The sequence below is a fragment of the Canis lupus genome, chromosome 32 (genome assembly GCF_048164855.1).
Source record: "Canis lupus baileyi chromosome 32, mCanLup2.hap1, whole genome shotgun sequence".
NCBI lineage: Eukaryota > Metazoa > Chordata > Mammalia > Carnivora > Canidae > Canis > Canis lupus.
The window spans coordinates 1,590,148-1,662,236 of NC_132869.1; positions in this window are offsets into that span (position 1 = coordinate 1,590,148).

Consider the following 72,089-nt stretch of genomic DNA (forward strand, 5'->3'; position numbering starts at 1 on the left):
CATCTCACTGAATAGGAGCCCAACACCCGGGTTCCCCAGAAATACTTAAGGACAAAGTATTGGAGTCCAGAGGACGCGAAATGAAATGTGGACCAGACTTTTACCACTTCCTGCAAATCTCACTCACCCCTCTTCCACTGTGGGCGGGACCGCAGGTTGGTGCAGCTGCCCTGGAAACAGTGTGCAGGCCTCTCAGGAATTTACAAATAGAGATGACCTGCGACCAGCAGGTGAACAGCCTGGAGCTCACTCCGAAGATACAGATGCAGTGAGACTCGGGACACCTGCACCCCAATGTCCACAGCAGCCGGGTCCACAGTAGCCACACTGTGGGAGGACCTCGGTACCCTGAGGCAGATGATGGATAAAGAGGATGGAAGATAGATGATGGTCATAGAGAGAGAAATGGTACTCAGCTATCAAAGAGAAGGAAATCTTGCCATTTGCAATGATGTGGATAGAACTAAAGGGATCATGTTAAGTGAAGTAAGTCAGTCAGGAAAGAGAATGACCGTGTGGTGTCATTCATAGATGGAATTATAGAAGCAAAGCAGATGAACTACTGTGAAGGGAAAGAAAAAAAATAAGATGAAAACAGATGCAGGTAATACAGTCTCTTAATGATAGGAACGGAACTGAGGGTCTCTGGAAGGGGGGGGGATAACAGGGGACCGGCATGAAGGAGGGCACGTGATGTCATGGGCACTGCTGTTATCTCCAACTGGTGAATCCCTGAATTCTTCCTCTGAAAGTATAATACACTATACGTTTATTAATTGGGTTTAAATTAAATTAAGTTAAAAAAATCAGTTGTATCAGAGCACATTTCCTTCGGGAATCTCTGTTTTGCTCATTCAGCTTATGCCAGGACCACCCTCCGTGGGTCTGGTTTGTCTAAGTAGGCTCCACGCCTCGTCCATGTCCCAGCCCAGGGCTAGAATTCAAGACCCCTGAGATCAGGACCAGAGGTGAGGTCAGGAGTCGGATGCTTAACCGATGGAGCAGGCGGGGGCCCGAGAACCACGCTGCTTTATCCTGCGTCTCTGTGATATTTGAAATAGAAAGTGCTGGGTCCGATTATGTCATGCTTCTCCAATACTGATTTGCTGTTTGGGGCATTTGTTGAGGGAGGATGGAGGGTATGGGTGGTTTTTTCCTATTTCTAAGATCTGCCACCATGAATTTGATAGGAATGACATTGAAACTGAGGGTAGCTTCAGGAACTGCGGACATTTTCACAAGAAGAGGGTCCCACCCCACAAGCTCAGGACGGCCTCCCAGAGCCTGGTTTGGCTCAGAGCACAAGTCTTGTGCTCCTTTGGTTCAGTCTCATTATTTATTCTCTTTGATGCTCCTGAGAAGGCCTTTATGTCCTTCCTTTCCTTCCTGAGTGCTCATTGTCGGGACACAGCAAGGCTACTCTGCTCTGTAGGGTCAGTTTGTGTCCCGTGACTTTACTTAACTCACTCCTTAGTTCTAACAGGTTTTGGTGGAGGCTCTCGGGTTTCCTGTTTCTAGTACCGCATCTTCAGCATATAGGGACAGTGTGACGTCCCCGTTACAGGTGTGGAACCATTGCTGTTTACAGCTTAATGTCCTAGAAAGCCCCACAATTGAATCAAAACTGAGCCCAAGCCAAGGGCAGGAAGCCCCTATTAGAATGAGAACAGAGCTCAATGACCTTGAAGGCCCCATATCAAAATGTAAACAGAACTTGAGGAATTGCTCCAGCCCTTCTGGAGGTCCCCGAGTCCAGCCCTTAAAACTAAGCTAAAACCCTCCTCGGGGACCAAGTCTCTGGTCCGCTGTGTTGGGTATACTTCGACACAAGATCAAGCTTGTAAATAATCTCACATGTGTTTGCATCGGAATCGGCTTCTTGGTGGTTTCTCAGATTCGCAATCTTGGGCACAACAGTCTGAGATAAAAAAAACAAAACCAAAAGGAGCTCGGATGCGGGCAGAGTGAAAGCAGTGTTCCGAGAGAAGCGGCGGAGACCCGGGGGCTTGGGTGCCCTTCTGTGGAGGGCCTGCAGACTGATGGGTGGAATGCTCAGCCCCAGAGCCAGGGGACAAAGCGTCTCCACCCGCATCCCGCCCATCAGCGCCAAGTCTCAGGGAGCAGCACAGCACTGCCCGCTGGAGGCCAGAAGGGCTGACACCCAACCCGCCTCTGACACAGCAGTCAGATGTGCACCTGACATCACTGCCATGGCCAATCCTCAGACCCTGCACAGACCACTCCCTGCCACCAAGGTGTCAGACCACAGAGACTGCAGAGATTCAGCTCTGCCTGGAAAGTAGGGTCTAGCTTCCTTTGTACTTTGTGCTTTATTTTCATTTAGTTTCTTTGATTCTATTTTATAAATTGCCTTATTTTAATTTTTATGTATGTACCTTATATATTTCTTATTTTTAGTTTCATGGTACTTTAATTTTGTTTCTTATTTTGGGATTTAGAATCTTATAAAAACCAGGCCAAAATAATCTGCTGATTCTTTTGGGGGGAGGGCAGTTGTTATTGTTTTTCTTGGTTTTTCTTTTTCTTCCTTCTTCCTACTTTCTACTTCTGGAAAAAATAATGAGATGGAGAAATTCACCGCCATAAAAAAACATGAGGTAGTACTCACAGCCAGGAAGTCCATCAATACAAATATATGATGTCTAACTACAGTTTAAAACAATGATTATAAAGATAGCATCTGGGCTGGAAAAAGAGCACAACATAAAACTAGAGAATCCTTTACTGTAGAAATAAAAGAACTAAAATCTAGTCAGGCCAACGTTAAAAATGCTATAACTGAGATGCAGTCCCAAGTGGAAGCCTTAAAAACAAGAAAGGTTATGTGCAGACATTCCACACTCAAGTTCATGAGCATAGCTTCCCACTCTTATGTGTGGAATACACATAGTGAATTCGTTCTACAAAATATATTATGAAAAACTTAATAATGATAATATAATAATAATAATAATATTAATAACAATAAAGAATGACTTTACTATGGAGGAACCTAACACTACCTCAGCAAGATGATCAGATCGATACCAAGAATGATAAATCATGTTGATAGTATCTATCCTTTATATGATATAATAAAAATGGCAGTATATCTCTGTATAGAATCCACAAAAACAGTTCAATCATCAGATAAACAACAGACATGTCTCAACTGAGGGAAATTTTACAAAATACTCTACTCCTCAAAGTTTTCCAGTTCACCAACAGCAAGGAAAGGCTGAAAGACTGTCACAATCCAGAGGAGCTTAAGAAAACATGAGGACAAATGGAGTGTGATATAAGGGATGGTGACTTAGCAAAAACTAAGGAAATCTGAATAAAGTATGGTCTTTGGTTATTGCGAATATTTTAATATTGATTCATTAGCTAATATTTGTACCGTACTGATATAAGATATCAATAATTGGAGAAATTGAGTGCAAGTGCATGAGAATTCTCTGTACTATCTTCTCAATTTCCCTATGAAGCTTTGTTTTCTTTCTAAGAAATAAGATTTAATTTGAAAATTGACTTAAATGAATCAGGCTCCATTGTGAAGACATTTTAAGAATCATTGAATTAACTTTTGCCTTATTCTTAAAATTTCCTTCGATGGGAACATAGTAAGAATTTTATATCAGAAGGAAAGAACAACACTTATGAACACATATAATGCCTCTTCAACCTGAAAAGCAGGAAAGGATAATAAATAGCAAAAATCAGATAAAAATACTTCTAGTATAATAGACACCATATTGCAAGTGCATTTAAAATTAGCAATGTATAACATTTATTTCCTTGACATTTGTCTTCCAAAGAGTTCACAGTGTTTCAGTGTCAGTTGAAACAGGGGAAGAATCTCAGGGAAGAATCCTTCACTTAATAATAGGACCATTAGTACTAATGTCTCTCAATTATTTCCAAATCCATAAAGATTCATTTCCTGATGAATGACTGAGCTGTGAAGAAATAGATGAGAAAGCCTCATCCCTCTGAACAACTTGTGTCAGAATATTTTAAACATAGTACTATAGGGATCCCTGGGTGGCGCAGCGGTTTGGCGCCTGCCTTTGGCCCAGAGCGCGATCCTGGAGATCCGGGATCGAATCCCACGTCGGGCTCCCGGTGCATGGAGCCTGCTTCTCCCTCTGCCTGTGTCTCTGCCTCTCTCTCTCTCACTGTGTGCCTATCATAAATAAAATAAAAAAAATAAAAAAAAACATAGTACTATGGATAGTAAATTATCCTTATTAACAGGAAATACGTCTCAGATTAGAATCTGAGAAATCAGATGGGCAGAGAACAAATGCTTTAAATCGCTCCTCAAGTTTTAAAGACAAAGAAGAACTTTTCTATGTACAAAGTCAGTTGTCAAGATATCCTTAGGGAATAAGATTCTGCAGCATCTAATCCTGCTGCACTGCTGGGACGCCCGCGCCCCAGGTCTTCCTGATCCCAAATCCCTGGGCCTGTTGCCGAACACAGGCTGCCAGGCTGAGGTCATTTGCAATGTCTCTCTTAGGAGCTCCAGGGAGGAGGGCATGAGCTAGATAGGACAGGACGGGATGCGTGGAGGCCGAGAACATTATGGCCATTCTACTTTAAGTTCAGTATTAGCACACGTCCAGCAAACCCAGGCCCCTGTGAAGAAGAGCTGAAATTTGCATTACATCAGTTACTGGAATAAAACAAAAGTTGACAGCTTAATGTCTTAGAAAGCCCCACAATTGAATAAAAACCGAGCCTAAGCCAAGGGCTGGAAGCCCCAATTAGAATGAATGCTCAATGCCCTTGAAGAACCCATATCAAAATGTAAACAGAACTTGAGGAATTGCTCCAGCCCTTCTGGAGGTCTCTGAGACCAGCCCTTAAAACTAAGCTAAAACCCTCCTCTGGGTCCAAGTCCCTGTTTCACTGTGTGGGGTATTCCTGGACCCTTGCTTGAGTTTGTAAAACAACCCACGTGTGTTTGCATAAGTGTCGGCTCCTTAGTGGTTTCTCGGATTCGCAATCTTGGACACAACACCAGAATGACCCCTCCCCACCTGGACTGACCTCCTGTCCCCTCCCACCCAGGTTGACCCTCAGTCACCTCCCTACCCACCACAGCTGGGCACAGGCCCTCACAATGTTCCATGGGCACGGTGGGTACTCCTACCATCCCCGGCCTCCCAGGCAATGGAAGGAGGTTTCAGCAGGACACACTCCCATGGTGGCCCCAGGGCTCCCTGCCCAGGAGAGCACCTGGTGACAGGTCGGGGTCTGTGTCCCTGATGCCAGCTCCTCCTCCCAGGTTTTCCCACAGGAAATGAAAGAGGAGGACCTGGTCTCCTCCAGGGACATCACGCACGTGGACCTGGACGTCAACAAGATGTGCAGCAGTCACATCATATTTTGGGACTACTACGGGTTAGGGTGAGGTTGAGGGGCTAGGGGGGATCAGGACCCAGTGGAGGACCAGGGGATTCTGGGTAGGGAAAACGGGGCTTCTGAGTCGGGGGGCAGAACAGCAGCCAGCAACACACCACTCCATGGTAGGGTGTTGGGGATGACCTCTGTGCCCCCACGCCCTGGGCCTCGGACATGAGGAGGCCACTAGGATGGGGTCTCCAGGGCTTGCCATGGGAGCTGAACCCCAAAGGGGAGAGGGACAATCCTCTGAGTAGCAGGGGATGAGGTGGGGGACGTGGGGGGCAGGAACTAGACCTGGGGGCTAGGCGGCATGGCCACGGCTGGACCAGGACACACATTGATTCCATGAGGGTTGGATGGGTCAGAGTGACACCCACTCTCGGTGATTTATATATTTCTAAGTTTTATGCATTTAATTTGAGACATTTTGCAATTTAAAAACACACATAGTATGATGAACCCCAGATAATGCCCCCGGTCCAACCAGGGTCCTGCACTGACCACACCCCGCCCCAGGGAAAGGTGTCTCAGCAAACCCCACACTGGAGTTGCCTTTAAGTGTAGACATCTCCTTGTGCATCTTAGAGGAAGGGGATGCCCTGTGTCCGCAGGCCCGCCATGATATCCCCCTCATTCCCCACTCCCACTCCATCCCCCTATATCATCATTCCCCATGGCATCCCACCTACACCATCCCCCTCAAACCCACACAGCCCCACACAATCCCCACCCAAACTATACCCCAACACCATGCCCCCACACCATCCACCCCCACACAATGAGCCCCCATCAAGGACCCGGTGCAGGTGCCCCCTGTGGGACATGCTCAGCCTCCCCGGGGATCTCTCGATACCCTGCTCCCATCAAAAGCCTGGGGGTCCCATAGAGTACCTAGGGGTGGCAGGGAGGAGCGAAGACAAGGAGCCCCCAACAGGGTGTGTGCAGGTGAGTGGTGCAGAGGATGCACTGTACCTCCGGGAGGGTGGCACACCCTTTACAGGACACCAGCCCATAACCCAGGGTGATCTGGGCTGGCCTGGCCCCAGGCTCTGTGAAGGTGGGGGTGATTTGAGACCCCGCCCCAGGCCCAACAAAAAGACTAATGGGATCCAGCCCCCCATGGCCCTGTCCAGCCCTGGATTCTGGCCCTACACTGAGCGAGCCTTCTCACAGCTGGATGTGGCCTCCTGGTCCCTGGGGGTGCCCCACGGATCCAGATCGCTGACCTAGGGCAGCCCTGGGGATCCCGGGACACCCAAGGTTGGGGAGAGCAGAGGTAGGCCGATGGACCCTACCCTCACCCACACCAGGAGTCAGGCTCCTCCAGGTGCTGGGTCCACAGGAGCCCCATGACCAGGGTCCACCTGCCCTGTCAGGACCCAGCGCAGGAACCCATGAGCTGCAGGTCAAGGTCAGCTCTGCTGTCCTCACAACCGTCTCTCATGCTGAAACCTCAGGACACACGCCCCCACCCAGAGTCCACACATGCTCCCCGGTGGGGGACTCCAGGACTTGCCCTGCACCCATGTGATTCTTGCCCTTCCCTAAAGGACAGAATGGTCTCCCTTCCCAGGAGAAGGCATGCACCCTCGACTCTGAGCCCGTTTGCTGTAGAATGTCAATAAAGTATTGTGGTGTGAAAATGCACAGCCAGCCCGTTTCTGTGTCTCCCAGAAATCCATGTATGGGGCGTGGAGAGACAAACAGAGAGGAGGAGGGGGCACCACCCAGGCCCCAACAGTCCCTGCATGGGCACTGCCAGGCACAGTTGACGTCCCCACGTGCCTTCCAGTGGCGGCCAGATGCCAGGGTCAGGACCCCACACACTATACTGGGACCTAGCCTGTGCCCCATGGGCCAGGAGGGCCTGGGACAGAGTGACAGCCAGGGAGCCTCAGGTCACCAGGGTCTGTGAAAAGCGACCTGAAATGTCTGTGCTCCCTCTGTCCAGGGGGCCGAGACTGGCCCGGTTCCGGGGCATGTACTCCCCTCCCTGCATCCCCGTGCCAGTGTGCCTGGGGCACTGAAGGCCTGTGGGATGCTCAGAGTGGCCGTGGAAGGGACGTCAGGACAGCAGGCCCTTGTGTTGTGCCCAAGACTGCGAATCTGAGTAACCACCGATGAGCTGACACCAATTCAAACTCCTGAGGGTTTCTCTACAAGCTGTACCTTGGGTCCAAGTGCACCCGACACAGCGGAGCAGGGACTTGGACCCCGAGACTAAGAGGCATAGCAGCTTTATAGGGGCAGTGGACCGTGGGATATGCAGAAATTTGCACAGTCATGTTGGTCCACACGCAAGTGGTTGATTGAATTGCACCTTACCCTATAGTATCCACTTGAGCTGGCCTATTACTTTGGTCAGAATTGGCTCACAGTTCTGGGGGGCACAAAGCAGGTTTACATTGTTATGAGCCAATTTCCGATTAGGGTGTGCCCAGCTGTTTGACTCGGGTGGGGCAGCACCTTAAGCCATAAGCAGGTCATGTGGGGGTCAGAGGGGAGGTGGCAGGTGTAGCACAAAATGGAATCAGTCCTGCGCTGCTTGTCCAGGGGTAGGGGATTTTTATTAAATTTCCTGTGTCCCAACTTGCAGCTCATCCACCTGGGCAATGCTCACCTGGTGGACTCAGCGTGCACACCTTGTGGTGCTGGATGTCTCACACGAGCGTGTGGATGGCACCCTCCTTGCCCTAGTGAGTAAGGGCTGGGTGAGCATGGGGCTCGGCCTGAAAGCCAGGCAGCACAGGGGACCAAAGAACCCCAGCCCCATCCCCACCCCGACCTCCACACACAGGCAACCCCAGGGCTCCCCGCCATGGGTACCGGACTCCTCAGGAGCTCCCCCTAGGGTTGCCCTGAGGTCTGACTCCCTGCTGGAGAGGCATCGGCGAGAAGAGAAGCAGCCGGTGCTTGGCGAGACCCACTTTCGGACATGGGGTTGGCTGAGCCAGTCCTTTCACCTCAGCTGAACCTCCAGCTGAAATTCACTACAGGAGCGAGCCCCGGGTCAGCCAGGAGAGCCCAGCTAGCCACCCAGCGCCAGCACCAGAAATGATATTCTACCAACCATTTCGGTGTTTGGGTTACCCAGCCAGAGGATCCGACAGCTACACGTGATAGATTCATGTGATAGACAAACACACACCCCACAACGAACAAAAGTCAGAATCACCGCAGTGCTGTCAAACAGCAGCTGGATGGTTACTACATGACGCCGTGGTCCCTAATAGGATACATGGAAGACGCTATAAACCACGACTGCAGAGGTGCTGGAGGCACGGAGATGTGCCTCCTGGGTTCCAAAAAGGAGCACAGAGGGGCAGGAAACATCCTACGGAGGTGGGGCCCCCTTAGGAAAGGACACAAGGTCCCTGTGAATGCTAAGGATTATGAAATCTGTCCTCCTCCCTTTCAGCTTCTGCTTTTCCTCCTAAATGCCATTTTCCTCAGTCATACGAGCAAAATTTTATTTTATGTTTTTAACTTTCTTTTTATTGGAGTCCAATTTGTATGAATTCTTTCTTCAGGAAGTGTGTCATTCAGGAGAGAAGGAGAGAGAAATATTTTCCCTGACAGGCAAAGTATAAAGGAGTTCATGACCGCTAAACCAGTCCAGTAAGGAATTTTAAGAGGGACTCTTCTAGTGGGGGAAAAAAAAGATACCAAAAGCAACAAAGACTAGAAAGGACCAGAGAACGTCACCAGAAACACCAACTCTACCACTAACAACAAGGCACAAGTTCATATCTTTGAATAAGCACTCTCAATGCTGATACTAAATTCTCCAATCAAAAGATATCGGGTGTCAGAGTGGCTTAAAAAACAGGATCCAGGATGCCTGGGTGGCTCAGGGGTTGAGTTCTGCCTTTCACTCAGGGTGTGATCCTGGAGTCTGGGATCGAGTCCATATTGTGCTCCTGGTGGGGAGCATGCTTCTCTCTCTGCCAAATTTTCTGCCTCTCTCTCTCTCTCTCTCTCATGCTCTCAAAAATAATATTGTTATTAAAAAAACAAGATCCATCAGTATGCTGCCTACTAGAGGCTCACCTTAGACCTATAGACACCAGCAGTTTGAAAGTCAGGGAATGGAAAATAATCTATCACGCTAATGGTTATGAAAAGAAACCTGGAGGACCAATACTTATATTAGACAAACTAGATTTGAAACTAAACCCTGGGGGACACCTGGTGGCTCAGTGGTTGAACATCTGCCTTCGGCTCAGGGGTTGATCCTGGGATCCCAGGATCGAGTCCCTCATTGGCATCCTTCGGGGAGCTTGTCTCCCCCTCTACCTATGTTTCTGCCTCTGCTCCTCTGTGTATCTCTCATGAATAAATAAATAAAATATTTAAATCTCAAAAAGAAAGAACAAATACTGTAATAAGAGATGAAGGAGGGCATTATTTCATAATTAAAAAGACTCTCTAACAGGATCAAACAAATAAATATTTATGCTGCCAACATGGCAGTACCTAAATATGGAACCCAATTACCAATAAATGTACAGGAACTCACTGATAATGATACAATGACAGGGGACTTTAACACCTACCCAGTAATGGCAATGGACTGATCTTCTACGCAGAAAATCAACAGGGGAACAATAGCCTAGACACAATGGACCACAGGGACTTAACAGATATAGTCTGAACATTTCTTCCTAAAGAAGAATACACATTCCTTTCACTTGCACATGGGACATTTTCCAGAACAGATCATATCATGAGCCACAAATCACCCACCACAGGTACAAGAATGTTGATATCACACCCTGTACCTTTTCGGAGCATGATGCTATGAAACTCGAAGTCAACAGTGAGAAAAAATTTGGACAGACCAAAAATACGTGGAGTTTATGAACATCCTACTAGAGAATGAATGGAGCAACCAGGAAATTAAAGAGGAAATTTAAAACAAATGAAAATGAAAACATGTTTCTCCAAACCTCTGGGATGTAGAAAAGGCAGTCCAAAGAGAAAAGTACATAGTAATATAGGCCTACCTCAAGAAACAAGAAGTCTCCAATACACAGCCTATCCCTACACCTAAAGGAGGTGTAAAAGGAATAGCAAACAACGCCTAAAGCCTACAGAAGAAGGTAAAAAAATAAAGATGAGAGCAGAAATAAACAATACAGAAATAAAAAAACATTAGAATGGAATAACGAAACTAAGAGCTATTTCTTCAAAATAATTAATAAAATGGATCAAACCCTATCCAGCCTTAGGAACGAGAAAAGAAAAAGACCTAAATAAATAAAATCACAAAAGAGAGAAGAGTGATCACAATCAACACCAGAAAAATTAGACAATTATAAGGGAATACTATGAAAGATGATATGCTAACAAACTGGGAGACCTGGAAGACATGGACAAATCCCTAGAAATGTGCAAACGAGCAAAAGTGTAATAGGAAGAAATAGAAAATGTGAAAGACCCATAACTAGCAAAGGAATTGAGTCAGCAAGGCAACTGTGTGCCTCAGTGGTTGAGCATGTGCTTTGGCTCAGGTCAGAATCCCAGGATCCTGGTGGATCAAGTCCCACATCATGCTCCCCGCATGGAGCCTCATTTTCCCTCTGCCTATACCGCTGCCTCTCTGTGTCTCTCATGAATACATAAATAAAATCTTTAAAAAAGGAAAAACATAAAAAGATGAGAAGACCCAAATAAAATCATGAATGAGATAAGAGAAATAACAACCAACACTACAGAAATACAAACAATACTAAGAGAATATGATGAAAAAGTATATGCCAGCAACCTAGAACCTGGAAGAAATAGATCAATTCCTAGAAATATATAACATATCAAAAATGAAAAATGAAGAAATTAGAAACTTGAACAGCCTGTTAACCAGCAGAGAAATTGAATCAGCAATCAGGGATCTCCCAACAGGAGATGCTTAGATCAATAGAACAGAATGGAAAGCCAAAACAAGATACAAACCTGTAACTCTATGATCCATTAATGGACAACAAGGCAGGAAGGAATATCCAATGGCACAAAGACAGTCTCTTCAAGAAACCCTAAACCTGACCCCAGGATAAGAACAAATGGTGTTGGGAAAACCAGGCAGCCACATGCAGAAGAATGAAACTGGACCACTTTCTTACACCATATATATAAAAAATAAATTCAAAATGGGTTAAAGACCTAAATGTGAGACCTGAAACCATACAAAGAAGAAAAGATAGGCAGCAACGTCTTTGACATTGGCCATTGGATCTTCTTTCAGGATATGCCTCTGAGGTGAGGGAAACAGAAGCAAAAATACTATTGGGATTTCATCAAATTGAAAAGCTTCTGCAAAGTGAAGGAAACAACTAAAGCTAAAAAGCAACATACAGGAGGAGAGGCAAGATGGCGGAAGAGAAGGGTCCCCAAGTCACCTGTCCTGACTAAATTACCTAGATAAACTTCAAATCATCCTGAAAATCTAGGAATTCAGCCTGAGACTTAAACAGAGACCAGATAGAATGCTACAGTGAGAAAAGTTCACACTTCTATCAAGGTAGGAAGATGGGGAAAAAGAAATAAATATACAAAAGGCATCCAAGGGGGAGGGGCCACTCAGAGCCAGGCTAAGGCCAGGGCGAGTGCCCCCGGTCAGGAGAGCTCTGTCCCAGAGAAGCAGGAGCTGCACCATTACCAGGGGGAAATGACGCCGGCAGGGATTCAGAGCAAGACCCCAGGAGGGCGGGGATACACTTGGGCTCCATGGGACACAGACATACACCTGCACTCCCAGGAGATTGCACCGAGCTCCCAAAGGGCTGTAGGGCACATGCATTGACCCAGGAGCAGCTCTGAGGGGATCCAGCAACTGCTCTGCGCGGAGGGGGCAACGGGTCCCTGGGAACAGCTAGGTGGTGGCGCCTAGAGCAGAGGAAGTGGCTTCATGTGGAGGGAGCTGCGGGGCTCCAGGAGCAGCTCAGAGGGGCTATGGCGGCTCCGTGGAGAGGTGCCTACCCGGCCGGGAGCGAGAATCCAACAGCGCAGGTTGGGGAGCACAGGGCCGGGACACAGCCCAGGATTCGGCCTCCCCCGGGACAGGCAGAGGCCTGGAGGGCCCAGGACAGCAAGGACGCTCCTGCTCAGAGCTGAGAAGATCAGCAGCCCTGCCCCAGAGCCTCCAGGCCCTGCAGACGGACTGCTCCAGAGTTACTGGGGAGGCTGAATACAGGTGTTCCGACCTGGCTGCTGCCACTGGGGTTGTTCCTCCTTGGGCGTCACAGGGTATACAACCCCCACTGAGCGCTTCACCAGGAAGGGGGAAAGGAGCTCCCCCAAGGGCTAGCACCTGAAAATCAGCACAACAGGCCCCTCCCTCCAGAAGACCAGCTAGACGGACAAGTTCCAGGGGAAGTCAAGGGACTTAAAGTAGACAGAATCAGAAGATACTCCCCCATGTTTTTTTTAATTTCTGATTGCTTCCCCCATCCTTTCCCCCCCTTTCTTTCTTTTTCTTTCTCCTTTTATTCTTTTTTGCTTTTTTCTTCCTTTTTGCTTTTTTCTTTTTCTCTTCTATTTTTTTCTTTCTCTCTTCTCTTTTTCTCCTTTTCCCAATACAACTTGTTTTTGGCCACTCTGCACTGAGCAAAATGACTAGAAGGAAAACCTCACCTCAAAAGAAAAAACAGTCCTCTCTCCCACAGAGTTAAAAAACTGGATTACAACTCAATGTCAGAAAACCAATTCAGAAGCACTATTATACAGCTACTGGTGGCTCTAGAAAAAAGCATAAAGGACTCAAGAGACTTCATGACTGCAGAATTTGGATAAAATCAGGCAGAAAGAAAAAACAATTGAATGAGATGCAATCCAACCTAGAATTCCTAATGATGAGGGTTAACGAGGTGGAAGAACGAGTGAGTGACATAGAAGACAAGTTGATGGCAAAGAGGGAAACTGAGGAAAAAAGAGACAGATAATTAAAAGACCAGGAAGACAGATTAAGGGAAATAAACGACAGCCTGACGAAGAAAAACATATGTGTAATTGGGGGTCCCAGAGGCACCAAAATGGACAGACAGGCTTGACACACTGGACCAACATGACTCAACAGATATAGTCTGAACATTTCTTCCTAAAGCAGAATACACATTCCTTTCAAGTGCCCATGGGACATTCTCCAGAATAGATTATATCATGGACCACAAATCAGCCCTCAACAGGTACAACAGGTACAAGACAGATGGTATCACACCATGTATATTTTCGGACGACGACGTTATGAAACTTGAAGTCGAGAGTAAAAAAAAATTTGGACAGACCAAATATTTGTGGAGATTATGATCATCCTACCAGAGAAGGAATGGAGTAACCAGGAAATTAAAGAGGAAATTTAAAACAAATGAAAATGAAAACATGTTTCTTCAAACCTCTAGGATGTAGCAAAGACAGTCCTTAGTGGGAAGTAGATAGCAATACAAGCCTACTTCAAGAAACAAGTGTCTCCAATACACAACCCAACACTACACCTATAGGAGCTGGAAAAGGAATGGGGAACAAATCCTAAAGCCTCCTTAAGAAGGAAAAAATAAAGATGAGAGCAGAAATAATCAATACAGAAACAACAAAACAGTAGAATGGAATAATGAAACTAAGAACTGGTTCTTCAAAATAACTAAGAAAATGGATCAAGCCCTAGCCAGCCTTATCAACAAGAAAACAGAAAAGAACTAAATAAATAAAATCACAAAAGAGAGAAGAGAGATCACAATCAACACCAGAAAATAAGACAATTAGGGGATCCCTGGGTGGCGCAGCGGTTTAGCGCCTGCCTTTGGCCCAGGGCGCGATACTGGAGACCCGGGATCGAATCCCACATCGGGCATCCCGGTGCATGGAGCCTGCTTATCCCTCTGCCTATGTCTCTGCCTCTCTCTCTCTCTCTCTATCATAAATAAGTGAAAATTGAAAAAAAAACTAAAAAAAAAAAAAAAGAAAATAAGACAATTATAAGGGAATACTATAAAACATTATACGCTAACAACCTGGGAGACCAGGAAGAATTGGAGAGATCCCTAGAAATGTGCAAACGAGCAAAACTGAAAGAGGAAGAAATAGAAAATGTGACTAGACCCATAACTAGCAAAGGAATTTAATCAGCAAGGCACCTGGGTGCCTCAGTGGTTAAGCATCTGCTTTGGCTCAGGTCATGATCCTGGGGTCCTGGGGATTCATGTACCACATCAGGCTCCCTGCGTGGAGCCTCATTTTCCCCCAGCCTATACCCTTGCCTCTCTGTGTCTTGCATGAATACATAAAGAAAATATTTAAAAAATAAAAAAGATAAAAAGATGAGAAAGGACCCAAATAAAATCACAAAAGAGATAAGAGAAATAACAACCAAAACAAGAGAAATAAAAACATTTATAAGAGAACATTATGAAAAATTATATGCCAGCAACCTAGAACCTGGAAGAAATAGATCAATTCCTGGAAATATATAACACAGCAAAAATGAAAAAGGAAGAAATAAGAAACTAGAACACACAGATAACCAGCAACGAAATTGAATCAGCAATCAGGAGTCTCCCAACAGGAGATGCTTAGATCAATAGAATAGAATGGAATGCCGAAACAAGATACAAACCTGTAACTCTATGATCCATTATTCGACAACAAGGCAGCAGGGAATATCCAATGGCACAAAGACAGTCTCTTCAACAAACCCTAACCCTGACCCCAGGATAAGAACAAATGGTGTTGGGAAAACCAGGCAGCCACATGCAGAAGAATGAAACTGGACCACTTATTACACAATATATATAAAAAATCAATTCAAAATGGATGAAAGACCTAAATGTGAGACCTGAAACCATAAAAAGAAGAAAAGATAGGCAACAACGTCTTTGACGTTGGCCATTGGATCTTCTTTCTAGATGTGCCTCAGAGTTGAGGGAAACAAAAGCAAAAATACTCTTGGGACCTCATCAAATTCAAAAGCTTCTGCAAAATGAAAGAAACAACCAACGCTAAAAGGCAACATACAAAATGAAAGGAGATATTTGTAAATAACACATCCAATAAACAGTTAGTATGCAAAATACGCAAAGCAAATATAAATCTCAACCTCCTAAACACAAATTATCCAACTGCAGATGGGTAGAAGACATGAATGGACTTTGTCTCTGACAAGACATCCAGATGGCCACCAGACACCGAAAGACACTCCGCGTCACCCATCATCAAGGAAATTCAAATGAAAACCACAATAAGATGTCACCTGACAGCCGACAGAATGGCTAAAATTAACAACAGAAGAAACAACAGGTGTTGTTGAGGCTATAGAGAAGAGGGAGCTCCCTTACACTCCTGGTGGGCATGCGACCAGGTGCAGCCACTGTGAAAAACACTGTGGAGGGTCCTCGAGACGTTAAAAATAGGGGATCCCTGGGTGGTGCAGCGGTTTGGTACCTGCCTTTGGCCCATATCGCGATCCTGGAGACCTGGGATCGAATTCCACGTCGGACTAACAGTGCACGGAGCCTGCTTCTCCCTCTGCTGTGTCTCTGCCTCTCTCTCTGTGACTATCATAAAAAAAATTAAAAAAGAAGTTAAAAATAGCGCTACCCTACGATTCCAAAATTGCAGAGCTAGGTATTTACCCCGAGGATACAAAAGTCTTTTAGTAGATTCCAAGTAGGACACGCAGACCAGTGTTTGTAGCAGCGTTATCAACAACAGCCAAACTGTGGATACAGCCCAGGTGTCTATCGACTGATGATGGGCAGAGACGATGTGGTAAATATACCCACTGCGACATCACTCGGTCATCAGAAGCGATGAAATGAAGCCATTTACAATGATGTGGGACAAGTGGAAAGGACTTATGCTTAATAAACTCAGTCAGTCAGAGAAATATATGAAATACCATACAATTGCATTCACATGTGAATTTTAAGAAACCAGACAAACTTGCAAAGGGGCAGAGGGAGGGATGAGAGAAGCAAACAAAAAAACACAATCTTAACCACAGAGAATCAACTAATAAATACCAGAGGAAGGTGAGGGAGATGGGGAATCAGGGGATGGGGATAGTGGAGGGCACCTGTGGCCAGTACCAGGCATTGTAACCAAGAGTTGAATCACTATGTGGTAAACCTGAAACTATATCATACTGTATATACAAACAGGAATTCAAGTAAAACTTTAAAATAATAATTGGTAGTATTGATGAAACATGTATGCACTAGATATAAAATCAGAAAGGCAACTGAAAATCCAAATAAAGAGTCTTTAGAGCCACAAATCCCCTCCTAGCTCAGCTCGGGAGAAGCCTGCCATGTCTATTCTGACACCATCAGAAGCCTGGATTTTGATTCTCTGGGGAGGCCACTGACTTGGTGGAGTCAGGCTATCTTTGAACCCAAAACCTAAATAGAGTGCATAAAACTAAACGGCTCAAGATGCTAGGAGTCCCAGTGCAGGCACATGCCAAGTCCCAAACTCTAACCATACACAGACATAACCCTAACCCTACACTTAATTATAATGTTAACCTAACCCTTAAACAAGACCCATCACTAATCGAAAAACAAACACAAACCCCAAGACCAAAACACATTCACTGAACCTTCCTGCCAACCCTCACCCTAACTCCTAAATGCAGGTGCAACCTTAACCTGTAACCCTATCCTTAAAATAAGGTATTCAAATCCTATTCCTAACTTTAACCTGTACCCTAACCCTAACCCTCTAATACTAATCCTATCTCATACCGCAAACTGTACCCTAACACATACCCTAAAGCCAAACCCTAACCCACTCCCTAACCCTATATCTTGCCCTTTTCCAAAACCGTACCCTGACCCTGACCTGACTCTAAACCTAAACCCTAACCAAACACTAACACTAACCCTAGCCCTAACCCCTATCCTAATCCTAACCCTCACCCTAACCCTAAACCTAGCCCTAACTTTAACTCTAACCCTTAACTCTAACCCCTAACTCTAACCCCTAACAATAACTCACACCCTATCCTCTAACCCTAACTGCAAACCTAAGCCCAAACCTAACTCTAACCATAACCCTATCCCCAACTCCTAACCTCCTGCCCTCATCCCTAGAGCCTAAACCCTAACCCTAACACTAAATCCTGTCCCTTACCCTAACCACCATCTTAACTCTTAACACTGACCAATACCCTTATGCCTCACCTAACCTCTAATTCGTAACCATAAACATAATCACTAACCCCTAACATCTATCCTAAGGCTAACCACCAACTTCCTCCCCTCCCCTAACCCTAGCATTCATTGTACCCTTTCACTCACACTGTAGTTCTGAGGAGTCCCTTCTGATATGGACGTGGCCCCCAATGGCTCCTCCAGATTCCTCCAAGGGGTCGTGAGGAAATACAGGAAATACAGACCTTTAATGATAGGAAACAAACTGAGGGTAGCTGAAGGGGGCAGATAACAGGGGACAGGCATGAAGGAGGGCACGTGATGTCTCAAGCACTGCTGTTATCTCCAACTGATGAATCCCTGAATTCTTCCTCTGAAAGTATAATACACTATACGTTAATTAATTGGGTTTAAATTAAGTTGAAAAAATCAGTTCTTTCAGAGCACATTTCCTTCTGGACTCTCTATTTTGCTCATTCAGCTTATGTTGGGACCACCCCCCGTGGGTCTGGTTTGTCTACATAGGCTGCACACCTCATGCTTGGCCCAACATAGGGCTAGAACTCACAACCCCTGAGATCAGGAGGTGAGGTCAGGAGTCGGATGCTTAACCGACGGAGCCACCCAGGAGCCTGAGAACCACACTGCTTTATCTCTGTGACATCTTTTGAAATAGGAAAGTGCTGCGTCCCACTCTGTCATGCTTCTCCAATACTGATTTGCTCTCCGGGGTCATTTGTTGTGGGGGTTGGATGTTATGGGTTTTTTTTTCCTATTTCTAACATCTGCCACCATGATTTTGATAGGAATGACATTGAAACTGAGGGTGGCTTCAGGAACTGCGGACATTTTCACAAGATGAGGCTCCCACCCCACAAGCCCAGGACGGCCTCCCAGAGCCTGGTTTGGCTCAGTGCACAAGTCTTGTGCTCCTTTGGTTCAGTCTCATTATTTATTTTCCTTGATGCTCCTGAGAAGGGCGTCACATTCTTCATTTACTTCCTGAGTGCTCATTGTCAGGACACAGCAAGGCTACTCTGCTCTGTAGGGTCAGTTTGTGTCCCGTGACTTTTGAACTCATTCCTTAATTCTAACAGGATTTGGTGGAGGCTCTCGGGTTTCTCGTTTCTAGTACCTCTTCTTCAGCATATAGGGACAGTGTGACGTCCCCCTTCCAGGTGTGGAACCTTTGCTCTTTACAGCTTAATGTCCTAGAAAGCCCCACAATTGAATCAAAACTGAGCCCAGGCCAAGGGCAGGAAGCCCATATTAGAATGAGAACAGGGCTCAATTCCCTTGAAGGCCCCATATCAAAATGTAAACAGAACTTGAGGAATTGCTTCTGCCCTTCTGGAGGTCCCCGAGACCAACCCTTAAAACTAAGCTAAAACCCACCTCAGGGTCCAAGTCCCTGCTCTGCTGTGTCGGGTATACTTGGATACAAGATTGAGCTTGTAAATAATCCCTCGTGTGTTTGCATCGGAATTGGCTTCTTGGTGGTTTCTCATATTCGCACTCTTGGGCACAACAGTCTGAGGTAAAAAACAAAACCAGAGAAACTGGGACGCGGGCAGAGTGAAAGCAGGGTTCTGAGAGAAGCGGCAGAGACCCGGGGGCTTGGCGGCTCCTTTGGTTCCTGCAGCCTGCAGACTGGGGGGCGGAATCCTCAGCCCCAGAGCCAGAACACCGGGTGTCCCCACCCGCATCCCCCCATCAGCGCCGAGTCTCAGGGAGCAGCACAGCGCCGCCCGCTGGACCCCAGAGATGCTGACGCCCACCCCGTCTCTGATCCCCGCAGGTGCATATCCCAGGCAGATGTGCACCTGACAATCTGCACCACATCCCATCCCCAGACCCCACACAGACCACTCGCTTCCACCAAGTTGTCAGACCACAGAGGCTGCAGAGCTTCAGCTCTGCCTGGAAAGTATGGTCTAGCTTCCTTTGTACTTTGTGCTTTATTTTCATTTATTTTCTTTGATTCTTTTATATTAATTGCCTTACTTTAATTTTTATGTATGTACCTTATAAATTTCTTATTTTTACTTTCATAGTATTTTAATTGTGTTTCTTTTTAATGTTTTCAATTTATTTATGATAATCACAAACAGAGAGAAAGAGAGAGAGAGAAAGAGAGAAAGAGAGAGAGGTAGAGACACAGCAGAGGGAGAAGCAGGCTCCAGGCACTGGGAGCCCGATGTGGGATTTGATCCAGAGTCTACAGGATCGTGCCCTGGGCCAAAGGCAGGCACTAAACCGCTGCGCCACCAGGGATCACTTTAATTGTTTCTATTTTGGGAGTTAGAATCTTTTAACAAGCAGGCCAAAATAATCTTTTTTTTGGGGGGGGGGAGGGCAGTTGTTATTGTTTTTCTTGAATTTCTTTTTCTTCCTTCTTTCTTTTCTGGAAAAAATAATGAGATGGAGAAATTCACCTCCATAAAATAACATTAGGTTCTAATCACAGCCAGGAAGATCATCAATACACATATATGATGTCTAACTACAGTTTAAAACAATGATTATAAAGATAACAGCTGGGCTAGATAAAGAGCACAGAAGAAAACTAGAGAAACGTTTACTGTAGAAATAAAAGAATGAAAATCTACTCAGGCCAATGTTAAAAATGCTATAACTGAGATGCAGTCCCAAGTGGAAACCTTAAAAACAAGAAAGGTTATGGACCACAGAGACAGACGTAGGGAAGTCAGCCACTTATTAAAACAATAACATTCATACCATAGGAGACTCAGAAGATGAAGAGAGAGAAAAGGTGGGACTTGCTTAGACATTAGAAATGACAAATTCCCACCATGTACTTCAAGGTGGATGGAACTGGAAGGTATTATGCTGAGTGAAGTAAGTCAATCGAGGACAAACATTGTATGTTCTCATTCATTTGGGGAATATAGATAATAGTGAAAGGGAACATAAGGGAACGGAGAAGAAATGAGTGGGAAATATCAGAAAGGGAGACAGAACATAAAGACTCCTAACTCAGGGAAATGAGCTAGGGGTGATGGAAGGGGAGGATGGTGGGCAGTGGGAGTGAATGGGTTATGGGCACTGAGGGGGGCCCTTGACAGGATGAGCAGTGGGTGTTATTCTGTATGTTGGCAAATTGACACCAATAAAATATAAAATTATTATTAAAAATAAAGGAAGAAAGAAAGAAAGAAAGAAAGAAAGAAAGAAAGAAAGAAAGAAAGAAAGAAAGAAAGAAAGAAAGAAAGAGTGGCACCTGTGTGGTCTGTCAGTTAAGCTTTTCCCTTAGGCTCAGATCATGATCCAGGTCCCAAGTAAGGCTCCCTTTTCAGCAGGGAACCTGGTTCTCCCTCTCCCTCTGCCCCTCTCATTCATGCTTTATCTCTCCTCTCTCTCTCAAATAAATAGAAAACATCTTTGAAAAAGAAACAAACAAACAAACCCACTAGGAAGAGAAATCGACCATTTATTTTTTTTATTTATTTATGATAGTCACAGAGAGAGAGAGAGAGGCAGAGACACAGGCAGAGGGAGAAGCAGTCTCCATGCACCGGGAGCCCGATGTGGGATTCGATCCCGGGTCTCCAGGATTACGCGCTGGGCCAAAGGCAGGCGCGAAACCGCTGCGCCACCCAGGGATCCTGAGAAATCGCCCATTTAGAAGAATTTCAAACAATTTGTGAAGACATTCCAGCCGCAAGTTCATGAGCATAGCTTCCCACTCTTAAGTGTGGAATACACTTAGTAACTTCCTACTACAAAATATAATATGAAAAACTTAAAATATTGATAATATAATAATAATAATTAATAATAATAATAATCAGTTTACTATGGAGAAAGCTGACAAACACTACCTCAGCAAGATGATCAGATCGATACCAAGACTGATAAATCATGTTGATAGTATCTATCCTTTATATGATATAATGAAAATGGCAGTATATCTCTGTATATAATCCACAACAGTTCAGTCATGAGATAAACAACAGACATGTCCCAGCTGAGGGAAATTTTACAAAATACTCTACTTCTCAAAGTATTCCAGTTCAACAACTAAAAGGAAAGGCTGAAACTGTCACAATCCAGAGGAGCCTAAGGAAACATGAGGACAAATGCAATGTGATATGAGGGATGGAAACTTAGCAAAAACTAAGGAAATCTGTATAAAGCATGGACTTTGTTTTCGTTTTTGTTTTTGTTTTTTGGTTTTTGGTTTTGGTCTTTGTTTATTTTTTTTTAAGATTTTATTTATTTATTCATGATAGTCACACAGAGAGAGACAGAGAGACAGAGACACAGGCAGAGGGAGAAGCAGGCTCCATGCACCGGGAGCCCGACGTGGGATTCGATCCCGGGTCTCCAGGATCGTGCCCCGGGCCAAAGGCAGGCGCCAAACCGCTGCGCCACCCAGGGATCCCTTGGTCTTTGTTTAAAGCAAATTTTTTAATATTGATTCATTAGCTAATATTTGTACCATACTAATATAAGATATTAATAATTGGGGAAATTGCGTGCAAGTGCATGCGAATGCTCTGTACTATCATCTCAATTTCCCTGTAAATCTTTCTTTTTTCCTAATAAATATGATTTATTTTGAAAATTGACTTAAATGAATGAGGCTCCAAATGTGAAGACATTTTTAGAATAGTTGAATTAACTTTTGCCTTATTCTTAAAGAGTTCCTTTGATGGAAACAAAGTAAGAATTTTAGATCAGAAGGAAAGAAAAACACTTATGAACACGTACAATGCCTCCTCAACCTGAAAAGCAGGAACGGATAATAGCAAAAATCAGATAAAAATACTTCTATTATAATAGACACCATATTGCAAGTGCATTTAAAATTAGCAGCGCATAACATTTATTTCCTTGACATTTGTCTTCCAAAGAGTTCACAGTGTTTCAGTGTCAGTTGAAACAGGGGAAGAATCTCAGGGAAGAATCCTTCACATAATGAAAGGACCATTGGTAATAATGTCTCTCAGTACTTTCCAAATCCATAAAGATGCATTTTCTAATGAGTGACTGAACTGTGAAGAAAGAGATGAGAAACCCTCATCTCTCTGAACTACTTGTGTCAGAATATTTTAACCATAGTACTACGGATAGTAAATTATCCTTATTAACAGGAAATACATCTCACATTGGAATCTGAGCAATCAGATGGGCAGAGAAAAAACACTTTGACCCGCTCCTCATCTTTTATAGACAAAGGAGACTTTTTCTATGTACGAAGTCAGTTGTCAAGATAGCCTTAGGGAATAAGAGTCAGCAGCATCGAATCCTGCTGCACAGCTGGGACACCCACACACCAGGTCTTCCTGATCACAATCACTGGGCCTGTCCCCCCAACACAGGATGCCATGCTGAGGTCATTTGCAATTGCTCTCTTAGGAGCTCTTGGGAAGGGGAAGGAACTAGATAGGATGGGACAGGACACATGGAGGCCGAGAAAATTAAGGCTATTCCAATTTAAATTCAGCATTCGCACACGCCCAGCAATCCCAGGCCCCTGTGAAGAAGAGATGAAATTTTCATTACCTCAGTTACAGGAAAAAACAACAGTTTACAGCTTCATGTCCTAGAAAACCCCACAATAGAATCAAAACAGAGCCCAGGCCAAGGGCAGGAAGCCCCTATTAGAATGAGAGCAGAGCTCAATGCCCTTGAAGGCCCCATATCAAAATGTAAAGAGAACTTCAGGAATTGCTCCAGCCCTTCTGGAGGTCCCTGAGACCAGCCCTTAAAACTAAGCTAAAACCCAACTCCAGGTCCTAGTCCCTGCTCCGCTATGTTGGGTGTACTGGGACGCAAACTCGAGTTTGGAATTCAAGCCTTGTGTGTTTGCATCAGTGTCAGCTCCTTAGTGGTTTCTCGGATACGCAATCTTGGGCACAATACCCCCATGTCCCCTCCCACCTTGGCTGAACCCATTACCCTCCCAACCAGTCTGACACTCCGTCACCTCCCCGCCCACAACAACTGGGCACAGGCCCTCAGAAAGGTCCTACGGGCACGGTGGGGACTCCCCCCATCCCTGGCATCCCAGAGGAAGGAAGGAGGTTTTGGCAGGACACACTCCCATGGTGACCACAGAGGTCCCTGCCCAGCACGGCAGCTCGTGACAGGTCGGGGTCTGTCCCTGATGCCTGCTCCTCCTCCCCGGTTTTCCCACAGGAAATGAAGGAGGAGGCTCTGGTCTCCTCCAGGGACATCACGCAGGTAGACCTGGATGTCAACAGGACGTTCGGCAGCCACATCATATATTAGGACTGCTAGGGGTCGGGTGAGGCTGCTGGGCTAGGGGGCTTTGGGGCCCCGGGGGCTTCTGCGTAGGGAAAACGGGGCCTCTGACACCAGGGGGAACAACAGCAGCCAACAACACACCACTCCATGGTAGGGTGACTGGGATGACCACCATGCCCACCCCTCTGGGCCTCAGGGATGAGGAGGCCACTAGGATGGGGCCTCCAGGGGTTGCCATGGGAGCTGAACACCAAAGGCGAGAAGGACGGCCCCATGAGAAGCAGGGGATGGGGTGGGGGATGTGGGGGGCAGGAACCGGACCTGGGGGCCAGGTGGCATGGCCACGGCTGGAGCAGGATACACATAGATCCCATGAGGGTTGGACGGGTCAGAGTGACACCCACTCTCGGTGCTTTATATATTTCTAAATTCTATGCATTTAATTTGAGACAATTTGCAATTTGAAAGCATACATATTATGATGACCCCCAGATAATGCCCCCGGTCCAGCCACGGCCCTGCACTGACCACACCGCACCCCAGGGGCAGGTTTCACAAGAAACTCCAGACTGGGGTTGCCTTTAACTGTAGATGTCTCCTTGTGCATCTTAGGGGAAGGAGATACCCTGTGTGCGCAGACCCCCCACGACATCCCCCTAATTCTCCACTCCCACTCCATCCCCCTACATCATCATCCCCAAAGGCATCCCACCTAAATGATCCCCCTCACACCCACACAGCCCCACACAATCCCCACCCACACTATACCCCAACACCATCCCCCCTACACCATCCCCCACACTCCACCACAATCATACCCCTGCTCCCACAGGATCCACCCCCACACCATTTATCCCTAGCAACGACATGATGCAGATGCCCCCTGTGGGACATGCTCAACCTCCCCGAGTTTCTCTGTATACCCTGATCCCATCAGAAGCCCGGGTGTCCCATAGAGTACCCAGGGGTTGCAGGGAGCTGGAAAGACAGGGAGCCCCCGACAGGGTGGGTGCAGGTGAGTGATGCAGAGGATCCACTGTGTCCTGCCTCCGCCCACTGTCCCTCCTGGAGGGCGGCACACCCTGCACAGGACACCAGCCCCTAACCCACAGGAACCTGGGCTGACCTGGCCCCGAGCTCTGTGGGGGCTGAGTTGATTTGAGCCCCCCCCAGGCCTAAAACAAAGACTAATGGGATCCAGCCCCCCATGGCCCTGGCCAGCCCTGGATTCTGGCCCCGGTCTGAGCAAGCCGTCTCACAGCTGGATGTGGCCTCTTGGGCCCTGGGCGTACACCACCGATCCAGTTCGCTGACCTAGGACACCCTTTGGATCCTGGGACATCCCAGTGTGGGGAGAGCAGGGGTAGGCTGGTGGGCCCTACCCATACTCACACCAGGAGGCAGGCTGCTCCAGGTGCTGGGGTACCTGGGAGCCCGAGGCTGGCGTCCAGCTGCCCTGCGGGGACCCAGCACAGGAGCCCATGAGCTGCAGGTCCAGGTCAGCTAGGCTCTCCTCAGAACCGTCTCTCAGGCTGAAACCTCAGGACACACGCCCCCACCCGGAGTCCACACATGCTCCTTGGTGGGGGACTCCAGCACCCGCCCCCCCAACCCGTGTCATTCTTGCTCTCCCCTAAAGGACAGAAAGCTCTCCGTCCCTAGGGGAAGGAGTGCACCCTCGGCTCTGAGGCCATTTGCTGTAGAAAGTCAATAAAGTGTTGTGGTGCAAAAATGCACAGCCAGCCCTTTTCTGTGTCTCCCAGAACACTGCACGGGTCTTGGAGAGACCCCCAGGGAGGAGGAGGGGGCACCACCCAGGCCCCACCAGCCCCTGCAGGGGCGCTACCATCCACTCCCAGCTGACCTCCCCATGTGACTTCCAGGTGTGGCCGGATGCCAGGTTCAGGACCTGACAGACTTTACTGGGACTCAGGCTGTGCCCCGCGGGCCAGGAGGGGCTGGGACAGAGTGACAGCTAGGAAGCCTCAGGTTACCAGTTTCTGTGCAAAGCCACCCAGATGTCTGTGCTCCCTCTGTCAAGGGGGCCGGGGCAGGCCATGTTCCGAGGCCCCTCCTCCGCCCATCATCCCCGTGCCTGTATGCCTGGGGATCCCAGGACCGAGTCCCACATCGGCCTCCCTTTGGGGAGCCTGCCTCTCCTTCTGCCTATGTTTCTGCCTCTGCTGCTCTCGGTGTCTCTCATGAGTAACTAAATAAAATATTTAAATTTCAAAAAAGAAAGAACAAATAGTGTAACAAGCGATGAAGAGGGCATTATTTCATAATTAAAAGGACTCTCTATCAAGATCAAACAACTATATATTTATGCTGCCAAAATGGCAGTACCTAAATATAGAAACCAATTAACAACAAACGTACAGGAACTCACTGATAATAATACAATGACAGCGGATTTTAACACCCACTTATGGCAATGGACCGATCGTCTATACAGAAAATCAACAAGGGAAAAATAGCCTTGACACACTGGACCACAGGGACTCAACAGATATAGTCAGAATATTCGATCCAAAAGCAGAATACACATTCCTTTCAATTGCACATGGGACATTCTCCAGAACAGGTCATATCATGGCCCACAAATCAGCCCTCAACAGGTACAACAGGTACAAGAATGCTGATATCACACCCTGTACATTTTCGGACCATGACGCTATGAAACTCGAAGTCAACAGTAAGAAAAAATTTGGACAGACCAAAAATACGTGGAGATTATGAACATCCTACTAGAGAATGAATGGAACAACCAGGAAATTAAAGAGGAAATTTAAAACAAATGAAAATGAAAACATGTTTCTCCAAACCTCTGGGATGTAGCAAAGGCAGTCGTACAAGGGAAGTACATAGCAATACAGGCCTACCTCAAGAAACAAGAAGTCTCCAATACACAGCCTAAACCTACACCTTAAGAAGCTGGAAAATGATTAGTAAACAAAGCCTAAAGCCTATAGAAGAGGGGGAAAATAAAGATGAGAGCACAAATAAACAATACATAAACAACAAATAAGTAGAATGGAATAACGAAACAAAGAGATGGTTCTTCAAAATAATTAAGAAAATGGATCAAGCCCTAGCCAGCCTTATCAACGAGAAAAGAGAAAAGACCTAAATAAATAAAATCACAAATGAGAGAAGAGAGATCAAATCAACACCAGAAAAATAAGACAATTATAAGGGAATACTATGAAAGATTATACGCTAACATACTGGGAGACCTGGAGGAAATGGACAAATGCCTAGAAATGTGCAAGCGAGCAAAACTGAAATAGGAAGAAATAAAAAATGTGAACAGACCCATAACTAGCGAAGGATTTGAATCAGCAAGGCACCTGGGTGCTTCAGTGGTTGAACATCTGCTTTGGCTCAGGTCATCATCCAGGGGTCTTGGGGGAATCAAGTCCCACATCAGGCTCCCCGCATGGAGCCTCAATTTCCCTGTGTCTATACCTCTACCTCTCTGTGTCTCTCATGAATCCATAAATAAATCCTTAAAAAAGAAAAAAGATAAAAAGATGAAAGAACCCAAATAAAATCTCAAATGAGAAAAGAGATATTACAACCAACACTAGAGAAATACAAACGATTATAAGAGAACATTATGAAAAATTATATGCCAGCAACCTAGAACCTGGAAGAAATAGATCAATTCCTGGAAATATAGAACATAGCAAAAATGAAAAAGGAAGAAATAAGAAACTTGAACAGACAGATAACCAGCAAAGAAATTGAATCAGTAATCAAGGATCTCCCAACAGGAGATGCTTAGATCAATTGAACAGAATGGAAAGCCAAAACAAGATACAAACCTGTAACTCTATGATCCATTAATCGACAACAAGGCAGGACGGAATATCCAAAGCACAAAGACAGTCTCTTCAACAAACCCTAACCCTGACCCCAGGAAAAGAACAAATGGTATTGGGAAAACCAGGCAGCCAAATGCAGAAGAATGAAACTGGACCACTTTCTTACACCATATATATAAAAAATAAATTCAAAATGGATGAAAGACCTAAATGTGAGACTTGAAACCATACAAAGAAGAAAAGGTAGGCAGTAACGTCTTTGACATTGGCCATTGGATCTTCTTTTATATATATATATATATATATATATATATATATATATATATATATATACAAATTTGTTTTTTTTTTAATTTTTATTTATTTAGGATAGCACACACACAGAGCGAGAGAAAGAGACATAGGCAGAGACAGAAGCAGGCTCCATGCAGGGAGCCTGACGTGGGACTCGATCCCAGGTCTCCAGGATCGGGCCCTGGGCCAAAGGCAGGTGCTAAACCGCTGCGCCACCCAGAGATCCCTGGATCTTCTTTCTAGATATGCCTCTGAGGTGAGGAAACAAAAGCAAAAATACTATTGGGAATTCATCAAATTGAAAAGCTTCCGCAAAGTGAAGGAAACAACCAAAGCTAAAAGGCAACATAAAAAATGAAAGGAGTAATTGGTAAACAACACATCCAGTGAAGAGTTAGTATGCAAAACACATAAAGGAAATATAAATCTCAAGATCCTAAAAACAAATTATGCAACTGAAGATGGGCAGAAAAATGAATGGACTTTGTCTCTGACAAGACAGCCAGATGGCCACCAGACACACGGAAAGACACTAAGCGTCACCCATCATCAGGGAAATGCAAACCAAAGCCACAATTATATGTCACCTGACAACCGTCATAATGACTAATATTAACAACACAAGAAACAACAGGTGTTGGTGAGGCTATGGAGAAGGGGTAGCACCCTTACACTCCTGGTGGGCATGCAAAAAGATGTAGCCACTGTGGAAAACAGTGTCGATGGTCCTCGAGAAGTTAATAAAAGGGGATCCCTGGGTGGTGCAGTGGTTTGGTGCCTGTCTTTGGCCCTGGGCGCGATCCTGGAGACCCGAGATGGAATCCCACTTCGGGCTCCCATTGCATGGAGCCTGCTTCTCTCTCTGCCTGTGTCTCTGCCTCTCTCTTTGTGACTATCATAAAAATTTTTTTTTAAAAAGAAGTTAAAAATAGAGCTACCCTACGATTCCAAAATTGCAGAGCTAGGTATTTACCCCGTGGATAAAAAAAGTACTTTAGTAGATTCTAAACACGCACCACAGTGTTTGTAGCAGCGTAATCAACCTCAGCCAAACTGTGGATACAGCCCAGATGTCCATCGGCAGATGAATGGGCAGAAAGATGTGGTAAATATACACACTGCGACATCACTCGGTCATCAGAAGGGATGAAATGAAGCCATTTACAATGACGTGGAAAGAGTGGAAAGGATTTATGCTAAATGAACTCAGTCAGAGAAAGACAGATACCAAATACCATACAAATGCATTCACATGTGGATTTTAAGAAACCAAACAAACTGGCAAAGGGGCTCAGGGGGGATGAGAGAAGCAAACCAAGAGACACACTCTTAGTCCAGAGAATAAACTAATAAATACCAGAGGAAGGGGGGATGGGGAATCAGGGGATAAGGACAGTGGAGGGCACCTGTGACTAGTACCAGGCGGTGTATCCAAGGGTTGAATCACTACGTGGTAAACCGGAAGCTATATCATACTGTGTTTACAAACAAGAATTCACGTAAAACTTTAAAATAATAATTGGTAGTATTGATGAAACATGGGCGCAGTAGAGATAATATCAGAAAGACAACTGAAAATCCAAATAAAGAGTCTTTACACCCACAAATCCCCTCCTTAGCTCAGCTCGGGAGAAGCCTGCCATGTCTATTCTGACCCCATCAGAAGCCTGGATTTGATTCTCCGGGGAGTCCACTGACTTGGTGGAGTCATGCTATCTTTGAACCCAAAACCTAGAGTGCATAAAACTAAATTGCCCAATACTAGGAGTCCGAGTGCAGGCACATGCCAAGAACCAAACTCTAACCATACACAGACATAACCCTAACCCTATACTTAATCCTAATGTTAATGTAACCCTTAAACAAAACCCATCACTAATCGAAAACCAAACACAAACCCCAAGAACAAAACACATTCACTGAAACTTTCTGCCAACCCTCACCCTAAATCCTAAACCTATTCTAAACCCTTAAGCCTGACCCCTACATTAAATCTAACCCTAACCTCTAACCCTAACCTTAACTTAATATACTCAAATCCTATTCCTAACCTTAACCTGTACCTTAACCCAATACCAATCCTATCACATACCCCAAACTGTACTCTAACCTGTACCCTAAAACTAACTCCTAAATTACACCCTAAACCTATCTCTTACCCTTTTCCAAAACCATACCCTGACCCTGACCTGACCCTAATCCCTAACTAAACACTAACCCTAAACCTAGCACTAACCCCTATCCTAAACCTAACCCTCGCCCTAACCCTAAACATAGCCTTTTACCCTAACCCCTAACCCTTACCCCTAACCCTAACTCACACCCTAACCCCTAACCCTAAATGCAAACCTAAGCCCAACCCTAACTGTAACCATATCCCTAACCCCACCTCTAAACCTCCTGCCCTAATCCCTAAAGCCTAAACCCTAACCTTAACTCTAAATCCTGTCACTAACCCTAACCCCGTTCCCTAATCCCTAACCCCCATCCTAACTCCTAACCACTGACCCTTACCCTTATCCCTCACCCTAACCTGTAATCCGTAACCATAAGCTTAATCACAAACACCTGACATCTAACCTAAGCCTAACCACCAACTGCCTCCCCTCTCCTGACCCTACCATTCATTCTACACATTCACTTACCCTGTGGTTCTGAGTAGTCCATTCTGATGTGGACGTGGCCCCCAACAGAGCCGCCAGAGTCCTCCAGGGGGTCCTGAGGAAGCAGGGCTCCTGTGAGTGCGGACGTGGCCCCACGTGTTCCTGAGTCATAGTCAGAGGGTCCTGAGGATGCTCGGTCTCCTGTCACTGTGGACTATGCCTCACATCCTCTGGAAGCCTCAAGCAGGTCCTCAGGTGGCCGGGGGCTCCTGTCAGCCTGGACATGGCCCCACATCCCCCAGAAAACTCACGGCGCATCCTGAGGAGGCTGTGGGCTCCTGTCAGCATAGACGCAGCCCCATATTTCCAGAAGCCAAAGTCCAGGTCCTGTCAGGATTGACGTGGCCCCACATTTTCCTCAGCCTCACCATAAGATCTGAGGAGGCTGGGGGCTCCTGTCAGCATAGATGTGGCCCCAAATCTTCCAAAAACTTCACAGTGGGTCCTGAGGAGGCTGCAGACTCCTGTCAGTGTGGATGTGGCACCCACATTTTTCTGACAAGGCTGGGGTCTTCTGTCCACATGGACGTATCCCATATTTCCCCAAGTCAACACCGGGGGTCCTAAAGAAGTCAGCATCCTGTTGTGTAGATGTCACCCAACGTCCTCCCGAACATCACTGAGGGTTCTGAGGAGACCGGGGCTCCTGTCACCGTGAATGCGGACCCCAACTTCCAGAAGCCTCAACTTATGTCCTGAGGTGGCCCAGGGGCTCTTGTCAGCGTGGATGTGGGCCCATATCATCCTGAAGACTCCCCGTTGGTCCAGAGTGGCCCAGGGGCTCCTTTCAGCCTGGATGCAAGCCCACAATTTCCTGAAGCTGCGGCTCATCAGCGTGGACGCTTCCCCACGTCCTCCTCAGGCCTACCCCAGCACAGGCTTGCTCCTGTTATTGCAGGCAGATTAGTCCTACTGCCCATTCATGCCCCCTGGATGGGGCCTCGGCTCGGGCGCCCCCTGCGGGACGCTCATGCCCTGTAGGAGGCTGTGCAGGAGGCAGCGGGCGCTTCAGGGACAGCACCTGCCTCCTTTCATGCTCCAGCTGTGGCCTGTTAGCTTCGGAAATGTCTCACTGAAACGGAGTCCAACACCTGGCTTCCCCAGAAATACTTAAGGACAAGGAATTGGAGCCTACAGGACGCGAAATGAAATGTGGACCAGACTTTTACCACATCCCACAAAACTCACTCAACCCTCTTCCACTGTGGGCGGGAATGCGGGCTGGTGAAGCCACCCTGGAAACAGTTTGGAGGCTCCTCAGGAAGTTACAAATAGAGCCGCCCTGCGACCAGCAGGTGAAAGGCCTGAGCTCACTCCGAAGATACAGATGCAGTGAGAATCGGGACACCTGCATGTCCTGATGTTCACAGTATCCGGGTCAACTGTAGCCACACTGTGGGAGGAGCCTCGGTGCCCTCGGGCAGATGATGGATAAAAAGGATGGGAGATAAATGATGGTCATAGAGAGAGGAATGGTGCTCAGGTATCAAAGAGAAAGAAATCTTGCCATTTGCAATGATGTGGATAGAACTAGAGGGATCATGTTAAGTGAAATAAGTCAGTCAGGAAAGAGAATGACCGTGTGGTGTCATTCATAGGTGGGATTAAAGAAGCAAAGCATATAACAACTGTGAAGGGAAGGAAAAACAAGATGAAAACAGTTGCAGGAAATACAGACTCTTAATGATAGGAAACAAACTGAGGGTCGTTGGAGGCGGGGGGGTGGGTTAACAGGAGACCGGCATGAAGGAGGGCATGTGATGTCATGAGCACTGCTGTTATCTCCAACTGGTGAATCTCTGAATTCTTCCTCTGAAAGTATAATATACAATCCGTTAATTAATTGGGTTTAAATTAAATTGAGTTAAAAAATCAGTTGTATCAAAGCACATTTCCTTCTGGACTCTCTGTTTTGCTCATTCAGCTTATACTGGGACCACCCGCCGTGGGACTGGTTTGCCTACATAGGCTCCATGCCTCGTCCATGGCCCAGCCCAGGGCTAGAACTCACCACCCCTAATATCGGGACAGGAGGTGTGGTCAGGAGTCGGATGCTTAACCAACGGAGCCAGGTGGGGGCCCGAAAACCACACTGCTTTATCCTGTGTCTCTGTGACATCATTTGAAATTGGAAAGTGCTGCATCCCGCTGTGTCCTGCTTCTCAAATACTGATTTGCTGTCCTGGGTCATTTGTGGGGGCGGATGGATGTTATGGATTTTTTTTCCTATTTCTAAGACCTCCCACCATGATTTTGATAGGAATGACATTGAAACTGAGGGTGCCTACAAGAACTGCAGACATTTTCACAAGATGAGGCTCCCACCCAACGAGCCCAGGACGGCCTCCAGAGCCTGGTATGGCTCAGTGCACAAGTCTTGTGCTCCTTTGGTTCAGTCTCATTATTTATTCTCCTTGATGCTCCTGAGAAGGCCTTCACGTCCTTCCTTTGCTTCCTGAGTGCTCATTGTCGGGACACAGCAAGGCTACTCTGCTCTGTAGGGTCAGTTTGTGTCCATGACTTTACTGAACTCACTCCTTAGTTCTAACACGTTTTGGTGGAGGCTCCCAGGTTCCCTGTTTCCAGTACTGCATTTTCAGCATATAGCAACAGTGTGACATACCCCTTCCAGGTGTGGAACCTTTGCTGTTTACAGCTTAATGTCCTAGAAAGCTCCACAATAGAATCAAAACTGAGCCCAGCCCAAGGGCAAGAAGCCCCTATTAGAATGAGAACAGAGCTCAATGCCCTTGAAGGCCACATATCAAAATGTAAACAGAACTCGGGGAATTCCTCTAGCCCTTCTGGAGGTCCCTGAGACAAGCCGTTAAAACTAAGCTAAAACCCACCTCGGGGTCCAAGTCCCTGCTCCGCTGTGTCGGGTATACTCGGACACCAGCTCGAGCTTATAAATAAACCATTGTGAGTTTGCTTCGGTGTGGGCTTCTTGGTGGTTTCTCGGATTCGCAATCTTGGGCACAACAGTCTGAGATAAAAAAACAATACCAAAAGCAGCTCGGACGTAGGCAGAGTGAAAGCAGGATTCTGAGAAATGAGCTTGGGGGCTCTTCTGAGGAGGGCCTGCAGACTGGGGGTGGGATGATCAGCCCCAGACCCAGAGGACCCAGCATCCCCACCTGCATCATGCCAAACAGCGCTGAGTCTCAGGGAGCAGCACAGTGCCACCCGCTGGAGGCAAGAGTCACTGAAACCCACCTGGCCCCTGACCCTGCAGGTGCATCACCTAGGCAGATGTGCATCTGATAATCAGCACCATGGGCCATCCCCAGACCCCGCACAGACCACTCACTGCCAACAAGTTGTCGGACCACAGAGGCTGTAGAGTTTCAGCACTGCCTGGAAAGTAGGGTTTAGCTTCCTTTGTAATTTGTGCTTTATTTTCATTTATTTTCTTTGATTCTATTTTATTAATTGCCTTATTTTAATTTTTATGTACGTACCATATATATTTCTTATTTTTACACTCATGGTACTTTAATTGTGTTTGTTATTTTGGGATGTAGAATTTTTTAACAGGGAGGCCAAAATAATCTGGTGATTTTTTTTGGGGGGGGGGGAGGGAAGTTGTTATTGTTTTTCTTGGTTTTTCTTTTTCTTCCTTCTTTCTTTTCTGGAAAAAATAATGAGATGTAGAAATTCAACTCCATAAGATAACATGAGGTAGTACTCACAGCCAGGAAGTCCATCAATACAAACATATGATGTCTAACTACAGTTTAAAACAATGATTATAAAGATAGCATCTGGGCTAGAAAAAGAGCACAAAAGAAAACTAGAGCATCCCTTACTGTAGAAATAAAATAACTAAAATTTAGTCAGGCCAACGTTAAAAATGCTATAACTGAGATGCTGTCCCAAGTGGAAGCCTTAAAAACAACGAAAGTTATGGACCACAGAGACAGATTTAGGGAACTCAGCCACTTATTAAAACAATAACATTCATGTCATAGGAGACTCAGAAGATGAAGGGAGAGAAAAGGTGGGTCCATCCATCCCAGGCCCCTGTGAAGAAGAGGTAAAATTTACATTACTTCAGTTACAGGAAAAAAACAAAAGTTTGCAGCTTAAAGTCCTAGAAAGCCCCACAATAGAATAAGAACTGAGCCCACCCCAAGGGCTGGAAGCGCCTATTAGAATGAGAACAGAGGTCAATGTCCTTGAAGGCCCCATATCAAAATGTAAACAGAACTTGAGGAATTACTCCAGCCCTTCTGGAGGTCCCTGAGACAAGTCCTAAAAACTAAGCAAAAAGCCACCACGAGGTCCAAGTCCCTGCTCCTCTGTGTCGGGTGAACTTGGATGAAAACTCGAGTTTGGAAATCAACTCTTGTGGGTTTCCATCAGTGTCAGCTCCATAGTGGTTTCTCAGATTCACAATCTTGAGCACAACACCCCCATGTCCCCTCCCACCTGGGCTGAACCCCTATCCCCTCCCACCCAGGCTGACACTCAGTCACCTCCCCGCCCACAACAGCTGGGTACAGGCCCTCACACAGGTGTCACAGGCACGGTGGGCACTCCCGCCATGCCTGGCATCCCAGAGGAAGGAAGGAGGTTTCGGCAGTACACACTCCCATGGTGACCCCAGGGCTCCCTGCCCAGCACGGCAGCTCATGAGAAGTCGGGGTCTGTTTCCCTGACAACTGTTCCTCCTCCCCGGTTTTCCCACAGGAAAAGAAGGAGGAGGCCCTGGTCTCCTCCAGGGACATCACGCAGGTAGACTTGAACGTCAACAGGACGTTCGGCAGCCACACCATATTTTGGGATGGCTAGAGGGTCGGGTGAGGCTGCTGGGCCAGGGGGATTCGGGGCCCTGAGGGAGGCCCAGGTCCTTCAGGGAAGGGAAAATGGGGCTTCTGAGGCCGGGGGAGCAATAGAAGCCAAAAACACACTGCTCCATGGTAGGATGCTGGGGATGACTCCCGAGCCCACACTCCCGATGCCTCGGGGATGAGGAGGCCAGAAGGATGGGGCCTTCAGGTGTTGCCATGGGAGCTGAACACCAAAGGGGAGAGGAACGGCCCCCTGAGAAGCAGGGGATGGGGTAGGGGACGTGGGGGGGAGGAACCAGACCTGGTGGCCAGGCTGCATGGCCGCTGCTGGAGCAGGACAAACATCGATCCCATGAGGGTCAGACGGGTCAGAGTGACACGAACTCTCGATGCTTTATATTATTCTAAATTCTATGCATTTAATTTGAGAAAATTTGCAATTTGAAAACATACATAGTATAATGATCCCCAGATAATGCTGCTGGTCCAGCCAGGGCAGGGGCAGGTGTCACTGCAAACCCCAGACTAGTCGCCTTTAACTGTAGACGTCTCCTTGTTCATCTTAGAGGAAGGAGATGCCCTGTGTCCGCAGGCCCCCCACGACATCCCCCTCATTCCCCACTCCCACACCATCCCCCTACATCATCATCCCCATTGGCATCCCACCTACACCATCCCCCTCAAACCCACACAGCTCCACACAATCCCCACTCACACTATACCCCAACACCATCACCCCTACACCATCCCCCACACTCCACCACCATCATAACCTTGCCCCCACACCATCCACCACCACACCATCGGCCCTCAGCAAGGACCTGGTGCAGGTGCCCCCTGTGGGATATGCTCAGCCTCCCCGGGTTTCTCTGGATACCATGCTCCCATCAGAAGCCTGGGTGTCCCATAGAATACCCAGGGGTTACAGGGAGGAGGGAAGACAGGGAACCCCCAACAGGGTGAGTACAGGAGAGTGGTGTAGAGGACCCACTGTGCCCTGCCTCCGCCCACTGTCCCTCATTTAGCGTACACCCCTCCACAGGACACCAGCCCCTAACCCATGGGGATCTGGGCTGGCCTGGCCTTAGGCTCTGTAAGGGTTGGGATGATTTGAGCCTCTGCCCCAGGAACAACACAAAGAATAATGGGATTCAGCCCTCATGGCCCTGGCCAGCCCTGGATTCTGGCCCTGGGCTGAGCGAGCCCTCTCACAGCTGAATGTTGACTCCTGGACCCTGGGGTAGGATGGTGGGCCCCACCCACACCCACACCAGGAGGCAGACTCCTCCAGGTGCTGGGGCGCCAGGGAACCTGAGGCCGGGTTCCAGCTGCCCTGTTGCGATCCAGCGCAGAAGCCCATGAGCTGCAGGTCCATGTCAGCTCTGCTGTCCTCAGAACCATCTCTCAGACTGAAACCTCAGGACACACGCCCCCCCCCAGAGTCCACACATGCTCCCAGGTTGGGGACTCCAACACCCGCCCCCCAACCTATGTCATTCTTGCCCTCCCCTAAAGGACAGAAATATCTCCCTCCCTAGGGGAAGGCGTGCACCCTCAGCTCTGAGCCCATTTGCTGTAGAAAGTCAATCAAGTGTTGTGGTGCGAAAATGCACAGCCAGCCCATTTCTGTGTCTCCCAGAACACTGTTCACGGGGCATGGAGAGAACCCCAGAGAGGAGGACGGGGTACCACCTAGGTCCCACCAGCCCTTGCAGGGGTACCGCCAGTAACACCCAGCTGACATCCCAACGTGCCTTCCACTGGACCAGATGCCGGAGTCAAGACGCAACAGACTTTAGTGGGACTCAGGCTGCGCCCCACGGGCCAGGAGGGCCTGGGACAGAGTGACAGCCAGGAAGCCTTAGGTCACCAGGGTCTGTGCAAAGCGACCCGGAGGCCTGTGCTCCCTCTGTCCAGGAGGCTGTGGCTGGCTGGGTGTGGGGCTCTTCCTCCCCTCACTGCATTCCCTCGACTGTGTGCCTGGGGCAGAGAGGGCCTGCAGGGCGGTCAGCATGCCCTAGAAGGGATGTCAGGACAGTAGGCCCTTGTGTTGTGCCCAACATTGTGAATCTGAGAAACCACTGAGGAGCCAACACCATTGCAAACTCCCAAGGATTTCTTTACAAGCTGGAGCTTGTGTCCAGGTGCACCCGACACAGCAGAGCAGGGACTTGGACCCCGAGACTAAAAGGCGTAGCAGCTTTATAGGGGCCAGTGTCCCATGGGATACCCAGAAAGTTGCACTGTCATGTCAGTTCACACGCAGGTGGCCGATTGAATTACACCTTACCCTATTGTATCCACTTGAGCTGGCCTATTACTTTGGTCGAATCGGCGCACAGATTTGGCGGGCACAAAGCGGGGTTACATTGTTATGAGCTGATTTCTGATTAAGGTGTGTTGAGCAGCCTGACTAGGGTGGGGCAGCACCTTAAGCAACAATCAGGTCATGTCAGGGTCATAGGGGATTGGCGGGTGTAGCACAAAATGGAATCAGTCCTGCTCTGTGTGCCCAGGGGTAGGAGATTTTTGTTAAATTTCCTGGGTCCCACACTTGTAGCTCATGCACCTGGGTCACCCGCACCAGGTGGACTCAGCCTGCACACCTTGTGGTGCTGGATAACTCACACCAGCATATGGAGGGCATCCTCCTCACCCTAGTGAGTAGGGGCTTGGTGAGCATGGGTCTCGGCCTGAAGGCCAGGCAGCACAGCAGCCTGAAGAACCCCAGCCCCATCCCCACCCCGACTCCCACACACAGGCAGCCCCAGGGCTCCCGCCATGGGCAACCGGCTCCTCAGGAGCTCCCCCCAGAGCGGCCCGAAGGTCTGGCTCCCTGCTGGCGAGGCATCTGGGAGAATAGAAGCACCCGGCGCCTGGAGGGACCCACTGCAGGTCATGAGAATGTGGTTGAGCCGGAATTTCCAGCTCAGCTGACCCTCCAGCTGAAAGTCATTGCACCAGCGAGCACAGGGTCGGCCAGGAGACCCCAGCTAGCTTCCCAGATCCAGCACCAGAAATGATGTTGTGCCAACCATTTCGGCATTTGGGTGACCCAGCCAGAGGATCCGATAGCTGCACATGATAGCTGCATGTGATAGACACACACACACCCCAAAACCAACAAAAGTCAGAATCCCCCCAATGTTGTCAAAAAGTAGCCGGATGATTCCATACATGATGCTGTGGTCCCCAAAAGGATACATGGAAGATGTTATAAACCACGACTGCAGTGGTGTCAGAGGTACGGAGATGTGCCTGGTGGGTTCCAACAAGAGGTGCAGAGGGGAAGGAAGCATCCTACGGAGGGGGGGGGGCCTCCTTAGAAAGGACACCAGGTCCCTGTGAAGGCTACGGAGGGTGAAATCTGTCCTCCTCCCTTTCAGCTTCTGGTTTTCCTCCTAAATGCCATTTTCCTCAATGAAAATAGCAAAAATTTATTTTATGTTTTTAAATTTCTTTTTACAGGTGTCCAATTCATATGAATTCTTTCTTCAGCAAGGGTGTCATTCAGGAAAGAAGGAGAGATAAAGATTTCCCAGACAGACAAAGTATAAAGGAGTTCATCACCACTAAACCAGTCCAGTAAGGAATTTTAAGAGGGATTCTTCTAGTGGGGGAAAAAAAGAGACGAAAAGCAACAAAGACTAGAAAGGACCAGAGAACGTCACCAGAAACACCAACTCTACCGGTAACACAAAGGCAATAAGTTCATATTTTTCAATAATCACTCTGAATGCTGATAGAAAAATTACTCCAATCAAAATATATAGGGTATCAGAGTAGCTTAAAAAACAGGATCCGGGATGCCTGGGTGGCTCAGGGTTTGAGCCTCTGCCTTGGACTCAGTCTGTGATCCTGGAGTCTGGGATCCAGTCCAATATTGGGGTCCTGGTGGGGAGCATGCTTTTCTCTCTGCCTAATTTTCTGCCTCTCTCTCTCTCTCTCTCACTCCTTCATAAATAAAATCGTTATTAAAAAACAAGATCCATCTGTATGCTGCCAACAAGATGCTCACGTTAGACCTATAGACACCAGGAGATTGAAAGTCAGGGGATGGAAAACCATCTATCACGGTAATGGATACCATACGAAAGCTGGAGGACCCATACTTATATCAGACTAACTAGATTTGAAACCAAACCCTGGGGGACACCTGGTGGGTCAGTGGTTGAGCATGTGCCTTCGGCTCAGGGTGTGATCCTGGGATCCCAGGACCGAGTCCCACATTGGCCTCCCTGTGTGGAGCCTGCCTCTCCTTCTGCCTATGTTTCTGCCTCTGTTGCTCTCTGTGTCTCTCATGAATAAATAAATAAAATATTTACTTTTCAAAAAAGAAAGAACAAATACTGTAAGAAGAGATGAAGAAGGGCATTATTTCATAATTAAAAAGACTATCAAGATGAAACAACTAAATATTTATGCTGCCAACATGGGGGTACCTAAATATAGAAACCAATTAACAATAAACTTACAGGAACTCACTGATAATAATACAATGACAGCGGTTTTTCACACCCACTTATGGTAATGGACCGATCATGTATACAGAAAATCAACAAGGGAACAATAGCCTTGACACACTGGACCACAGGGACTCAACAGATATAGTCTGAACATTTCAACCTAAAGCAGAGTACACATTCCTTTCAAGTGCACATGGGACATTCTCCAGAACAGATCATATCATGGGCCACAAATCAGCCCTAAACAGGTACAACAGGTACAAGAATAACACCCTGTACATTGTCCGACCACGACGCTATGAAACTCGAAGTCGACAGTAAGAAAAAATTTGGACAGACCAAAAATACGTTGAGTTTATGATCATCCTACTAGAGAATGGAGCAACCAGGAAATTAAAGAGGAAATTTAAAACAAACGAAAATGAATATATGTTTCTCCAAGCCTCTTGGATGCAGCAAAGGCAGTCCTAAGAGGGAAGTATATATCAATACAGGCCTACCTCAAGAAACAAGAAGTCTCCAATACACAGCCTAAACCTACACCTTAAGGACCTGGAAAAGGAATAGAAAACAAAACCTAAAGCTTATAGAAGAGGGGAAAAATAGAGATGAGAGCAGAAATAAACAATACAGAATCAACGAAGCAGTAGAATGGAATAACGAAACAAAGAGATGGTTCTTCAAAATAATTAATAAATTGAATCAAGCCCTAGCCAGCCTTATCAACAAGAAAAGAGAAAAGACCTAAATAAATAAAATCACAAATGAGGGAAGAGAGATCACAATCAACACCAGAAAAATAAGACAACTATAAGAGAACACCATGAAAGATTATACGCTAACAAACTGGGAGACCTGGAAGAAATGGACAAATCCCTAGAAATGTCAAACGAGGAAACCTAAATAGGAGGAAATAGAAAATGTGAACAGACATATAAAAGCAAAGGAATTGAATCAGCAATGCACCTGGGTGCCTCAGTGGTTGAGCATCTGCTTTGGCTCAGGTCATGATCCCAGGGTCCTGGGGGATCACGTCCCACATCAGGCTCCCTGCATGGAGCCTCATTTTCCCTCTGCCTATACCTCTGCCTCCTTGTGTCTCTCATGAATACATAGATAAAATCTTTAAAAAAGAACAAAGATAAAAAAGAGAATGGTCCCAAATAAAATCACAAAGGAAAAGAGAAATAACAACCAACACTAGAGAAATACAAACAATTATAAGAGAACATTATGAAAAATTATATGCCAGCAACCAAGAACCTGGAAGAAATAGATCAATTCCTGGAAATATATGACATAGGAAAAATGAAAAAGGAAGAAATAAGAAACTTGAACAGATAACCAGCAAAGAATTTGAATCAGCATTCAAGGATCTCCCGACCGTAGATGCTTAGATCAATAGAACAGAATGGAAATCCGAAACAAGATCCAAACCTGTAACTCTATGATCCATTAATCGACAACAAGGCAGGAAGGAATATCCAAAGGCACAAAGACAGTCTCTTCAACAAACCCTAACCCTGACCCCAGGATAAGAACAAATGGTTTTGGGAAAACCAGGCAGCCACATGCAGAAGAATGAAACTGGACCACTTTCTTATACGATATATATAAAAAATAAATTCAAAATGGATGAAAGACCTAAATGTGAGACCTGAAACCATACAAAGAAGAAAAGATAGGCAGCAACATCTATGACATTGGCCATTGGATCCTCTTTCTAGATATGCCTCTGAGGTGAGGGAAACAAAAGCAAAAATACTATTGGGACTTCATCAAATTGAAAAGCTTCTGCAAAGTGAAGGAAACAACCAAAGCTAAAAGGCAACATGCAGGAGGAGGGGCAAGATGGCGGAAGAGTAGGGTCCCCAAGTCACCTGTACCCACCAAATTACCTAAGTAACCTTCAAATCATCCTGAAAATCTACGAATTTGGCCTGAGATTTAAAAAGAGACCAGATCGAATGCTACAGTATGAAAAGTTCGCTCATCTATCAAGGTAGGAAGATGGGGGAAAAGAAATAAAGCAACAAAGGGCATCCAAGCGGAGGAGTCTTGCGAAGAGCCGGCTATGGCCACAGCGAGTGCCCCCCAGTCAGGAGAGCTCTGTCCCAGAGAAGCAGGAGCTGAACTAACCTTCCAGGGTGAAATTGGGCCCGCAGGGAGTCAGCACAGGACCTTGGAGGGCGGGGATGCCCTCGGGCTCCCTGGGACACTAACAGACACCTGCATTCCCAAGAGAGTCCACTGAGGTCACTAAGGGGTACACGGCACATGCATTGACCCTGGAGCAGCTCCAAGGGGCTCGGGCGGTGGCTCTGTGCTGAAGGGGCTGCAAGAACCTGGGAGGGGCTTGGCGGCGGCGCCTAGGGCAGAGGAAAAGGCTCCAGGCAGAGGGGGCGGTGAGGCTCCAGGAGCAGCTCAGTGGGGCTGGGGAGGCGGTTTGGTGGAGAGGTGGCTGCACGGCTGGGAGCTCGAATCCAACAGTGCAGGCCCCGGAGGACAGGACTCCAGTACACAGCCCAGGATCTGGCCTCGCCCGAGACAGGCAGAGGCCGGGGGGCCCCAGGACCGCAAGGACCCTCCTGCCCAGAGCTGAGCAGATCAGAGGCCCTGCCCTGGAGCCTCCTGGACCGTCAGACAGACTGCTCCAGAGTAACTGGGGGGGCTGAATCCAGGTTTCCAGAGCTGGCCTCTGCCACTGGGATTGTTCCTCCTGGGGCCTCATGCGGTTAACAACCCCCACTGAGCCCTGCACCAGGCAGGGAAGATACTCCCCCGTGTTTTTTTTTTTTCATTTCTGATTGCTTCCCCCAACCTTTTCCCCCTTTCTTTCTTTTTCTTTCTCTTTTTATTCTCTTTTTTCCTTCTTTCTTCCTTTGTTCTTTTTTCTCTTTCTCTTTTCTTTCCTTCTTTCTCTCCTCTATTTTTCTCCTTTTCCCAATACAATTTGTTTTTGACCACTGTGCACTGAGCAAAATGACTAGAAGGAAAACCTCACCTCAAAAGAAAGAATCAGAAACAGTCCTCTCTCCCACAGAGTTACAAAATGTGGATTACAATTCAATGTCAGAAAGCCAATTCAGAAGCACTATTATACAGCTACTGGTGGCTCTAGAAAAAAGCATAAAGAACTCAATAGACTCATGACTGCAGAATTTAGATCCAATCAGGCAGAATGTAAAAATCAATTGAATGAGATGCAATCCAAAGTAGAAGTCCTAACGAAAAGGGTTAACGAGGTGGAAGAACAAGTGAGTGACATAGAAGACAAGTTGATGGCAAAGAGGGAAACTGAGGAAAAAAGAGACAGACAATTAAAAGACCAGAAAGACAGATTAAGGGAAATGAACGACAGCCTGAGGAAGAAAGCCCTACGTTTAATTGGGGTTCCCGAGGGCGTCGAAATGGACAGAGGTCCAGAATATGTATTCGAACAAATCTTACCTGAAAACTTTCCTAATCTGGGAAGGGAAACAGGCATTCAGATCCAGGAAATAGAGAGATCCCCTCTAAAATAAATAAAAACCGTCCAACACCTCCACATTTAATAGTGAAGTTTGCAAATTCCAAAGATAAAGAGAAGATCCTTAAAGCAGCAAGAGACAAGAAATCCCTGAACTTTATGGGGAGGAGCATTAGGGTAACAGAAGACCTCTCCACAGCGACCTGGCAGACAAGAAAGGGCTGGCAGGATATATTCAGGATCCTAAATGAGAAGAACATGCAACCAAGAATACTTTATCCAACAAGGATCTCATTCAAAACGGAAGGAGAGATAAAGAGCTTCCAAGACAGGCAGGAACTGAAAGCATATGTGACCTCCAAAGCAGCTCTGCAAGAAATTTTAAGGGGGACTCTTAAAATTTCCCTTTAAGAAGAAGTTCAGTGGAACAATCCACAAAAACAAGGGCTGAATAGATATCATGATGACACTAAACTCATATCTGTTGATAGTAACTCTGAATGTGAACGGGCTTAATGACCCCATCAAAAGGCGCAGGGTTTCAGACTGGATAAAAAAGCAGGATCCATCTATTTGCTGTATACAAGAGACTCATTTTGGACAGAAGGACACCTAAAGCCTGAAAATAAATGTTTGGAGAACCATTTACCATTCAAATGGTCCTCAAAAGAAAGCAGGGGTAGCCATCCTTATATCAGATAAACTAAAATTTACAACAAAGACTGTCGTGAGAGATGAAGAGGGACAGTAAATCATACTTAAAGGATCTATCCAACAAGAGGACTTAACAATCCTCAATATATTGCCCCATATGTGAGAGCTGCCAAATATTTAAAACAATTAATAACCAAAGTGAAGAAATACTTAGATAATAAACTTATACTTGGTGACTTCAATCTAGTTCTTTCTACCCTCGATAGGTCTTCTAAGCACAACATATCCAATGAAACGAGAGCTTTAAATGATACACTGCACCAGATGGATTTCACAGAAATCTACAGAACTTTACATCCAAACTGAACTGAATACACATTCTTCTCAAGTGCACATGGTCGATTTCTCCAGAATGGACCACATACTGGGGCACAAATCAGGTCTGAACCGATACCAAAAGATTGGGATTGTCCCCTGCATATACTCAGACCATAAGGCCTTGAAAGTAAAACTAAGGTATCCCTGAGTGGCGCAGCAGTTTGGCGCCTGACTTTGGCCCAGGGCGTGAATCTGGAGAACCGGGATTGAATCCCACGTCAGGCTTCTGGTGCTAGTAGCCTGCTTCTCCCTCTGCCCGTGTCTCTGCCTCTCTTTCTCTCTCACTGTGTGACTATCATAAATTACAAAAAATAATAAAATAATGAAAAAAAGAAATTAGAACTAAATCACAACAAGAAGTTTGGAAGGAGCTCAAACACGTGGAGGTGAAGGATCATCCTGCTAAAAGACGAAAGGATCAACCAGGAAATTAAGGAAGGATTAAAAAGATTCATGGAAACTAATGAGAATGAACATACAACTGTTCAAAATCATTGGGATGCAGCAAAAGCAGGCCTAAGGGGGAAATACATCACAATACGAACAGGTGCAGCCAATGTGGAAAACACTGTGGAGGGTCCTCGAGAAGTTAAAAAAAGGGTATCCCTGGGTGGTGCAGTGGTTTGGGGTCTGCCTTTAGCCCATGTCGCGATCCTGGAGACCCGGGATGGAATCCCATGTCGGACTCACAGTGCATGGAGCCTACTTCTCCCTCTGCCTGTGTCTCTGCCTCTCTCTCTGTGACTATCATAAAAAAAATTTATAAAAGATGTTAAAAATAGAGCTACCCTACGATTCCAAAATTGCAGAGCTAGGTATTTACCCCGAGGATACAAAAGTCATTTAGTAGTTTCAAAGAGGGACACGCAGCCCAGTGTTTGTAGCAGCATTATCAACAAGAGCCAAACTGTGGATACAGCCCAGATGTCCATTGACTGATGAATGGGCAGAGACTATGTGGTAAATATACCCACTGTGATATCACTAACTCTTAACTCTAACCCCTAACTCTAACCCCTAACCCTAACTCACACCCTAACCCCTAACCCTAACTGCAAACCTAAGCCCAACACTAACTCTAACCATAACCCTAAACCCAACTCCAAAACTCGTGCCCTAATCCCTAAAGCCTAAACCCTAACCTAACTCTAAATCCTATCCCTACCCCTAACCCACATCCTAACTCCTAGCCACTGACACTTACCCTTATCCCTCACCCTAACCTCTAATCCATAACCATAAGCATAATCACTAACACCTAACATCTAACTTAAGGCTAACTACCAACTGCCTCCCCTCCCCTGACCCTACCATTCATTCTACCCATTCACTTACCCTGTGGTTCAGAGGAGTCCCTTCTCATATGGACGTGGCCCCCAACGGCGCCTCCAGAGTCCTCCAGGGGGTCCTGAGAAAGCCAGGCTCCTGTGAGTGCGGACATGGCCCCACGTGTTCCTGTGTCATAGTCAGTGGGTCCAGAGGACGCCGCGTCTCCTGTCACTGTGGACTATGCCTCACATCCTCTGGAAGCCTCACAGCAAGTCCTCAGGAGGCCGGGGGCTCCTGTCAGCCTAGACATGGCCTCACATCCCCCAGAAAACTCACTGTGGGTCCTGATGAAGCTGTGGGCTCCTGTCAGCATAGACCCAGCCCCATATTTCCCGAAGCCCCCTTTGTGATGCTAGGCGCTGCAGGAGGCTGTGCAGGAGGCGGCTTGCTGGTGCAGGGGGCCGCACCTGCCTCCTTCCAGGCTCCAGCTGTGGCCTGTTAGCATTGGAAACGTCTCAATGAAAAGGAGCCCAACACCCGGCTTCCTCAGAAATACTTAAGGACAAGGATTGGAGCCCACAGACTGCAAAATGAAATGTGGACCAGACTTTGAGCAAGTCCTGCAAAATTCACTCAACTCCCTTCCACTGTGGGCGGGACAGCGGGCTGGTGCAGCCGCCCTGGAAACAGTGTGGAGGCTCCTCAGGAAGTTACAAATACAGACGCCCTGCGACCAGTAGGTGGAGGGCCTGGAGCTGACTCCGAAGATACAGATACAGTGAGACTTGGGGCACCTGCACCCCAATGTCCACAACAGCCAGGTCCACAGTAGCCACACTGTGTGAGGTATCTTGGTGCCCTCAGGCAGATGATGAATAAAGAGGATGGGAGATAGATGATGGTCATAGAGAGAGGAATGGTGCTCAGGTATCAAAGTGAAGGAAATCTTGCCATTTGCAATGACGTGGATAGAACTAGAGAAATCATGTTAAGTGAAATAAGTCAGTCGGGAAAGAGAATGACTGTGGGGTGTCATTCATAGGTGGAATTAAAGAAGCAAAGCAGATGAACATCTGTGAAAGGAAGGAAAAAAATTAAGATGAAAACAGATGCAGGAAATACAGACTCTTAATTATAGGAAACAAACTGAGGGTCGCTGGAGGGTAGGGGACGGGTGAGGGGATCACAGGGGACCGGCATGAAGGAGGGCACGTGATGTCACGTGCACTGCTGTTATCTCCAACTGGTGAATCCCTGAATTCTTCCTCTGAAAGTATAATACACTATCCATTAATTAATTGGGTTTAAATTAAATTAAGTTAAAAAAAATCAGTTGTATCAGAGCACAATTCCTTCTAGAATCTCTGTTGTGCTCCTTCAGCTTATGCCGGGACCACCCCCCTTGAGTCTGGTTTGTTTAAGTAGGCTCCACGCCTCATCCATGGCACAGCCCACGGCTAGAACTCACTACCTTGAGATCAGGACGGGAGGTGAGGTCAGGTGTCGAATGCTTAACTGACAGCCAGCCGGGGGCGCGAGAACAACACTGTTATATCCTGTGTCTCTGTGACATCCTTTGAAATAGGAAAGTGCCATGTCCCTCTCTGGCCTGCTCCTCCAATACTGATTTGCTGTCCGGTTATTTTGGGGGGCGGATGGATGTTATGGGTTTTTTTTCCTATTTCTAAGATCTGCGACCATGATTTTGATTGGAATGACATTGAAACTGAGGGTGGCTTCAGGAACTGCGGACATTTTCACAAGATGAGGCTCCCATCCCCGAGCCCAGGAAGGCCTCCCAGAGCCTGGTATGGCTCAGTGCACCAGTCTTGTGCTCCTTTGGTTCAGTCTCATTATTTATTCTCTGTGATGCTCCTGAGAAGGGAGTCACGTCCTTCATTTCCTTCCTGAGTGCTCATTGTCGGGATATAGCAAGGCTATTCTGCTCTGTAGGGTCAGTTTGTGTCCCCTGACTTTCCTGAACTCACTCCTTAGTTCTTTTTTTTTAAATTTTTTTTTTAAATTTTTATTTATTTATGATAGTCACTCAGAGAGAGAGAGAGGCAGAGACATAGGCAGAGGGAGAAGCAGGCTCCATGCACCGGGAGCCCGACGTGGGATTTGATCCCGGGTCTCCAGGATCGCGCCCTGGGCCAAAGGCAGGCGCCAAACCGCTGCGCCACCCAGGGATCCCCTCACTCCTTAGTTCTAACAGGCTTGATGGAGGCTCTCCAATTTCCTGTTTCTAGTATCACGTCTTCAGCATACAGGGACAGTGTGAGTTCCCCTTCCAGTTGTGGAATCTTTGCTGTTTACAGCTTAATGTCCTAGAAAGCCCGACAATAGAATAAAAACTGAGTCCAGGCAAAGGGCAGGAAGCCCCTATTACAATGTGAACAGAGCTCAGTGACCGAGAAGGCCCCATATCAAAATGTAAACAGAACTAGAGGAATTGCTCCAGCCCTCCTGGAGGTCCCGAGACCAGCACTTAAAACTAAGCTAAAACCCACCTCGGGGTCCAAGTCCCTGCTCCGCTATGTCGGGTGTACTTGGACACAAGCTCGAGCTTGTAAATAAACCCTCGTGTGTTTGCATTGGTGTCGGCTTCTCAGTGGATTCTCGGATTCGCAATCTTGGGCAAAACAGTCTGAGAAAAAAAACAAAACCAAAAGAAGCTCAGAGGCAGGCAGAGTAAAAGCAAGGTTCTGAGAGAAGCAGTGGAGACCTGGGGTGTTGGCAGGTCTTTTGTGTAGGCCCTTGCAGACCTGGGGTGGGGGTGGGGGGGGTCGGGGGGTGGGGGGTGGGGGGGATGCTCAGCCCCAGAGCCAGAGGACTCAGCGTCCCCACCCACATCCCGCCCATCCGGAGAGTCTCAGGGAGCAGCACAGCGCCGCCCACTGGAGGCCAGAGGCGCTGACGCCCACCCAGCCTCTGACCCCACATTTGCATCTCCCAGGCAGATGTGCACCTAAGAATCAGCGCCATGGCCCATCCCGAGACCCTGCACAGACCACTCACTGCCACCAAGTTGTCGGACCACAGAGGCTGCAGAGCTTCAGCTCTGCCTGGAAAGTAGGGTCTAGCTTCCTTTGTTCTTTGTGCTTTATTTTCATTTATTTTCTTTGATTCTTTTTTATTAATTGCCTTATTTTAATTTTTATGTATGTACCTTATATATTTATTATTTTTACTATCATGGTACTTTAATTGTGTTTCTTATTTTGGAATTTAGAATCTTTAACAAGCAGGCCAGAATAATCTGGTGTTTTTTATTTTAGGAGGGTAGTTGTTATTGTTTTTCTTGGTTTTCCTTTTTCTTCCTTCTTTCTTTTATGGAAAAAATAATGATATGGAGAAATTCAACTCCATAAAATAACATGAGGTAGTACTCACAGCCAGGAAGTTCATCAATACACACATATGATGTCTAATTACAGTTTAAAACAATGATTATAAAGGTAGCAGCTGGGCTGGAAAAAGAGCACAGAAGAAAACTAGAGAATTCCTACTGTAGAAATAAAAGAACTAAAATCTAGTCAGGCCAATGTTAAAAATGCTATAACTGATATGCAGTCCCAAGTGGAAGCCTTCAAAACAAGAAAAGTTATGGACCACAGAGGCAGACATAGGGAACTCAGCCACTTATTAAAACAATAACATTCATATCATAGGAGACTCAGATGATGAAGAGAGAGAAAAGGTGGGCCTTGCTCAGCCATTAGAAAAGACAAATGGCGATCATTTGATTCAATGTGGATGTAACAGGAAGGTATCATGCTGAGTGAAGTAAGTCAATCAGAGAAGGACAAACATTGTATGTTCTCATTCACTTGGGGAATATAAATAAGAATGAAAGGGAATATAAGGGAACGGAGAAGAAATGTGTGGAGAATAACAAAAATGGAGACAGAACATAAAGACTCCTAACTCTGAGAAATGAACTAGGGGTGATGGAAGGGGAGGAGGATGGGGTGGGGGTGAATGGGTGACGTGTACTGAGGTGGGCACTTGACGGGATGAGCACTGGGTGTTATTCTGTATGTGGGCAAATTGAAAACCAATAAAAAGTAAATTTATTATTAGAAAGACAGAAAGAAATAGTGGCATCTGGGTGGCTCAGTCAGTTAAGCTTCTGCGTTAGGCTCAGATCATGATCCAGGTCCCAAGGCAGGCTCCCTGAAGCAGGGAACCTGCTTCTCCCTCTCCATCTGCCCCTCTCGCTAATGGTTTTTCTTTCCTCTCTCTCTCAAATAAATAAATAACATCCTGAAAAAGAAACAAACAGAAGGAAGAGAAATCTCCCATGTAGTACAATTTCAAAGAAGTTGTCCAGACATTCCACCCTCAAGTTGATTAGCATAGCCTCCCACTCTTATGTGTGGAATACACATAGTAACTTCCTTCTACAAAATATAATATGAAAATCTTAATATAAAATAAAATAATAATAATAAAATCACTTTACTATGGAGAAAGCTGACAAACACTACCTCAGCAAGATGATCAGATCAATACCAAGACTGATAAATCATGTTGATAATATCTATCCTTTATATGATATAATAAAAATGGCATTATATCTCTGTATATAATCCACAAAAACAGTTCAATGATGAGATAAACAACAGACATGTCCCAACTGAGGTAAATTTTACAAAATACTCTACTTCTCAAAGTGTTCCAGTTCAACGACAACAAGGAAAGCCTGAAAGACTGTCACAATCCAGAGGAGCCTAAGAAAACACAAGTACAAATGGAATGTGATAAGAAGGATAGTAACTTAGCAAAATCTAAGGAAATCTGAATAACGTATGGTCTTTGGTTAATGCGACTATTTTAATATTGATTCATTAGCTAATATTTGTACAGGACTAATATAACACCACAATCATATCCCTGCCCCACATCATCCACCACCACACCACCGGCCCCCAGCAAGGACCCAGTGCAGCTGCCCCCCTGTGGGACATGCTCAGCCTCCCCAGGGTTCTCTGGATACCCTGCTCTCATCAGAAGCCCGAATGTCCCATAGAGAACCCAGGGCTTGCAGGGAGGAGGGAAGGCAAGGATCCCTGAAATGGTGGGTGCAGGTGAGTGGTGCAGAGGACACATTGGGCCCTGCCTCCACCCACTGTCCTTCCTGGAGGGCGGGCACACCCTGCACAGGACATCAGCCCCTAACCCAAAGGGACCTGGGCTGACCTGGGCTGACCTGGCCCCGCGCTCTGTGGGGCTGAGGTGATTTGAGCCCCACCCAGCCCCAACACAAAGACTAATGGGATCCAGGCCCCCATGGTCCTGGCCAGCCCTGGATTCTGGCCCCAGGCTGAGTGAGCCCTCTCACAGCTGGACGTGGCCACTTGGGCCCTGTGTGTGCCCCACAGGTCCAGGTCACTGACCTAGGGCAGGCTGGGGGATCCCGGGACAACCCAGGGTGGGGAGAGGATGGATAAGCCGGTTGGCCCCACCCGACCCCACACCAGGAGGCAGGCTCTAGGTATTGGGTATTGGGGCCCCAGAGGGCCCAAGGCCGGGGTCCAGCAGCCCTGTGGGTCCCAGTCAGGAGCCCATGAGCTGCAGGTCTAGGTCATCTCTGCTGTTCTCAAAACAGTCACTCAGGCTGAAATCTCAGGACACGTCCCCACCCGGAGTCGAAACATGAACAAGAATAGTTCGCAGGTGAGACATAAGCAAACACTTACCTTTGATGTCATGCTTTATTTGTTCATCCATTTATTATTTGTTAAATATTTTAATATTTTAATTTTATGTCCTGTCTATACCCAACACGGTGTTCAAACTCATAACCCTGAGATCAAGATCCCCCAACCAGGCCAGCCAGGCACCCCAGTGCCATGTTTCATAACTCTTTGCTTCCTTGCCTATCTCTGCATCCAACTGGAACATTAAGTCCTTGACGGGAAGCTTTAGTTACCTCCGAGTCCTAGAACGTTCTCACTGTATCCCAATCCTAGATTGACATTTACCATTGAATAGCACTTTAAATAAATAGTAAAATAACTACTACCGTAAAGGAAATTGTCAACTTTTCACGTGTGTCGGCCCTGCTCCCTGGGCTCCCAGGGAAGCTATGATTTCTTTCACATTGATCAGGTCCAAATGACTCCACCACACCTCAAAGCGTGGGCTCAGTTTCTGCCCTGACACATGCAAGACCCCTGCTTCAATTAACATGTATCAATCAATCAAAGAGAGCCTGACCGGCTCAGTGTGGTTCGTAAGAACATGGGACTCTTGTTCTTGGGGTAGCAAGTGCAAGCCCCATGTTGGCTGTAGAGATTACAGAAAAATAAAATCTTAAAAAAATCAATCAGTTGATCTTGGAGAGACATAGCCCCGGATCCCACAAGGGCAGAGAGCCAATTGACAAATCTACTCACAATATTATAAGCAGCAGTGCACAAAAATTGAATTTTCTGAAGTCTCCTAGAGTGGGGGACACACCAGCCTTAAGGTGTTCAGGTGGAGAAATGGGGGGCAGTCCCTGGAGCGACAGGGTGGGCTCAGGATTCCACAGGTCCCAAGGATGGTGGCACCAACTGTTCCCAGGCACAGGAGCAGGAACCCGGCTGAGAGCAGCGGGGCTCGGGCCAACTGTCTGCCCTGTGTGGCCATAAGTTGCAAACCCCTGTGCAGTCATGGGGCCCAGTTCCTTGGACAGACCAGCAAGGCCAGAAGTACGAGGACACCCTCCCGGGCAGGAGGAGAACAGGTCTCCACCAGGGAAGCCCCTAAAATTTGGAGTTTTAAACTTCAGTCACTTGTCTGTGGGGAGGCTGAGAAAATTGAGACCATTCCACTTTAAGTTCACGGTTAGCACAAGTACTTCCATCCCAGGACCCTGTGTATAGGAGCTAAAATTTACATTACTTCAGTTACAGGAAAAAAAGATAAAAATCTTACAGCTTAAGGTCCCAGAAAGCCCCATATTAGAATGAGAACAAAGCTCAATGCCCTTGAAGGCCTCATATCAAAATGTAAACAGAACTTGAGGAATTGCTCCAGCCCTTCTGGAGGACCCTGAGACCAGCCCTTAAAACTAAGCTAAAACCCACCTCGGGGTCCAAGTCCCTGCTCCGCTGTGTGGGCTATACTTGGACCCAAGCTCGAGTTTGTAAATCATCCCTCGTGTGTTTGCATCGGTGTCGGCTTGGACAATCTTGGGCACAACACCCCCAAGTGTTGGGCACTTGCAATCTTGGACACAACACCCCCAAGTCCCCTCCCCACCTGGGCTGATACCCTGTCCCCTCCCACCCAAGCTGACCCTCAGTCACCTCCCTCTGACAGCGGCTCACCACAGCCCCTCACAGAGGTCCCACAGCCACGGTCGGCACGCTGGCCATCCCCGGCCTCCCAGGAGAAGAAAGGAGGTTTCAGCAGGACACACTCCTATGGTGGCCCCAGGGCTCCCTGCCCAGGATGGCAGCTGGTGACTGGCCGGTGTCTGTGTCCCTGACGCCGGCTCCTCCTCCCCGGTTTTCCCGCAGGAAATGAAGGAGGAGGCCTCGTCTCATCCAGGGACATCCGCAGATAGACCTGCACATCAACAAGATGTTTGGCAGCCAAATCAAGTTTTGGGACTGCTAGAGGGTGGGGAGAAGCTGTTGAGTCAGGGGGCTTCTAGGCCCCGGGGGAGGTCCAGGGGCTTCTGGGTAGGGAAAACGAGGCTTAAGAGGCCGGGGGAAGCAACAGCAGCCAGCAACACACCACTGTGTGGTTGGGTGCAGGGGATGACACCCGTGCCCCAATCCCCGGGGCTTCGGGGTTGAGGGGGTCACTAGGTCGGTGCCTCTAGGGGTTTCCATGGGAGCTGAACCACACAGGGGCGAGGGACGGCCCCTTGAGAAGCAGGGGGCTGCGGTGGGGCCCGTGGAGGGCAGTAACCGGACCTGCGGGCCAGGCGGCATGGCCGTGGCTGGAGGAGGACACACATCGTTCCCATGAGGGTTGGACGGGTCAGGGTGACACCCACACTTGGTGTTTTATATATATCTAAATTCTATGCATTTAACTTGAGACAATTTGCAATTTGTAAACATACATAGTATGATGACCCCCAGATAATGCCCCCGGTCCAGCCAGCGCCCTGCATTGACCACACGGGGCCCCAGGGGCAGGTGTCACAGCAAACCCCAGACTGGGATCGCCTTTATCTGTAGACATATACATGTGCGTCTGAGAGAAAGTGGATGCCCTGTGTCGGCAGGCCCCCCATGTCGTCCCCTCTTTCCCCACCCCCACACCATCCCCCTTCATCATCATCCCCAATAGCATCCCACCTATATCATCCCCCTCACACCCACACAGCCCCACACAATCCCCACCCACACTATTCCCCCCACCATCTCCCCTAAACCATCCCCCACACTCCACCACCATCATGTCCCTGCCCCCACAATATCCACCCCCACAGCATCTGTCCCCAGCAAGGACCCTGGGCAGCTGCCCCCTGTGGGACATACTCAGCCTCACCGGGGTTCTCTGGATACCCTGCTCCCATCAGAAGACCGGGTTTCCCATAGAGTACCCAGGGGTTGCAGGAAGGAGGGAAGGCAGGGAGCCCCAGACAAGGTGGGTGCAGGTGAGTGGTGCAGAGGACCCACTGTGCCCTGCCTCTACCCACTGTCCCTCCTGGAGGGCGGCACACCCTGCATAGGACACCAGCCCTTAACCCAGAGGGACATGGGCTGGCCTGGCCCCGGGCTCTGTGGGGTTGGGGTGATTTGAGCCCCCCCAGGCCCAACACAAAGACTAATGGGATCCAGCCCCCCATGGCCCTGGCCAGCCCTGGATTCTGGCCCCAGGCTGAGAGAGCCCTCCCACAGCTGGATGTGGCCTCTTGGGCCCTGGGTGTGCCCCACAGATCCAGGTCGCTGACCTAGGGCAGCCCTAGGAATCCCGGGACACCCAACGTTGGGGAGAGAAGGGGTAGGCCAGTGGGCCCCACCCGCACCCACACTAGGAGACAGGCTCCACCAGGTTCTGGGGCCCCAGGGCCCCGAGACCAGGGTCCAGCTACCCTGCGGGGAACAGTGCAGGAGCCCATGAGCTCAGGTCCAGCTCAGCTCTGCTGCCCTCAGAACCGTCTCTCTTGCTGAAATCTCAGGACATGTCTCCACCCAGAGTCCAAACATGCTCCCAGGTGGGGGACTCCAGCACCCATCCCCACCCCACATGTGATTCTTGCCATCCCCTAAAGGACAGAAAGGTCTCCCTCCCCAGGGGAAAGCACGTGCCCTCGGCTCTGAGCCCCATTGCTGTAGATCGTCAATAAAGTGTTGTGGTGCGAAAATGCACAGCCAGCCCATTTATGTGTATCCCAGAACTCTGAGCAGAGGGCGTGGAGAGACCCCGAGAGAGGAGGAGGCGCCACATCCATGCCCCAAACAGCCCCTACAATAGCGCTGCCAGTCACACCCAGCTGACATCTTCACATGCCTTCCAGGGGCTGCCAGACGCCAGGGTCAGGCACCATAGACTTTACTGGGACTCAGCCTGTGCACAGCAGGCCAGGAGAGACTGGGACAGAGTGACAGCCAGGGAGCCTCAGGGCACCAGTGTCTGTGGAAGAGACCTGGGTGGTCTGTGCTCTCTCTGTACAGGGGACCAGGGCTGGCTGGGTTCCGGGGCACTTCCTCCACTCCCCGTATCCCTGTGCCTGTGTGCCTGGGGCACAGAGGGCCTGCGGGGCGGTAGCGTGGCCCTGGAAGGGATGTCAGGACAACAGGGCCTTGTGTTGTGCCCAAGATGGCGAATCCGAGAAACCACCAAGGAGCCCACACCGATGCAAACTCTCGAGGGTTTTTATACAAGCTGGAGCTTGGGTCCAAGTGCACCAGACACAGAGGAGTAGGGATTTGGACCCCGAGACTAAGAGGTGTAGCAGCTTTATAGGAGCCAGTGGCACATGGGAATGCTGAAAGATGCGTAGTCATGTTTGTCCACACGCAGGTGGCTGATTGAATTACACTTTACCTTTTAGTATCGACTTGAACTGGCCTATTAATTTGGTCAGAATTGGCGTGCAGCTTTGTGTGGCACAATGCAGGGTTACATTGTGATGACCCGATTTCATATTAGGGTGTGCCCAGCGGCTTGAGTCGGGTGGGGCAGCGCCTTATGCCATAAGCAGGTCACGTGGGGTCATAGGGGAGATGGCTGGTGGAGCACAAAATGGAATCAGTCCTGCTCTGCTTGTCCAGGGGTAAGGGATTTTTGTTAAATTTACTGGGTCCCACACTGCAGCTCACGCACGTGGGCCACCTTCACAAGGTGTACTCGGCGTGCACACCTTGTGGTGCTAGATCTCTCACACCAGCATGTGGAGGGCACCCTCCTCGCCTTAGTGAATAGGGGCTGGGTGAGCATGGGGCTCAGCCTGAAGGCCAGGCAGCACAGGGGACCGAAGAACCCCAGCCCCATCCCCACCCAGACTCCCAAACACAGGCAGTCCCAGGGCTCCCCCCCATGGGCAGCTGGCTCCTCAGGAGCTCCCGCCAGGATGGCCCCGAGGTCTAGCTCCCTGCTGGAGAGGCATCAGAAAGAAGATAAGCAGCCAGCGCATAGGCAGGACCCACTTCCGCACATGGGAATATGGCCAAGCCGGACCTTCCAGCTCAGCCTACCCTCCAGCGGAAAATCACTGCACGCGCGAGCCGTTGGTCTGCCATGAGTGCCTAGCTAGCCGCCCAGCGCCAGCACCAGAAATGATGTTGTGCCAACCATTTCGGCATTTGGGTGACCCAGCCAGAGGATCCAATAGCTGCACGTGATAGCTACATGTGATAGACACACACACACCACACAACCAACAAAAGTTGGAATCCATCCAATGTTGTCTAACAGCAGCTGGATGGTTACATACACGACGCTGTGGTCCCCAATAAAATACATGAAAGACGCAATAAACCATGACTGCAGAGGTGCTGGAGGCACAGAGATGTGCCTGCTGGGTTCCAACAAGGAGCACAGAGGGGCAGGAAGCATCCTATGGAGGGGAGGCCCCTCCTTGGAAGAACATCATGTCCCTGTGAAGGCTACGGACAGTGAAATCTGTCCTCCGCTCTTTCAGCTTCTGGTTTACCTCCTAGATGCCATTTTCCTCAACCATAAGACCAAAAATTTATTTTATGTTTTAAAATTTCTTTTATTGGAGTCCAATTTGTATGAATTCTTGCTTCAGCAAGGGTGTCATTCAGGAGGAGAGGAGAGATAATGATTTTCCCAGACAGACAAAATATAAAGGAGTTCATGACCACTTAACCAGTCCAGTAAGGAATTTTCAGAGGGACTCTTCTAGTGGGGGAAAAAGACCAAAAGCAACAACTCTAGAAAGGCCCAGAGTATGTCACCAGAAACACCAACTCTTCCGGTAACACAAAGGCACAAAGTTCATATCTTTGAATAATCACTCTGAATGCTGATAGACTAAATGCTCCAATCAAAAGATATAGGGTATCAGAGTGGCTTAAAACACAGGATCTGGGATGCCTGGGTGGCTCAAGGGGTTGAGCATCTGCCTTTGACTCAGGGTGTGATCCTGGAGTCTGGGATCGAGTCCCATATGGGGCTCCTGGTGGGGAGTCTGCTTATCTCTCTCCCTAATTTTCAGCCTCTCTGTCTCTCTCTCTCATAAATAAAATCATTATTAAAAAAACAAGATCCATCTGTATGCTGCCTACAAGATGCTCACCTTAGACCTATACACACCAGCAGATTGATAGTCAGGGGAGGGAAAACCATCTACCACGCTAATGGATATCAAACGAAAGCTGGAGGACCCATACTTATATCAGACAAACGAGATTTGAAACCAAACCCTGGTGGACACCTGGTGGCTCAGTGGTTGAGCATCTGCCTTCGGCTCAGGGTGTGATCCTGGGATCCCAGGATCGAGTCCCACATCGGACTCCCTTAGGGGAGCATGCCTCTCGCTATGCCTATGTTTCTGCCTCTGCTTCTCTGTGTATCTCTCATGAAAAAATAAATAAAATATTTAAATCTCAAAAAGGAAGAAAAATACTGTAAGAAGAGATGAAGAAGAACATTATTTCATAATTAAAAAGACTCTATCAAGATCAAACAACTAAATATTTATGCTGCCAACATGGCAGTACCTAAATATAGAAACCAATTAACAAGAAACATACAGGAAATCACTGGTAATAATACACTGACAGGGGATTTCAACACCCACTTATGGCAATGGACCGATCGTCTAGCAGAATCAACAAGTGAACAATAACCTTGACACACTGGACCACAGGAACTCAACAGATATAGTCAGAATATTCGATCCGAAAGCAGAATACACATTCCTTTCAACTGCACATGGGACATTCTCCAGAACAGTTAATATCAAGGCCCACAAAACAGCTCTCAACAGGTACAACAGTTACAAGAAGGTTGATATCACACCCTGTACATTTTTGGACCACAACGCCATGAAACTTGAAGTCGACAGTAAGAAAAAATTTGGACAGACCAAAAATATGTTCAGTTTATGACCATCCTACTAGAGAATGAATGGAGCAACCAGGAAATTAAAGAGGAAATATAAAACAAACGAAAATGAAAACATGTTTCTCCAAACCTCTGGGATGTACCAAAGGCAGTCCTAAGAGGGAAGTACATAGCAATACAGGCCTACCTCAAGAAACAAGAAGTCTCCAAAACACATCGTAACCCTACACGTGAAGGAGCTGAAACAGAAATAGCAAACATAGCCTCAAGCCTACAAAAGATAGGAAAAAATAAAAATGATAGCAGAAATAAACAATATAGGAACAACAAAACAGTAGAATGGAAAAACAAAACTGAGAGCTGTTTCTTTAAAATAATTAATAAAATGGATCAAGCCCTAGCAAGCCTTATCAACGAGAAAAGAGAAAAGACCTAAATAAATAAAATCACAAATGAGAGAAGAGAGATCTCAATCAACACCAGAAAAATAAGACAATTATAAGGGAATACTATGAAAGATTATACGCAAACAAACTGGGAGACCTGAAAGAAATGGACAAATCCCTAGAAATGAGCAAATGAGCAGAACTGAAATAGGAAGAAATAGAAAGTGTGAACAGACCCATAACTAGTAAAGGAATTGAATCAGCAAGGCACCTGGGTGCCTCAGTGGTTGAGCATGTGCTTTGGCTCAGGTCATGATCCCGGGGTCCTGAGGGATCAAGTCCCACATCAGGCTCCCCGAATGGAGCCTCATTTTCCCTCTGCCTATACCTCTGCCTCTCTTTGTCTCGCATGAATACATAAATAAAATCTTTAAAAAAGAGAACAAATACAAAGATGTGAAAGAACCTAAATAAATTCACAAATGAGAAAAGAGAAATAACAACCAACACTAGAGAAATACAAACGATTATAAGAGAACATTATGAAAAATTATATGCCAGGAACCTAGAACCTGGAAGAAATAGATCAATTCCTGGAAATATATAACATAGCAAATGAAAAAGGAAGAAATAAGAAACTTGAACAGACAGATAACCAGCAAAGAAATTGAATCTGCAATCATGAATCTCCCAACAGGAGATGCTTAGATCAATAGAACAGAATGGAAAGCCGAAACAAGATACAAACGTGTAACTCTATGATCCATTAATCGACAACAAGGCAGGAAGGAATATCCAATGGCACAAAGACAGTCTCTTCAACACACCCTAACCCTGACCCCAGGATAAGAACAAATGGTGTTGGGAAAACCAGGCAGCCACATGCAGAAGAATGAAACTGGACCACTTTCTTACTCCATATATATAAAAAATAAATTCAAAATGGATGAAAGACCTAACTGTGAGACCTGAAACTATACAAAGAAGAAAAGATAGGCAGCAAAGTCTTTGACATTGGCCATTGGATGTTCTTTCTAGATATGCCTCTGAGTTGAGGGAAACAAAAGCAAAAATCCTATTGAGACTTTATCAAATTGAAAAGCTTCCGCAAAGTGAAGGAAACAACCAAAGCTAAAAGGGAATACAAAATGAAAGGAGATATTGGTAAACAACACATCCACTAAAGAGTTAGTATGCAAAACACATAAAGCAAATATAAATCTCAAGATCCTAAAAACAAATTATGCAACTGGAGCTGGGCAGAAAAATGAATGGACTTTCTCTCTGAAAGACTGCCAGATGGCGACCAGACACAAGGAAAGACACTAAGCATCACCCATCATCAAGGAAAGGCAAATCAAAACCACAATGATAGTTCACCTGACAGCCATCATAATGGCTAATATTAACAACACAAGAAAAAACAGGTTTTAGTGAGGCTACGGGAAGGGGTCACTCCCTTACACTCCTGGTGGGCATGCGAACAGAAGTAGCCACTGTGGAAAATAATGTGGAGGGTCCTCTAGTAGTTAAAAATAGGTGATCCCTAGGTGGTGCAGTGGTTTGGTGCCTGTCTTTGGCCCAGGGCATGATCCTGGAGAACTGGGATCGAATCCCACATTGGGCTCCCGGTGCATGGAGCCTGCTTCTCCCTCTGCCTGTGTCTCTGCCTCTCTCTCTGTGACTATCATAAAAAAATTTTTTAAAAAAGTTAAAAATAGAGCTAACCTACGATTCCAAATTTGCAGAGCTAGGTACTTACCCTGAGGACACAAAAGTACTTTAGTAGATTCGAGGGGGACACTCAGCCCAGTGTTTCTAGCAGCGTTATCAACAACAGCCAAACTGTGGATACAGCCCTACGTCCATCGGCAGATGAACGGGCAGAGACAATGTGGTAAATACACACATTGCGACATCACTCGGTCATCAGAAGGGATGAAATGAAGCCATTTACAATGATGTGGAAGGAGTGGAAAGGATTTATGCTAAATGAACTCAGTCAGAGAAAGACAGATACCAAATACCATACAATTGCATTCACAGGTGAATTTTAAGAAACCAAACAAACTGGCAAAGGGGCTCAGGCGGGATGAGAGAAGCAAGCCAAGATACCCACTCTTAACCACAGAGAATAAACTAATAAATACCAGAGGAAGGTGGGGGGATGGGGAATCAGGGGATGGGGACAGTGGAGGGCACCTGAGACCAGTACCAGGCGTTGTATCCAAGTGTTGAATCACTAAGTGGTAAACCTGAAACTATATCATACTGTGTTTACAAACAGGAATTCAAGTAAAACTTTAAAATAATAATTGGTAGTATTGATGAAACATGTGCACACTAGAGAAAAAATCAGAAAGGCAACTAAAAATCCAAATAAAGAGTATTTAGAGCCACAAATCCCCTCCTTAGCTCAGCTTGGAAGAAGCCTGTTATGTCTATTCTGACCCCATCAGAAGCCTGGATTTTGAGTCTCTGGGGAGGCCACTAATTTGGTGGAGTCAGGCTATCTTTGAACCCAAAACCTAAATAGAGTGCATAAAACTCAACGGCCCAAGATACTAGGAGTCCCAGTGCAGGCACATGCCAGGACCCAAACTCTAACCATACACAGACATAACCCTAACCCTACACTTAATCCTAATGTTAAACTAACCCTTAAACAAGACCCATCACTAATCGACAACCAAACACAAACCCTAAGACCAAAACACATTCAGTGAACCTTCCTGCCAACCCTCACCCTAACTCTTAAACCTTTTCGAAACCCTTATCCCTGACCCCTGTTTAAATCTAACCCTAACCTCTAACCCTAACCTTAACTTAATGTACTCAAATCCTATTCCTAACCTTAACCTGTACCCTAACCCTAACCCTTTAATACTAATCCTATCTCATACCCCAAATGGTACTCTAACTTGTACCCTAAAACTAACTCCTAAACCACTCCCTAAACCTATCACTTACCCTTTTAAAAAACCGTAACCTGACCCTGACCTGACCCTAATCCCTAACTAAACACTAACCCTAACCCTAGCCCTAACACCTATCCTAAACCTAATCCTCGCCATAACCCTAAACCTAGCCCTAACTTTTACCCTAACCCCTAACACTTACCCCTAACCCTAACTCACACCCTAACCCCTAACCCTCAATGTAAACCTAAGCCCAACCCTAACTGTAACCATAACCCTAACCCACCTCCAAACCTCCTGTCCTAATCCCTAAAGCCTAAACCCTAAACCTAACTCTAAATCCTGTCACTAACCCTAACCCTGTTCCCTAATCCCTAACCCCCATCCTAACTCCTAACCACTGACTCTTACCCTTATCCCTCACCCTAACCTGTATTCCGTAACCATAAGCTTAATCACAAACACCTAACATCTAACCTAAGCCTAACCACCAACTGCCTCCCCTCCCCTGACCCTACCATTCATTCTACCCATTCACTTACCGTGTGGTTCTGAGTAGTCCCTTCTGATGTGGACGTGACCCCCAACAACGCCTCCAGAGTCCTCCAGGGGGGCCTGAGGAAGCAGGGCTCCTGTGAGTGCGGACGTGGCCCCAATTGTTCCTGAGTCATAGTCAGAGGGTCCTGAGGACGCTGGGTCTCCTGTCACTGTGGACTATGCCTCACATCGTCTGGAAGCCTCACAGCAGGTCCTGAGGTGGCCCGGACTCCTGTCAGCCTGGACATGGCCACACGTCCCCCAGAAAACTCACCACACGTCCTGAGGAGCTGTGGGCTCCTGTCAGCATAGACGCAGCCCCATATTTCCTGAAGCCAAAGTGCATGTCCTGAGGAGGACGGGGGTCCTGTCAGTGTTGAGGTGGCCTAACATTTTCCTCAAGCCTCCCCATAAGACCTGAGGATGCTGGGGGCTCCTGTCAGCATAGATGTGGCCCCAAATCTTCTCAAACCTTCACAGTGGGTCCTGAGGAAGCTGGAGACTCCTGTCAGTGTGGATGCGGCACCCACATTTTTCTTAGGCCTCACCACAGTCCCTGACAAGCCTGGGGTCTTCTGTCCGCATGGACGCATCCCATATTTCCCCAAGTCAACACCAGGGGTCCTAAGGATTCAGCATCCTGTTGTGTCGATGTGACACAACGTCCTCCCGAAGCATCACCGAGGGTTCTGAGGAGGCCGGGGCTCCTGCCACCATTAATGCGGCCCGCAGCTTCCAGAAGCCTCAACTTATGTCCTGAGGTGGCCCAGGGGCTCCTGTCAGCGTGGATGTGGGCCCACATCTTCCTGAAGCCGCCCCGTGGGTCCTGAGGAGGCCCAGGGTCTCCTTTCAGCATGGATGCGAGCCCACAATTTCCTGAAGCTGCGGCTCATCAGCGTGGACGTGTCCCCACGTCCTCCTCAGGCCTCCCCAGCACAGGCTGGCTCCTGTTAGTGCAGGGAGAGGAGGCCTACTGCACATTCATGCCCGCTCGGTGGGGCCTGGGCTCGGGTGCCCCCTGCAGGACGCTCAGGCGCTGCAGAGGCTGTGCAGAAGGCAGTGGCGCTCCAGGGGCCGCACCTGCCTCATTCCAGGCTCCTGCTGTGGCCTGTTAGCTTTGGAAACGTCTCTGAAATGGAGCCCAACACCTGGCTTCCCCAGAAATACTTAAGGACAAGGAATTGGAGCCCACAGGACGCGAAATGAAATGTGGACCAGAGTTTTACCACGTCCCGCAAAACCCACTCTACCCTCTTCCACTGTGGGCGGGATTGTGGGCTGGTGCAGCCACCCTGGAAACAGTGTGGAGGCTCTGCAGGGCGACTCTATTTGTAACATCCTGAGAACAGCAGGTGAACGGCCTGATTTCACTCCGAAGATACAGATGCAGTGAGACTTGGGACACCTGCATCCCAATGTACACAGCAGCCGGGTCCACAGTAGCCACACGGTGGGAGGAACCTCGGTGCCCTGTGGCAGATGATGGATAAAAAGGATGGGAGATAGATGATGGTCATAGAGAGAGGAATGGAACTCAGCTATCAAAGAGAAGGAAATATTGACATTTGCAATGACGTGGATAGAACTAGAGGGATCATGTTAAATGAAATAAGTCAGTCAGGAAAGAGAATGACCGTGTGGTGTCATTCATAGGTGGAATTAAAAAGCAAAGCATATAACAACTGTGAAGGGAAGGAAAAACAAATAAGATGAAAACAGTTGCAGGAAATACAGATTCTTTTTTTTTAAATTTTTATTTATTTATGATATTCACAGAGAGAGAAAGAGAGAGAGGCAGAGACACAGGCAGAGGGAGAAGTAGGCTCCAAGCACCGGGAGCCTGATATGGGATTCGATCCCGGGTCTCCAGGATCGCGCCCTGGGCCAAAGGCAGGCGCCAAACCGCTGCGCCACCCAGGGATCCCCGAAATACAGACTCGTAATGATAGGAAACAAACTGATGGTCGTTGGAGGCGGGGAGGTTAACAGGGGACCTGCATGAAGGAGGTCACGTGATGTCACGAGCACTGCTGTTATCTCCAACTGGTGAATCCCTGATTCTTCCTCTGAAAGTATAATACACTATCCGTTAATTAATTGGGTTTAAATTAAATTAAGTTAAAAAAATCCGTTGTATCAGAGCACATTTCCTTCTGGACTCTCTGTTTTGCTCCTTCAGCTTATGCCAGAACCACCCCCAATGGGACTGGTTTGCCTAAGTAGGCTCCACGCACCTTCCATGGCCCAGCCCAGGGCTAGAACTCACGACCCCTGTGATCAGTACCGGAGGTGAGGTCAGGAGTCAGATGCTTAACCAACGGAGCCAGCTGGGGGCCCGAGAACCACACTGCTTTATCCTTTGTGTCTGTGACATCGTTTGAAATAGGAAAGTGCTGCGTCCCAGTCTCTCCTGCTCCTCCTGTACTGATTTGCTGTCCGGGGTCATTTGTGGGGGCAGATTGATGTTATGGTTTTTTGTTTTGTTTTGTTTTGTTTTTGCTATTTCTAAGATATGCCACCATGATTTTGGTAGGAATGACTTTGAAACTGAGGGTGGCTTCAGGAACTGTGGACAATTTCACAAGATGAGGCTCCCACCCCTCGAACCCAGGATGGCCTCCCAGAACAAAGCCTTGTATGGCTCAGTGAACAAGTCTTGTGCTCCTATGTTTCAGTCTCATTATTTATTCTCCTTGATGCTCCTGAGAAGGGAGTCACATCCTTCCTTTCCTTCCTGAGTGCTCATTGTCGGGACAGAGCAAGGCTACTCTGCTCTGTAGGGTCAGTTTGTGTCCCGTGACTTTACTGAACTCACTCCTTAGTTCTAACAGGTTTTGGTGGAGGCTCCTGGGTTTCTGTTTCCAGGACCACGTCTTCAGCATATAGGGAGAGTGTGACGTCCCACTTCCAGGTGTGGAGCCTTTTCTGTTTACGGCTTAATGTCCTAGAAAGCCCCACAATAGAATCAAAACGGAGCCCAGGCCAAGGGCAGGAAGCCCCTATTAGAATGAGAACAGAGCTCAATGCCCTTGAATGCCCCATATCAAAATGTACACAGAACTTGAGGAATTGCTCTAGCCCTTCTGGAGGTCCCCGAGACAAGCCCTTAAACCTACACAAAAACTCACCTCGGGGTCGAAGTCCCTGCTCCGCACTGTCAGGTATACTTGGACACAAGCTCGAGCTTGTAAATAAACCCTCGTGTGTTTGCTTCGGTGTGGGCTTCTCCATGGTTTTTCGGATTCGCAATCTTGGGCACAACAGTCTGAGATAAAAAAACAAAACCAAAAGCATTTCGGACGCGGGCAAAGTGAAAGCAGGGTTCTGAGAGATGCGCTTGGGGGCTCTTCTGTGGAGGGCTTGCAGACTGGGGGGTGGGATGCTTAGCCCCAGAACCAGAGGACCCAGTGTCCCCTCCCAAATCACGCCAAACAGCGCCAATCTCAGGAAGCACCACTGCGCCACCTGCTTTAGGCCAGAGGCGCTGAAGACCACCCCACCCCTGACCCCGCAGGTGCATCTCCCAGGCAGATGTGCACCTGACAATCAGCACCATGGGCCATCCCCAGACCCCACACAGACCATTCGCTGCCACCAAGTTGTCAGACCCAAGAGGCTGCAGAGCTTCAGCGCTGCCTGGAAAGTAGGGTCTAGCTCTCTTTGTATTTTGTGCTTTATTTTCATTTATTTTCTTTGATTCTATTTTATTAATTGCCTTATTTTATTTTTTATGTATGTACCTTATATATTTCTTATTTTTACTTTCATGGAACATTAATTGTGTTTGTTATTTTGGGATTTAGAATCTTTTTACAAGGAGGCCAAAATAATTCAGTGTTTTTTTGGGGGGAGGGCAGTTGTTATTGTTTTTCTTGGTTTTTCTTTTTCTTCCTACTTTCTTTTCTGGAAAATATAATGAGATCGAGAAATTCACCTCCATAAAATAACATGAGGTAGTATTCACAGCCAGGAAGTCCATCAAAACAAATATATGATGTCTAAATACAGTTTAAAACAATGATTATAAAGATAGCAGCTGGGCTGGAAAAAGAGCACAGAAGAAAACTAGAGAATCTCTTACTATAGAAATAAAAGAACTAAAATTTAGTCAGGTGAATATTAAAAATGGTATAACTGAGATGCAGTCCCAAGTGGAAGCCTTAAAAACAAAGAAAGTTATGGACCACAGAGGCAGATTTAGGGAACTCAGTCACTTATTAAAACAATAACATTCATATCATAGGAGACTCAGAAGATCAAGGGAGAGAAAATGTGGGCCTTACTCATCCAATAGAAACGACAAATACCCACCATTGCTTCAATGTGGATGTAACTGGAAGGTATTATGCTGAGTGAAGTAAGTCAATCAGAGAAGGAGAAACATTTTATGTTCTCATTCACTTGGGGAATATAAATAATAGTGAAAGGGAATATAGGGGAAGGGAGAAGAAATGTGTGGGAAATATCAGAAAGGGAGACAGAACATAAAGACTCCTAACTCTAGGAAACTAACTAGGGGTGATGGAAGGGGAGGAGGTTAGGGATCTGTATGAATGGTTGACGGGCACTGAGGGAGCACTTGACGGGATGAGCACTGAGTGTTATTCTGTATGTTGTCAAACTGAACACCAATAAAAAGTGAATATATTATTTAAAAAAAAAGAAAGAGGGAAAGAAAGAAATAGTGGCACCTTGGTGGCTCAGTCAGTTAAGCTTCTGCCTTAAGTCAGATCATGATCCAGGTCCCAAGGAAGACTCCCTGTTTAGCAGGGAACCTGCTTCTCCCTCTCCCTCTGCCCCTCTCACTCATGGTTTTCCTCTCCTCTCTCTCTCAAATAAATAAATAACATCTTTGAAAAAGAAACTAAAAAAAAACAAAGCCACAAGAAGAGAAATCTCCCATGTAGAAGAATTTCAAACAATTTGTGCAGACATTCCACCCTCAAGTTGATGAGCATAGCTTCCCACTCTTACGTGTGGAATACACATAGTAACTTCCTTCTACAAAATATATTATGAAAAACTTAAAATAATAATGATAATATAATAATAATAAGAAGAAGAAGAAGAAGGAGAAGAGGAAGAATCACTTAAGTACGGAGAAAGATGACAAACACTACCTCAAAAAGATGATCAGATCGATACCAAGACTGATAAATCATGTTGATAGTATCTATCCTTTATATGATATAATGAAAATGGCAGTATATCTCTGTATATAATCCACAAAAACAGTTCAATCATGAGATAAACGACAGACATGTCTCAAATGAGGGAAATTTTCAAAATACTTCTCAAAGTATTCCAGTGCAACAACAAGGAAAGGCTGAAAGACTGTCACAATCCAGAGGAGCCTAAGAAAACAGGAGGACAAATGGAATGTGATATGAGGAATGGTAACTTAGCAAAAACTAAGGAAATCTGAATAAAGTATGGTCCTTTGTTAATGCGAATATTTTAATATTGCTTCATTAGCTAATATTTGTACCATACTGATATAAGATATCAATAATTGGATAAATTGAGTGCAAGTGCATGCGAATGCTCTGTACTATCTTCTCAATTTCCCTATAAATCTTTCTTTTTTTTCCTAAAAAATAAGATTTATTTTGAAAATTGACTTAAATGAATCAGGCTTCAAGTGTAAAGACATTTTAAGAATAGTTAAATTAACTTTTGCCTTATTCTTAAAGACTTCCTTCGATAGGAACAAACTAATAATTTTATATCTGAAGGAAAGAAAAACACTTATGAACACGTATAATGTCTCCTCAACCTGAAAAGCAGGAACGGATAATAAATAGCAAAAATCAGATAAAAAATACTTCTATTGTAATAGACACCATATTGCAATGGCATTTAAAATTAGCAATGCATAACATTTATTTCCTTGACATTTGTCTTCCAAAGAGTTCAAAGTGTTTCAGTGTCAGTTGAAACAGGGGAAGAATCTCAGGGAAGAATCCTTCACATAATAATAGGACCACTGGTAATAATACATCTCAGTTCTTTCAAATCCATAAAGATGCAATTCCTGAGGAGTGACTGAGCTGTGAAGAAAGAGATGAGTAACACTCATCCCTCTGAATTACTTGTGTCAGAATATTTTAACCATAGTACTATGGATAGTAAATTATCCTTATTAACAGGAAATACGTCTCAGATTGGAATCTGAGCAATCAGAAGGGCAGAGAAAAAACACTTTGAATCGCTCTTCATCTTATAAAGAGAAAAGACAGCTTTTTTATGTACGAAGTCAGTTGTCAAGATAGCCTTAGGGAATAAGAGTCTGCAGCATCGAATCCCGCTGCACCGCTGGGACACCCGTGCCACAGGTCTTCCTGATCCCAAATCCCTGGGCCTGTCCCCCACACACGCTGCCAGGCTGAGGTCATTAGCAGTTGCTCTCTCAGGAGGTCCGGGGAAGGGGGAAGGAGCTAGATAGGATGGGAAGGGACGCAAGGAGGCCAAGAAAATGAAGGCCTTTCCACTTTAAGTTCAGAGTTCGAACCCGTCCAGCCATCCCAGGCCCCCGTGAAGAAGAGATGAAATTTACATTACTTCAGTTACAGGAAAAAAAAACAAAAGTTTACAGCTTAATGCCCTGGAAAGCCCCACAATAGAATAAGAACAGAGCCCACGCCAAGGGCTGGAAGCGCCTATTAGAATGAGAACAGAGCTCAATGCCCTTGAAGGCCCCATATCAAAATGTAAACACAACTTGAGGAATTGCTCCAGCCCTTTTGGAGGTCCCCGAGACAAGCCCTTAAAAGCAAAACACCACCTTGGGGTCCAAGTCCCTGCTCTGCTATGTCGGGTGTACTTGGACGCAAGCTCGAGTTTGGAAATCAACCCTTGTGTGTTTGCATCAGTGTCAGCTCCGTAGTGGTTTCTCGGATTCACAATGTTGGGCACAACACCCCCATGTCCCCTCCCACCTGGGCTGAACCACTATCTCCTCCCATCCAGGCTGACACTCAGTCACCTCCCCGCCCACAACAGCTGGGCACAGGCCCTCACACAGGTGTCACGGGCACGGTGGACACTTTCGCCATGCCTGGCCTCCCAGAGGAAGGAAAGAGGTTTCGGCAGGACACACTCCCATGGTGGCCCCAGGGCTCCCTGCCCAGCACAGCAGCTCGTGACAGGTTGGGGTCTGTGTCCCTGACGCCTGCTCCTCCTCCCCGGGTTTCCCACAGGAAATGAAGGAGGACGCCCTGGTCTCCTCCAGGGACATCTTGGAGGTAGACTTGGACGTCAATAGGATGTTCGGCAGCCACACCATATTTTGGGATGGCTAGGGGGTCGGGTGAGGCTGCTGGGCCAGGGGTCTTCGGGACACCAAGGGAGGCCCTGGGCCTTCTGGGTAGGGAAAACGGGGCTACTGAGGCCGGGGGAGCAATAGCAGCCAACAACACACTGCTCCATTGTAGGATGCTGGGGCTGACACCCGTGCCCACACTCCCGGTGCCTCAGGGATGAGGAGGCCACTAGGATGGGGCCTCCAGGGGTAGCCATGGGAGCTGAAGACCAAAGAGGAGAGGGACGACTCCCTGAGAAGCAGGGGATGGGGTGGGGGATGTGGGGGGCAGGAACCGGACCTGGGGACCAGGCTGCATAGCCACGGCTGGAGCAGGACCACATCGATCCCATGAGGGTTGGACGGGTCAGAGTGACACCCACTCTCGGTGCTTTATATTATTCTAAATTTTATGCATTTAATTTGAGACAATTTGCAATTTGAAAGCATATATAGTAAAATGACCCCCAGATAATGCCCCCAGTCCAGCCAGGGCCCTGCACTGACCACACGGAGCCCCAGGGGCAGGTGTCACTGCAAACCCCAGACTAGTCGCCTTTAACTGTAGATGTCGCCTTAGCATCATAGAGGAAGGAGATTTCCTGTGTCCGCAGGCCCCCCACGACATCCCCCACATTCCCCACTCTCACACCATCCTCCTACATCATCATCCCCAATGGTATCCCACCTACATATCCCCCTCACACCCACACAGCCCCACACAATCCGCATTCACACTATACCCCAACACCATCACCCCTACACAATCCCCCACACTCCACCACCATCATACCCCTGCCCCCACAACATCCACCACCACACCATTGGCTCCCAGCAATGACCCGATGCAGGTGCCCTCTGTGGGACAAGCTCAGCCTCCCCGGGGTTCTCTGGATACCCTAATCCCATCAGAAGCCCGGGTGTCCCATAGAGTACTCAGGGGTTGCAGGGAGGAGGGAAGACAGGAAGCCCCCGACAGGGTGGGTGCAGTTGAGTGGTGCAGAGGACCCACTGTGCCCTGACTCCGCCCACTGTCGCTCATTTAGGGCGGCAAACACTGCACAGGACACCAGCCCCTAACCCATGGGGATCTGGGTTGGCCTGGCCCTGGGCTCTGTGAGGGCTGGGGTGATTTGAGACCCCACCACAGGCCCAAAACAAAGACTAATGGGATGCAGCGCACATGGCCCTGGTTACCCTGGATTCTGGCCCCGGGCTGAGCCAGCCCTCTCACAGCTGGATGGTAGGCCCCACCCGCATCCACACCAGGAGGCTGGCTCCTACAGGTGCTGGGGCCCCAGAGAGCCTGAGGCCGGGGTTCAGCTGCCCTGTGGAGACCCAGCACAGAAGCACATGAGCTGCAGGTGCAGGTCAGCTCTGCTGTCCTCAGAACCGTCTCTCAGACTGAAACCTCAGGACATACGCCCCCACCCAGAGTCCACACATGCTTCCAGGTGGGGGACTCCGGCATCCGTCCCCAACCCATGTCATTCTTGCCCTCCCTAAAGGACAGAAAGGTCTCCATCCCCAGGGGAAGGCGTGCACCCTCGGCTCTGAGCCCGTTTACTGTAGAAAGTCAATAAAGTCTTGTGGTGTAAAAATGCACAGCCAGCCCGCTCCTGTGTCTCCCAGAACACTGTTCACGGGGCATGGAGAGACCCCCAGAGAGGAGGAGGGGGTACCACCTAGGCCCCACCAGCCCCTGCAGGGGCGCCGCAAGGAACACCCAGCTGACGTCCCCACGTGCCTTCCACGGGTGGCCAGATGCCGGGGTCAGGACCCAACAGACTTTACTGGGACTCAGGCTGTGCCCCACGGGCCAGGAGGGCCTGGGACAGAGTGACACCAGGAAGCCTCAGGTCACCAGGGTCTATGCAAAGCGACCCAGAGGTCTGTGCTCCCTCTTTCCAGGAGGCCGTGGCGGGCCGGGTACGGGGCACATCCTCCCCTCCCCGCATCCCTGTGCCAGTGTGTCTGGGGCAGAGAGGGCCTGCCGGGCGGTCAGCATGGTCCTAGAAGGGATGTTAGGACAGTAGGCCTTTGAGTTGTGCCCAAGATTGTGAATCAGAGAAACCACTGAGGAGCCAACACCGATGCAAACTCCCAAGGTTTCCTTACAATCTGGAACTTGTGTCCTAGTGCACCCGACACAGCGGAGCAGGGAATTGGACCCTGAGACTAAGAGGCGTAGCAGCTTTATAGGGGCCATTGGCCCAAGGGATACACAGAAAGTTGCACAGTCGTGTTGGTCCACATGCAGGTGGCCGATTGAATTACAACTTACCCTATAGGATCCACTTGACCTGGCCTATTTCTTTCGTCAGAATCGGCGTGCAGTTTTGGCGGGCACAAAGCAGGGTTACATTGTTATGAGCCGATTTATGATTACGGTGTGCCCAGCGGTAAAGCCTAAAGCCTAAAGAAGAAGGGAAAAAATTAAGATGAGAGCAGAAATAAACAATACAGAAATAAAAAAAACAGTAGAATGGAATAATGAAACTAAGAACCTGTTCTTCAAAATAATTAATAAAATGGATCAAGCCCTAGCCAGCCTTATCAACGAGAAAAGAGAAAAGACCTAAATAAATAAAATCACAAATGAGAGAAGAGTGATCACAATCAACACCAGAAAAATAAGACAATTATAAGGGAACAGTATGAAAGAATATACGTTAACAAACTGGGAGACCTGGAAGAAATGGACAAATCCCTAGAAATGTGCAAATGAGCAAAACTGAAATAGGAAGAAATAGAAAATGTGAACATACCAATAACTAGCAAAGGAATTGAATCAGCAAAGCACCTGGGTGTCTCAGTGGTTGAGCATGTGCTTTGGCTCAGGTCATGATCCCGGGGTCCTGGG